Below are 72089 nucleotides of genomic sequence, written 5' to 3'. Positions count from 1 at the left end.
TTTGAAAATAAAGCGCAAGCACCGTGTGCCGCAGTTATGGCGCTGGTTTAAAAGTTCATTAAAGTCTCTGGCACACAACTCAATAGTCTCCCTTTTAAGCACAGTCTCTTAGACGTACAAGACCCGTTTTCTGGGTCGGTCCATCCTGTTCATGATGCCAAAATGGAACGCCCGCCTGGGCAGTGGGCTACTCGGTACCGGGTCCGGTCGCAATTAAAGGGGTGGTCACGGTGGCAGCGACCCGGTCTGTGGCCCTGGGCCCAGAAGCAAAAGGGACGGTCTATAAAGGGGTTGTAGAAATAATGAAAGTTCGTGACGCCACCTGTGGTTCTCGGTCAGAGGTGACCGACGCTGCTGAAAGGGGTCCTCTGGGGGCGATGTGTCCCCAGGGCTCCCGGTGTACTTGGCAGGGATGATTAATTCCAGCAAATAAATGGAGAACACAGGGCTGTAGTCTTTACCTGGTTTACTGATGTTAAGCAGCCTCAAGCCAGGGCACTGGCAACTGGTGTGTAGATGGAGTCCAGGCAGCCTGAAGATAAAAGACAAGTGGGAATCCCCTTGACAGGCCAGTTTGGGAGCCTTCAACTATGCGCTGGTCTGTAGTCCCTTGCTGCCTGTAGTTATCTAACAAGGCCCTCTTTGTTCCCCTGTCCAGGGACAGTACCTGCACGGTAGGCAACTTGAGCTGTTTCTTTTGGGGTCTCTGTCCACGGTGACTCCGGACTCTGATGTACCTCAGGTATTATGTGGGCAAGTCCCTTTTAGTTTCCTGCCCTCAGGTTCTGCCGTGGGACCTGTAGTTCCTCATGACCTCGGGCTCCTGGTGCCCGGTTTCTGCGCTCAGCTTAGAGAGGCCCACTCGCAGCCCTTCTCTAGCTCCTAAGTCCTTCTGTCTCCTTCACTGTCTGCTACCAACTGTCAACTGTAACTCCCTAGCAACTGCCTAGCAACTGACTCCTCCCGACCAGAGAGAGCAGCTCCCCTCAAGTCGGGTGTAGAGCTCCGCCTTATGGCCCGGAGTCAGAACAGTGTTGTATGTGCTGAATACCTGTCAAAGGGATTCCTCCTGTCTCCAGGCATGGCATTACCCTCCCCGAGAGGAAGGCAATACCACTGTGGTACCTGAGCTCCTGGGATGCCTACGCATGTCCTTGCGTACCAATGCGTTCCCATAGACAGTAATGCGTTCTTTAGATGCAATCGTCCGCATGCGGACGATTGCAAAAAGTTTGCCTCAAAAAATGCAACATGTTGTGTTCCCCAGACCCCGCCACACACCGCGAAATGATGCATGCGTATGCATCCGCAAGCAAACGCATGCAAAAACATATCACTGCGTACATAATTTTAAAGATATGTACGCATGACGCATGTGGATCGTACGCTGCGCACAGACGCAAATGTAAACACGGCCTTAGGCTATGTTTCCACTGCAGAGACTGCAGGGTGTAGACCCAAATCCGGGATTGTCCGCTGTATCTGGGACAGTTGGGACCAGAGATAAGTGGTTGGATTCACAGGTCTCTGGTCCAGCGCCCAGGTCAGTGGTATCTAGCGGCTGGATGTGAGGCCACGAATCTTTAACCTTCCGGGGTCCCCGGTGCGGCTTTTGAATACCCAGAGCCGGTGTGATGTCATCTGTGCGTCGTCCTCCTCTCTAGTTGAGACCTGGGGATTATTTTTTGTTCCTTCATTCACAGTCGGAGCCGCCAGAACTTTCTCATCTTTACGTAGCGTCACTATACGACATCAGACTTTTTAATGTCTTTAAGGCCGTGTTCGCATGGTGCAGAAATACTGTGTTTTTGTTTTCTGCAGGAGTCAACACCAAACTATACAATAACAATCTTCTCTGATTATTGCATCTTTGCTGCATTTTCTAGGCCATTCCTCCCTTATTCGATGCATTTTTGTGCAGATGTGAAGCCGCATTTTTAATGTGTTTTTTTATAGTACAGAAAAGATTTGATCCTGCACTTAATAAAGTATTTGCAGTGTTTTACATGTGTTTTTTTAAGGCTCCTCATAGAAGAGAAGAGGAAAAAGCCCCAAAACTGCACAGTTCAGCAGCGTCTTGAGGCTATGTGCACACGTAGAAAGCTCCTCTGCGGATTTTTCCGCAGCGGATTTGATAAATCCACAGTGCAAAACCGCTGCGATTTTCCCTGCGGATTTATCACGGTTTCTATTGCTGATCCGCTGTGGTTTTACATCTGCAGTTTTCTATTGGAGCAGGTGTAGAAACGCTACAGATTCCGCACATGACATGCTGTGGAAAATAAAATGCTGCGTTTCCGCGCCTTTTTTTTCCGCAGCATGGGCACAGCGTTTTTGGTTTCCCATAGTACTGTAAACTCATGGGAAACTGCTGCGGATCCGCAGCAAAATCAGCAACTTGTGCACATACCCTTAGACCACAAGCAGATTCTAGTGAAGGTGCAGCAGGGAAGAACAAGTTCAGTCATTATAAGGCTATGTGCACGCTTTGTGGATTTTGATGTGGATCAGCAGCGTTTTTGGATGTGCGGAATTGCATCAAATCCGCAGTGTAGTGCACAAGCAACATTAGTCAATGTGAAATTGAAATTTGGTGTGCACATGCTGCGAAAAAAATTTGCGGATTCACAGCGTTTTATTCTCCACAGCATGTCTGTTCGTTTTGCGGATCTGCAGTGTTTCTGCACCCATTGACTTCCATTGTGTCAGGCAAAACCACAGGTTTAAAAAAGATCTGCGCTTTTGCTGCGGATGTAAATGTCTTTTTTCGGCCTTACTAACTATGTTACTATGTACCTGTGAGAAACGCTGCAGATCGGGAGGAGGAAGAGAGTGTGGGTGGAGACTGTATGGGAGCTGAGAAGATGTACGGGTCTGTGTGGGGGTGTTTGTGTGTGCCTGTGTGTGCTGGGGTCTGCGGGTGTGTCTGGGACTGTGTGTGTGTGTGTATGTGTGCGGCTGTGTGTGTGTGTCAGGCATCGTCCGATGGGACTACTAGTCCCAACCGGCTATGCCTGCTACAGTGACAGCCGGATTATGGGACAGTAGTAGTCCCATCATCCGGCTACTGTTTTCAAGTGTAAAAAAACCCAAACACACACATATACACATACAACATACAATATATACACACCAATCACCTAGTTCTGAAGCAAGCCCTCAGTCACCTGGAAAAAAAATAAAAAGACCAACAATATATTCTCTGATCCGATGTAATCCATGTAATAATGAGTGTTCCACGACGATCTCCTGTGGAGAGCTCTCCAGGGGTTCACGTGTGATAGTGACAGGAGGTAGTCTTCCGCACTTTATCACTCCGCCATGAGTACAGTAAAGTTCATACTGTCACTTGCGGCACCGTTGCGTGGGAAAAGTCTCACGCAGCTTTGCCATAAATTGAGAGTCTGAACTCATTGAACCCTCAAAGATAACACGGCTGGAGCCATCATCTCCTGTTAGTATGTTACTGGAGACCTATAGAGCGGTCACATCTCCTGCTGTGGCAGCTCTATAGTGGAGATTGTCGTGGGACACTCGTTATTAAATGGACTGCATTGGACCAGGGAGTATTTGTGTTAGTTTATGGTTTTGTTTTTTTTTGGTTTTTTTTCAGGAGATCGAGGGCGTCGCATGGATTGGCCGAACAATGAACAATGAAGATGGCAAAACTGTGTAGTGTTTTATTTCATTAAAATACTTTTATTTCTGGCTTTGACTTTGTTTATTTAACCTTTTCACAACTATAGGATTAGTAATGGATAGGTATCTTATTGACGTCTCTCCATTACTAAGCCACCTTGATGTCACCTTACAATTCAAAGGTGGCATCAACCCCAAACTATTACCCCATATGCCACCGCTACAGGGCAGTGGGAAGAGAGAGACTAAGTGCCGGAATTGGTGCATCTTACAGATGCCCCATTTCTGGGGCAGCTGTGTGCTGGTGTTTGTATCCGAGGGGCCAATATCCATGTTCCCTTCCTAGGCTATGAATATCAGCCCGCAGCTGTCTGCATAGCCTTTTCTGTCTATTATGTCATTTTTTGGGGGGTCCCCCTATTTTAACAGCCAGTAAAGGCTAAATATACAGCTGCGGGCTGATATTCATAGCCTGGGAAGATCCATGGGTATTTACCGCTTCCCAGGCTATTAACATTGTCCCCCAGTGGCTGACTTTCCCTCTCTGGTGCAAAAAATTGCACGGGAGCTCATGCCATTTTTTTCACATTTTTTTTAAAAATTAAACATTGCATTTAAGGCCCCCGATGTTACCTGAAAAAGAAGAAAAAGACGTTATATTATACTCACCCAGGGGCGGTCCCGCTGCTGGTCAGGTTGGATGGGCGTCTCCGGTCCGCTGCGGCGCCTCCTATCTTCTTTCCATGACGTCCTCTTCTGATCTTCAGCCACGGCTCCGGCGCAGGCGTACTTTGCTCTGCCCTGTTGAGGGCAGACAAAGTACTGCAGTGCGCAGGCGCCGGGCCTCTGACCTTTCCGGCACCTGCGCACTGCAGTACTATCCTCTGCCCTCAAGAGGGCAGAGCAAAGTACGCCTGCGCTGGAGCCGTGGCTGAAGATCAGAAGAGGACGTCATGGAAAGAAGATAGGAGGCGCCGCAGCGGACCGGAGACGCCCATCCGACCTGACCAGCAGCGGGACCGCCCCTGGGTGAGTATAATATAATGTCTTTTTCTCCTTTTTCAGGTAACATCAGGGGCTTATCTACAGCATTAGAGAATGCTGTAGATAAGCCCCTGATGCCGGTGGGATTACCTCACCCGCGATTTTCGGGGTGACAGGTTCCCTTTAAATAATAGATCTTTATTTAGCTTACAAAAACACATACAAATCCGCATGAAAATCTGCCTCAAATCCACGCGGATTTATGCGTTTTCTGCCAAAAGATGCAGAATCTGCACAGAAAATTCTGCAGGCAAATCTGCAACGTGTGCACATACCTTAAGTTTCCTAGACGAATGAGGGCACATCTTAGGCCAGTGGTCCCCAACTCCAGGCCTCGAGGGCCGCCAACAGTGCAGGTTTTCAGGATTTCCTTAGTATTGCACAGGGGTTGGAATCATCACCTGTGCAGATGATCACATTACCACCGATGCAATACTAAAGAAATCCTGAAAACCTGCACTGTTGGCGGCCCTCGAGGCCTGGAGTTGGGGACCCCTGTCTTAGGCTATGTCTGGACGCCCTGACAGCATTGGGCCCAAGGTCCAGAAGAGGTATAGAGAGTCAAGCCTCTGTCTCCCTGATCAGGAAGATGTCAGCCGGGTCACGGAGTGAGTTGAAGATGGCGCGTCTCAGGACAGGATTGGAACTAGGACTGATAGGACATAAAACCAAAGGAACATCGTTAAAAAAAGACTGTCTTTTTTATTATTATTATAGCGCCATTTATTCCATGGCTCTTTACATGTGAGGAGGGGTGTACGTAATAAAAAACAAAAACAATAATCTTAAATTCAATTCAAGTCACGACTGGTACAAGAGGAGAGAGGACCCTGCCCGCGAGGGCTCACAATCTACAAGGGATGCGTGAGGATACAGTAGGCGAGGGCAGAGCTGGTCGTGCAGTGGTTTGGTCTATCGGTGGTTACTGCCTGTAGGTTGTAGTCTTGTCGGGAGAGGTGGGTCTTCAGGTTATTTTTGAAGGTTTCCACTGTAGGCGAGAGTCTGATGTGTTGGAGTGGAGAGTTCCAGAGTATGGGGGATGCGCGGGAAAAATCTCGTATGCGATTGTGGGAAGAGAAGATAAGAGGGGAGTAGAGAAGGTGATCTTGTGAGAATCGGAGGTTGCATGTAGGTAAGTACCGGGAGACAAGGTCACAGATGTATGGAGGACACAGGTTGTGGATAGCTTTGTATGTCATGGTTAGGGTTTTGAACTGGAGTCGATGGGCAATGGGGAGCCTGTGCAGGGATTGACAGAGGGGAGAGGCCGGGGAATAGCGGAGGGACAGGTGGATTAGTTGGGCAGCAGAGTTTAGAATAGATTGGAGGGGTGCAAGAATGTTAGAGGGGAGGCCACAGAGCAGGAGGTTGCAGCAGTCAAGGCGGGAGATGATGAGGGCATGATTTTGCAGATTTTTGTTTGAGGAATGTACGTGGATCGCCCCCCCCCCCCATGTAGGGCAATGGGGTACTCGGAGCCGGGCCCTTCAGATCTCGTCAGGGATGTCACGATGGCTGACCCAGTCCGTGGCCCTAGGGGGATGTCCGTTGAAATATGGGGGAAAGGTCTTTAAAGGGATAGTGTTCGTGATGCCACCTGTGGTATTCGGTCAGGGTGACCGACGCTGCTTAGGGGTCCGCTGGGGTGATGTTATGGCAGCTAGATGGTATACCTTCCCACAGGTGAAGTGTATCCCCAGGGCTTCCCAGAGTGTGGATGGTGGATGATGTAAGGTGCAGTGAATAACGAGGACACAAGGTTGCAGTCTCTTTACTGAAGGCTTCAGTGTCCACAGTCCAGAGCACAGACCACATGGCAGGCTGAGTCCGGCCGGTCTGAAGGCAATTCCAGAGTCCCCCTTTTCCAGGTGGAAATCAGTAGCCTTCCTCTAGCGCCTGAGTGTTGTAGTTCCTCCCTGCTGAGCTCCTTGGTGAGGTCCTCACAACTATCGTAGATGTAACGTCTCTTTCTCTCTGTCCCCCTGATGGATAGGATAGGACAAACCCGTATGACAGATGGCCTGAGGCTTTTTACAGGGACCCTATGACGCCCCAGCCCCCACAAGTTGCCACCGTGCCTCCTGGGTATAAGGTCGGGCAGCCAACGTGGAATCAACTTTCCTGCCAGTCTCTGAAGTAAAGCATAGAGATCCTTACTCCCTCGGTGTTCTGGCTACCGGCTTCTGCGCTTCAGAAGGAAGCAGCCTGCTCCTGGCTCGTCTCCCTCTGATATTCCTCTCCTTTGCTATGACTGTTTCTCTCTCTCAGCAACGCAATTCCCTTCGTGTCCTTTCCTAGGATGCTGCCGCACATGGAGCAGGCGCAGCTCCGTAAACCCTCGTTCTCCGCAGACCTCAGTCTGCATCTGGCTCCCTCTCACTCCAGCCATCTTCTTCAGTCTGCAGTGTTCTGCCTCACTTTCTGTCCAGACTACCATTTTAACCTAAATTGTGAGGAGTGCCCTTATAGATAGAAGCATGGCTCCCCCTGGTGGCCTGGAGTGTGAAGTGTGTTGTGTGGTTTGTGATACCTGGTAAGGTGATCTCCTTTATTGCCTTCAGACATAACATCACTCCCCCTGGTGGAAGAACGACATTACTGCAACGACCAGGACTCTGGGGCGCTGCATACGGATCCGGGAAATATTTTTCAGTTGAAGTTGGCAGGAAGTGGAAAGGGCTTGGATATGTGGCTTGAAGGAGAGATCAGTGTCAAGGATTACCCCGAGGCAGCGAGCTTGTGGGACTGGGGAGAGTGAGCAACCATTTACTTTTATGGATAGGTCCATTGGTGGGGGTCAAGTGAGATGGGGGAAAGATGATGAATTCTGTTTTGTCCATATTAAGTTTTAGAAATCTAGCGGAGAAGAAGGATGAAAGAGCAGACAGACATTGAGGTATTCTGGTTAGTACGGTGGTGATATCTGATCCAGAGATGTAGATCTGTGTGTCATCAGCATAGAGATGATACTGAAAGACATGAGATTCTATGAGCTGCCCCAGGCCGAAGGTGTAAATGGAGAAGAGCAGGGGCCCTAGGACTGAACCTTGCGGGACGCCAACAGACAGGGGGCGAGGTGAGGAGGTGGTGTGTGAGTGGGAGATGCTGAATGTCTGGTCTATTAAGTATGACAAGATCCAGGATAGGGTCAAGTCTGTGATGCCAAGAGATGAGAAGGTCTGTAATAGTAGGGAATGGTCCACCGTGTCAAAGGCAGAGGACAGGTCTAGGAAAAGGAGGACAGAGTAGTGTCGCTTGGTCTTGGTGGTTAATAGGTCATTGGTGACTTTAGTTAGGGCAGTTTCAGTGGAGTGATGCGGCCAGGAGCCAGATTATAAGCTGTCGAAGAGGGACCAAGAAGAGAGGTGGGAGGACAGTTAAGGATGGACGTGTTGTTCCAGTAATTTTGAGGCATAGGGGAGAAGTGATACAGGGCGATAGCTAGATGCAGAGGATGGGTCAAGAGGGGGCTTTTTGAGGGTAGGTGTGCTTGAGGCATGTTTAAAGCTTGAGGGGAAACTAGCTGTTGCTAGTGATAGGTTGAAGAGATGGGTTAGAGTTGGAATACAGACGGTAGTGAAGCATGGGATGGGATCGGGTCGAGTGCACAGGTGGTAAGAAGTGATCTTGAGAGTAGAATGGAGAGTCGATCTTCTGTAATGGTGGAAAAGTTGGTTTTGGAGGATGAGGGCTGGGCAGTTAGGAGGAAGGGCTCTGGGGGTTGTCTACCAAAACTGTCTCTGATGTTATCAATCTTCTGCTTGAAAAATGAGGCAAAGTCTTCGGCTGAGATGAGTGGAGAGGGAGGGGGTGCTGGGGGATGGAGGAGAGAATTGAAAGTGTTGAATAACTGTTTAGGGTTGCGAGACAGGGAGGATATGAGAAACTAGATGGTGGCCTGATTCTAATGCATCGGGTATTCTAGAATATGTATGTAGTTTATTTATGAAGATTTCAGAATAATGCAATGAATACACAGGATTCGGCCGGCCGGGCGCAAAGCGTGGTTCAAATCCCGCACCAATTCGCGGCCGGACTGCATCTTTCGCTGATTGTTTGCGGCCGGCCGGGCGCGACCACTCAGTGAAGCCAGGGTGAGCTCCAGGTTTTTGAGGGCCCCGGGCGAAAGAGTATCACAGCCCACGTAGCATATAACACAGCCCATGTAGTATATAGCACAGCCACGTAGTATATAGCACAGCCGCGTAGTATATAGCACAGCCGCGTAGAATATTGCACAGCCACATAGTATATAGTACAGCCCACGTAGCATATAACACAGCCACGTAGCATATAACACAGCCAAGTAGTATATAGCACAGCCCATGCAGTATATTGCACAGCCCACTGTTGTGAATTTGCTTTTTGGCTCCCTCTAGTGGTTACTAGTTTTTTGACTCTGGTTTTTCTGTCTTTCCTTTTATCCGCACCTGGGTCGTTAGTTAGGGGCGTTGCTTTATAAGCTCCCTGGACACTCAGTTCTATGCCTGGCAACGTAGTTATCAGAGCTAATCTGCTGTGCTCTTGTCTACTGATCCTGGTCCGGTTATTCAGCTAAGTCATTTACTTTGCTTTTTGCTATTTGTTTTTGGTTTTGTATTTTTGTCCAGCTTGTTCCTAATCTGTATCCTGACTTTTGCTGGAAGCTCTAGGGCGCTGGTGTTCTCCCCCCGGACCGTTAGACGGTTCGGGGGTTCTTGAATTTCCAGTGTGGATTTTTGATAGGGTTTTTTGTTGACCATATAAGTTACCTTTCTATATTCTGCTATTAGTTAGCGGGCCTCTCTGTGCTAAACCTGGTTCATTTCTGTGTTTGTCATTTCCTCTTACCTCACCGTTATTATTTGTGGGGGGCTTCTATCCTGCTTTGGGGTCCCTTTCTCTGGAGGCAAGAGAGGTCTTTGTTTTCCTCTACTAGGGGTATTTAGATTCTCCGGCTGGCGCGAGTCATCTAGGATCAACGTAGGTATGACCCCCGGCTACTTCTAGTGTTGGCGTTAGGAGTAGATATATGGTCAACCCAGTTACCACTGCCCTATGAGCTGGATTTTTGTATCGTGCAGACTTCCACGTTCCTCTGAGACCCTCGCCATTGGGGTCATAACAGCCCACGCAGTATATTGCACAGCCATGTAGCATATAACAGCCCACGTAGTATATAGCAGCCACGTAGCATATGACACAGCCACGTAGTATATAGCACAGCCCACGCAGTATATAGCACAGCCCACGCAGTATATAGCACAGCCCATGCAATATATAGCACAGCCCATGCAATATATAACACAGCCCACGCAGTATATAGCACAGCCCACGCAGTATATAACACAGCCCATGTAGTATATAACACAGCCCATGTAGTATATAACTAGGGTGGAGCAAAACGGATCAGACAAATTCAAAAATCGCCGACTTTCGGCAAAGTCGGGTTTCATGAAACCCGACCCGATCCTAGTGTGGGATCGACCATGAGGTCGGCGATCTGCACGCAGAAGTTGCGTTTCGTATGAAGCTTCCATCGCCATTTTTCAGCCAATGAAGGAGGACGCAGAGTGTGGGCAGCGTGATGACATAGTTCTCGGTCCCCACCATCTTAGAGAAGGGCATGACAGTGATTGGCTTGCTTTCTGCGGCGTCACAGGGGCTATAAAGGGGCCACCATCTTACTTCTGCCGATCTTAGCATAGGGAGAGGTTGCTGCAGCTTCATCAGAAGAAGCGATATATTTCAGTGTCTTTTGTTCTGGGTCTAGCTGCGAGACAGGGGTGTGATGCATCTGGATATATGTTCGCCCATCCCCTGCCTTATACTGGCCACTAAATATGAGTTTGTCGTCCACCCATACACCCTGGTCTTTTTTATTGACGGTTTTGCCTAGTGTTTTACCTAGTGTTTTACAATTAAGCACATAGTTATACATCTTATTACTTCTGCCCAAGTGCATGACCTTACATTTATCCCCATTAAAGCTCATTTGCCATTTATCAGCCCAAGCTTCTAGTTTACATAAATCATCCTGTAATATAAAACTGTCCTCCTCTGTATTGATTACCCTGCAGAGTTTAGTGTCATCTGCAAATATTGAAATTCTAGTCTGTATGCCCCCTACAAGGTCATTAATAAATATGTTAAAAAGAAGAGGGCCCAATACTGACCCCTGTGTTACCCCACTGCTAACCGCGACCCAGTCCGAGTGTGCTCCATTAATAACCACCCTTTGTTTCCTATCCCTGAGCCAGCTCTCAACCCACTTGCACATATTTTCCCATATCCCCATTATTCTCATTTTATGTATCAACCTTTTGTGTGGCACCGTATCAAAAGCTTTTGAAAAGTCCATATACACTACATCCACTGGGTTCCCTTGGTCCAATCCGGAACTTACCTCTTCATAGAAACTGATCAAATTAGTCTGACAGGAACGGTCCCTAGTAAACCCGTGCTGATACTGGGTCATGAGGTTATTCCTCTTCAGATACTCCAGTATAGCATCCCTTAGAATGCCCTCCAGGATTTTACCCACAGTGGAGGTTAAAGGGAACCTGTCACCCCCAAAATCGAGGGTGAGCTAAGCCCACCGGCATCAGGGGCTTATCTACAGCATTCTGTAATGCTGTAGATAAGCCCCCGATGTATCCTAAAAGATGAGAAAAAAAGGTTAGATTACTCACCTGGGCGGGCAGGCGGTCCGATCCGGTGGGTGTCGCGATCCGGTCCGGGGCCTTCCATCTTCATAGGATGATGTCCTCTTCTGGTCTTCACGATCCGGTTCCAGCGCAGGAGTACTTTGTCTTCCCTGTTGAGGGCAGAGCAAAGTACTGCAGTGTGCAGGCGCCGGGAAAGGTCAGAGAGGCCCTGCGCACTGCAGTACTTTGCTCTGCCCTCAACAAGGCAGACAAAGTACTCCTGCGCCAGAGCCGCAGCGTGAAGACCAGAAGAGGATGTCATCTGATGAAGATGGGAGGCCCCGGACCGGACCGCGACACCCATCGGACCGGACCAGGACTGCCCCTGGGTGAGTATAATATAACTTCTTTTTCTTATCTTTTAGGATACATCGGGGGCTTATCTACAGCATTACAGAATGCTGTAGATAAGCCCCTGATGTTGGTGGGCTTAGCTCACCTTCGATTTTGGGGGCGACAGGTTCCCTTTAAGCTTACTGGCCGATAATTTCCGAGTTCAGTTTTTGTCCTCTTTTTAAATATTGGCACCACATTTACTATACGCCAGTCCTGTGGTACAGACCCTGTTATTATGGAGTCTTTAACCCCTATCTGACCTCGGACGGGATAGTACGTCCGAGGTCAGATCCCCTGCTTTGATGCAGGGCTCCGCAGTGAGCCCGTATCAAAGCCGGGACATGTCAGCTGTTTTGAACAGCTGACATGTGCCCGTAATAGGCGCGGGCAGAATCGCGATCTGCCCGCACCTATTAACTAGTTAAATGCCGCTGTCAAACGCAGACAGCGGCATTTAACTACCGCATCCGGCCGGGCGGCCGGAAATGACGTCATCGCCGACCCCCGTCACATGATCGGGGGTCGGCGATGCGTCAGGATGGTAACCATAGAGGTCCTACAGACCTCTATGGTTACTGATCACCGGTGGCTGTGAGCGCCCCCCTGTGGTCGGCGCTCACAGCACACGTGCATTTCTGCTACATAGCAGCGATCAGCAGATCGCTGCTATGTAGCAGAGCCAATCGTGCTGTGCCTGCTTCTAGCCTCCCATGGAGGCTATTGAAGCATGGAAAAAGTAAAAAAAAAGTAAAAAAAAATGTGAAAAAAATAAAAAAAATATAAAAGTTTAAATCACCCCCCTTTCGCCCCAATCAAAATAAATCAATAAAAAAAAAAAATCAAATCTACACATATTTGGTATCGCCGCGCTCAGAATCACCCGATCTATCAATTAAAAAAAAGCATTAACCTGATCGCTAAACGGCATAGCGAGAAAAAAATTCGAAACGCCAGAATTACGTTTTTTAGGTTGCCGCGACATTGCATTAAAATGCAATAACGGGCGATCAAAAGAACGTATCTGCACCAAAATGCTATCATTAAAAACGCCAGCTCGGCACGCAAAAAATAAGCCCTCAACTGACCCCAGATCACGAAAAATGGAGACACTACGAGTATCGGAAAATGGCGCAATTTTTTTTTTTTTTAGCAAAGTTTGGAATTTTTTTTCACCACTTAGATAAAAAATAACCTAGTCATGTTAGGTGTCTATGAACTCGTACTGACCTGGAGAATCATAATGGCAGTTTTAGCATATAATGAATCTAGCAAAAAAGCCAAACAAAAAACCAGTGTGGGATTGCCCTTTTTTTTTTGACAATTTCACCCCACTTGGAATTTTTTTCCCGTTTTCTAGTACACGACATGGTAAAACCAATGATATCGTTCAAAAGTACAACTCGTCCCGCAAAAAAATAAGCCCTCACATGGCCAAATTGACGGAAAAATAAAAAAGTTATGGCTCTGGGAAGGAGGGGAGTGAAAAACGAACACGTAAAAGCGAAAAATCCCAAGGTCATGAAGGGGTTAAAGATTAAAAATAATGGTCTATCAATGACTGTACTTAACTCCTGCAGTACTCGGGGGTGGATCCCATCCGGGCCCGGAGATTTGTCAATTTTAGTGATTTTTAGACGCCGCCGCACTTCCTGCTGGGTTAAGCAGGTGACATTTAATGGGGAATTTTTATCACTAGACATTTTGTCTGCCATGGGATTTTCTTGTGTAAATACTGATGAAAAAAAGTCATTTAGCATATTGGCTTTTTCCTCATCCTCATCCACCATCTCACCCAGACTATTTTTAAGGGGGACAACACTATCATTTTTTAGTTTCTTACTATTTACGTAGTTAAAGAATATTTTGGGATTATTTTTACTCTCTCTGGCAATGAGTCTCTCTGTCTCAATCTTTGCTGCCTTGATTTGCTTTTTACAGAATTTATTTAATTTTTTGCATTTACTTAATGCCTCCTCACTACCTACTTCCTTTAATTCTCTAAATGCTTTCTTTTTATCACTTATTGCGCCCCTTACAGCTCTATTTAGCCATATTGGTTTCCTCCTATTTCTAGTATGTTTATTCCCATACGGTATATACTGTGCACAGGTCCTATCCAGGATGCTAATAAACGTCTCCCATTTTCTTTGTGTATTTTTGTGTCTCAGGATATCGTCCCAGTTAATTGCACCAAGATCCTCTCTCATCCGTTGGAAATTTGCCCTCCTGAAGTTTAGTGTCCGTGTAACGCCAAGTGTGACGCCGGCCTAAGACAATACGGTCCGTATATTACGGCCGTAATACGCTGAAAAGTCCCCAAAATAGTGGTCCGTAGCTCCTCCGTAGGCAGGGTGTGTCAGCGTATTTTGCGCATGGCATCCTCCGTATGTAATCCGTATGGCATCCGTACTGCGTGTTTTTCTCGCAGGCTTGCAAAACCGACATACGGCTATACAAGGGATCCATGTGACAAAAAAAAAATTATATATATACAGTGGGGCAAAAAAGTATTTAGTCAGTCAGCAATAGTGCAAGTTCCACCACTTAAAAAGATGAGAGGCGTCTGTAATTTACATCATGGGTAGACCTCAACTATGGGAGACAAACTGAGAAAAAAAAATCCAGAAAATCACATTGTCTGTTTTTTTTAAAAAAATTTTGCATTTTATGGTGGAAAATAAGTATTTGGTCAGAAACAAACAATCAAGATTTCTGGCTCTCACAGACCTGTAACTTCTTCTTTAAGAGTCTCCTCTTTCCTCCACTCATTACCTGTAGTAATGGCACCTGTTTAAACTTGTTATCAGTATAAAAAGACACCTGTGCACACCCTCAAACAGTCTGACTCCAAACTCCACTATGGTGAAGACCAAAGAGCTGTCAAAGGACACCAGAAACAAAATTGTAGCCCTGCACCAGGCTGGGAAGACTGAATCTGCAATAGCCAACCAGCTTGGAGTGAAGAAATCAACAGTGGGAGCAATAATTAGAAAATGGAAGACATACAAGACCACTGATAATCTCCCTCGATCTGGGGCTCCACGCAAAATCCCACCCCGTGGGGTCAGAATGATCACAAGAACGGTGAGCAAAAATCCCAGAACCATGCGGGGGGACCTAGTGAATGAACTGCAGAGAGCTGGGACCAATGTAACAAGGCCTAACCATAAGTAACACACTACGCCACCATGGACTCAGATCCTGCAGTGCCAGACGTGTCCCACTGCTTAAGCCAGTACATGTCCGGGCCCGTCTGAAGTTTGCTAGAGAGCATTTGGATGATCCAGAGGAGTTTTGGGAGAATGTCCTATGGTCTGATGAAACCAAACTGGAACTGTTTGGTAGAAACACAACTTGTCGTGTTTGGAGGAAAAAGAATACTGAGTTGCATCCATCAAACACCATACCTACTGTAAAACATGGTGGTGGAAACATCATGCTTTGGGGCTGTTTCTCTGCAAAGGGGCCAGGACGACTGATCCGGGTACATGAAAGAATGAATGGGGCCATGTATCGTGAGATTTTGAGTGCAAACCTCCTTCCATCAGCAAGGGCATTGAAGATGAAACGTGGCTGGGTCTTTCAACATGACAATGATCCAAAGCACACCGACAGGGCAACGAAGGAGTGGCTTCGTAAGAAGCATTTCAAGGTCCTGGAGTGGCCTAGCCAGTCTCCAGATCTCAACCCTATAGAAAACCTTTGGAGGGAGTTGAAAGTCCGTGTTGCCAAGCAAAAAGCCAAAAACATCACTGCTCTAGAGGAGATCTGCATGGAGGAATGGGCCAACATACCAACAACAGTGTGTGGCAACCTTGTGAAGACTTACAGAAAACGTTTGACCTCTGTCATTGCCAACAAAGGATATATTACAAAGTATTGAGATGAAATTTTGTTTCTGACCAAATACTTATTTTCCACCATAATATGCAAAAAAAATTATAAAAAAACAGACAATGTGATTTTCTGGATTTTTTTTTCTCAGTTTGTCTCCCATAGTTGAGGTCTACCTATGATGTAAATTACAGACGCCTCTCATCTTTTTAAGTGGTGGAACTTGCACTATTGCTGACTGACTAAATACTTTTTTGCCCCACTGTATATATATGCTGTCTATATATCTATATATATATATGTGTCATTAGACACATATATGTACAGTTAGGGCCAGAAATATTTGGACAGTGACACAAGTTTTGTTATTTTAGCTGTTTACAAAAACATGTTCAGAAATACAATTATATACATAATATGGGCTGAAAGTGCACACTCCCAGCTGCAATATGATAGTTTCCACATCCAAATCGGAGAAAGGGTTTAGGAATCATAGCTCTGTAATGCATAGCGTCCTCTTTTTCAAGGGACCAAAAGTAATTGGACAATGGACTCTAAGGGCTGCAATTAACTCTGAAGGCGTCTCCCTCGTTAACCTGTAATCAATGAAGTAGTTAAAAGGTCAGGGGTGGATTCCAGGTGTGTGGTTTTGCATTTGGAAGCTGTTGCTGTGAGCAGACAACATGCGGTCAAAGGAACTCTCAATTGAGGTGAAGCAGAACATCCTGAGGCTGAAAAAAAAGAAAAAATCCATCAGAGAGATAGCAGACATGCTTGGAGTAGCAAAATCAACAGTTGGGTACATTCTGAGAAAAAAGGAATTGACTGGTGAGCTTGGGAACTCAAAAAGGCCTGGGCGTCCACGGATGACAACAGTGGTGGATGATCGCCGCATACTTAATTTGGTGAAGAAGAACCCGTTCACAACATCAACTGAAGTCCAGAACACTCTCAGTGAAGTAGGTGTATCTGTCTCTAAGTCAACAGTAAAGAGAAGACTCCATGACAGTAAATACAAAGGGTTCACATCTAGATGCAAACCATTCATCAATACCAAAAATAGACAGGCCAGAGTTAAATTTGCAGAAAAACACCTCAAGAAGCCAGCTCAGTTCTGGAAAAGTATTCTATGGACAGATGAGACAAAGATCAACCTGTACCAGAATGATGGGAAGAAAAAAGTTTGGAGAAGAAAGGGAACGGCACATGATCCAAGGCACACCACATCCTCTGTAAAACATGGTGGAGGCAACGTGATGGCATGGGCATGCATGGCTTTCAATGGCACTGGGTCACTTGTGTTTATTGATGACATAAGAGCAGACAAGAGTAGCCGGATGAATTCTGAAGTGTACCGGGATATACTTTCAGCCCAGATTCAGCCAAATGCTGCAAAGTTGATTGGACGGCGCTTCATAGTACAGATGGACAAAGACCCAAAGCATACAGCCAAAGCTACCCAGGAGTTCATGAGTGCCAAAAAGTGGTAAATTCTGCAATGGCCAAGTCAATCTCCAGATCTAAACCCAATTGAGCATGCATTTCACTTGCTCAAATCCAGACTTAAGACGGAAAGACCCACAAACAAGCAAGACCTGAAGGCTGCGGCTGTAAAGGCCTGGCAAAGCATTAAGAAGGAGGAAACCCAGCGTTTGGTGATGTCCATGGGTTCCAGACTTAAGGCAGTGATTGCCTCCAAAGGATTTGCAACAAAATATTGAAAATAAAAATATTTTGTTTGGGTTATGTTTATTTGTCCAATTACTTTTGACCTCCTAAAATGTGGAGTGTTTGTAAAGAAATGTGTACAATTCCTACATTTTCTATCAGATATTTTTGTTCAACCCTTCAAATTAAACATTACAATCTGCACTTGAATTCTGTTGTAGAGGTTTCATTTCAAATCCAATGTGGTGGCATGCAGAGCCCAACTCGCGAAAATTGTGTCACTGTCCAAATATTTCTGGCCCTAACTGTATATATATTATTACTACATACAGCGCTAGATAGCTTTAAAGCCGGTAATTCAATTGCCGGCTTTTGCTTTCTCCTTCCTAAACCCGACATGATATAAGACCTGGTTACATACAGTAAACCATCTCATATCACCATGTTTTTGCATATTCCACACTACTAATGTTAGTAGTGTGTATCTGCAAAATTTGGCCGTTCTAGCTATTAAATTAAAGGGTTACATGGCGGAAAAAATTGGTGTGGGCTCCCGCGCAATTTTCTCCGCCAGAGTAGTAAAGCCAGTGACTGAAGGCAGATATTAATAGCCTGGAGAGGGTCCATGGTTATTGTTGGCCCCCTCCCTGGCTAAAAACATCTGCCCCCAGCCATCCCAGAAAAGGCACATCTGGAAGATGCGCCTATTCTGGCACTTGGCCACTCTCTTCCCATTCCCGTGTAGCGGTGGGATATGGGGTAATGAAGGGTTAATGCCACCTTGCTATTGTAAGGTGACATTAAGCCAAATTAATAATGGAGAGGCGTCAATTATGACACCTATCCATTATTAATCCAATACTAGTAAAGGGTTAAAAAAAACACAAACACATTATTAAAAATTATTTTAATGAAATAAACACTAAGGTTGTTGTAATATTTTATTCAACGCCCAATCCAGTCACTGAAGACCATCGTTCTGTAACAAAAAATAAATAAATAAACCAACAATATCCTTACCTTCCGAAGATCTGTAATGTCCAACGATGTAAATCCATCTGAAGGGGTTAAAATATTTTGCAGCCACGAGCTTTGCTAATGCAACGTTGTTCGTGGCTGCAAAACCCCGGGGAATGAAGGTAAAGTAGGTCAATGACCTATATTTACCTTCATTTGTGGTGAGGCGCCCTCTGCTGGTTGTTCCTAGATCGTGGGAACTTTCCTAGAAAGCTCCCAGGCTCGAGTTCATATGAGGACAACCAGCAGAGGGCGCCTCACCGCAAATGAAGGTAAATATAGGTCATTGACCTACTTTACCTTCATTCCCCGAGGTTTTGCAGCAAGGAGCATCGCTGCATTAGCAGAACTCCTTGCTGCAAAATATTTTAACCCCTTCAGATGGATTTACATCGTTGGACGTTACAGACCTTCGGAAGGTAAGGATATTGTTGGTTTATAATTTTTTTTGTTACAGATCGAGGGTCTTCAGTGAGTGGATTGAGAGTAGAATAAATTAATACAACACCCTTTGTGATTTTTTCATTAAAATACTTTTTAATAATGTGTTTGTGTATTTTTTAACCCTTTACTTGTATTGGATTAATAATGGATAGGTGTCATAATTGACGCCTCTCCATTATTAATTTGGCTTAATGTCACCTTACAATAGCAAGGTGGCATTAACCCTTCATTACCCCATATCCCACCGCTACACGGGAATGGGAAGAGAGTGGCCAAGTGCCAGAATAGGCGCATCTTCCAGATGTGCCTTTTCTGGGGTGGCTGGGGGCAGATGTTTTTAGCCGGGGGGGGCCAATAACCGTGGACCCTCTCCAGGCTATTAATATCTGCCTTCAGTCACTGGCTTTACTACTCTGGCGGAGAAAATTGCGCGGGAGCCCACGCCAATTTTTTCCGCCATTTAACCCTTTAATTTAATAGCTAGAACGGCCAAATTTTGCATATACACACTACTGACATTAGTAGTGTGGAATATGCAAAAACATGGTGATATGAGATGGTTTACTGTATGTAAACCAGGTCTCATATCATGTCGGGTTTAGGAAGGAGATAGCAAAAGACGGCAATTGAATTACCAGCTTTAAAGCTATCTAGCGCTGTATGAAGTAATAATATATATACATATATGTGTCTCACTGACATTATATATATATATATATATATATATATATATATATATATATATATATATATATATATATACTTATTCTATGTGTACACATTTATTCCACCTATTCTACTGTAAGCTGTCAGTGTGATTTTACTGTACACCGCAATGAATTACCGGCTTTTCTCGCTAACACCGCTGCGTATTTCTCGCAAGTTACACTGCTGGTCCGTGTGTGATCCGTATTTTTCTGGCTTCCATAGACTTTCATTGGCGATTTTTTTGCGCAATACGGTGACAAACGCAGCATGCTGTGATTTTCTACGGCCGTAGAAAGCCGTATAACACTGATCAGTTATATACGGCAGATAGGACCAGGGGCATAGAGAATAATTGGGACGTTTGTTTTGCGAGTTTTACGGACGTATTTTCTGCGCTCTTACGTCCGTAAAACTCGCAAGTGTGACGCCGGCCTAACTCCTCTACTACACATCTTATTAACCCCTTTCTTCCAGCTGATGGAATAGTACGTCAGCTGGCAGAACCCCTGCTTTGAGGTGGGCTCCGACGGTGTCAGCTGTTTTGTACAGCTGACATGTGCGCGCAATGAGCACGAGTGGAATTGCGATCAGCCTGCGCCCATTAACTAGTTAAATGCCACCGTCAAGCGCTGACCGTGGCATTTAACTAGTGCTCCCGGCCGGATGTGCTCGGACCGCTGACCCCCGTCACATGATCGGGGTCATCGGTGCATTGCCATAACAACCAGAGGTCTCCTTGACCTCTATGATTGTTGATGGCCGATTGCTTTGAGCGCCACCCTGTGGTCAGTGTTCAAAGCAACCCTGCATTTCTGCTACATAGAGGTGATCTGTGCTTCACCTCTATGTAGCAGAGCCGATTGAGTTGTGCCAGCTTCTAGCCTCCTATGGAGGCTATTGAAGCATGCCAAAATTTAAAAAAAAAAGTGTTAAAAAATATATATAAAAAAAAAATATATAAAAGTTTAAATCATCCCCCTTTCACCCCAATCAAAATAAAACAATAATAAAAAAAAAAAAAAATCAAACCTACACATATTTGGTATCGCCGCGTTCAGAATCACCTGATCAATAAAAACAAAGGATTATCCTGATCGCTAAATGGCGTAGCGAGAAAAAAAATCCAAAAAAGCCAAAATTACGTTTTTTTGGTCGCCGCAACATTTCACTAAAATGCAATAACGGGCGATCAAAAGAACGTATCTGCATCATAATGGATCATTAAAAACTTCAGCACGCAAAAAAATAAGCCCCCACTTGACCCCAGATCATGAAAATTGGAAACGCTACCGTTATCGGACAATTGCGCAATTTTTTTTTATTTTTTTTTAGCAAATTTTGGAATTTTTTTTTACCACTTAGATAAAAAAGAAACTAGACTTGTTTGGTGTCTATGAACTTGTAATGACCTGGAGAATCAGAATGTCAGGTCAGTTTTAGCATTTAGTGAACCTAGCAAAAAAGCCAATCAAAAAACAAGTGTGGGATTGCACTTTTTTTGCAATTTCATTGCACTTGGAATTTTTTTCCTGTTTTCTTTTACATGACATGGTAAAACCAATGGTGTCGTTCAAAAGTACAACTCGTCCGGCAAAAAATAAGTCCTCACATGGCCATATTGACGGAAAAATGTAACAGCTCTGGGAAGGAGGGGAGTGAAAAACGAAAAAAAGGAAAAAGCTCCGGAGGCGAAGGGATTAAAGGATACATGAAAACTTATTATTTTGTGATCGCTATTTCCCAAGTGATCCCCAACCCTTATGTTTGATATGCGGTCTGGCCTGTTGGTTAATATTGGGTCTAGCAGTGCCCCCCTTTTGTTGGGTCCTGAACCAGTTGTGAAAGGTAATTGTCTCTCATAGTTGTCAGACCCCGATTACCTTTGCTGGAACTGCAGGTTTCCGTTCCCCAATCTATTTCAGGGTAGTTGAAGTGGCTTGTTTGTGTCGGCCGTGTTCACACGGTGCAGAAATACTGTGTGTTTGGTTTTCGGCAGGAGTCCACACCAAGCTACACAATAAAAATCTCCCCCTTATTTGATAGCATTTCTAGTGCAGATGTGAAGCCGCGTATTAATGTTTTTTTATAATACAGAAAATCTTTGATTTTGCACTTTAAAAAGTACCTGCAGCTTTTTGCCAGAGAGAAAAAAAAAAGCACCAAAAACGGCACAGTTCAGCTGTGTCTTTAAACTACAGGGGGCGCAGTCTTCACGAAATCACACCCACTTTGCTTGGACAGTTAACCCTTTCTGATATGAGGCGTAATAGTACGCCGATGTCGGATACCCTCCTTTTGATGTGGGCTCCGGCGGTGAGCCCACATCTTTCTTCTGTTGACATGTCAGCTGTTTTGAACAGCTGACATGTACCTGAAATAGCTGCGGGGGGGGGAATCGAGATCCACCTGCGGCTATTAACTAGTTAAATGCCGCTGTCAAACGCTGACAGCGGCATTTAACAAGCGCTTCCGGCGATCGCACCAGAAATACGCAAACCGGTGACCCCCTGTCACGTGATCAGGGGGTCAGTGGTGTGTCGGCATGACAACTTGAGGTCTCCTGGAGACCTCTATGGTTGTCAGTGCCGGATTGCTATGAGCGCCACCTAGTGGTCAGCGCTCATAGCCAGTCAGCAATTCTACTATATAGAGGTGATCTGAGCATCGCCTGTATGTAGCAGAGCTGATCGAGTTTCTTCTAGTCATAGAGGTTATGGAAGCATGGCAAAAGTAAAAAAAAAATTGTTAAAAAATATATATGTTCAAATCACCCCCCTTTCACCCCGTTCAAAATAAAACAATAAAAAAAAAAAATCAAGCATACACACATTTGATATCATCGCATTCAGAATCACTCGGTCTATCAATAAAGAAAAGGATTAACCCAATCACTGAGCACCCAAAAAATAAGCCCTAACTCAACCCGAGATCCAGAAAAATGGAGACGCTAGGGGTATCAGAAAATGGCGTAATTTTTTGTTTTAGCAAAGTTTGGAATTTTTACCACTGAGATAATAAAGAGCCTAGACATGTTAGGTGTCTATGAACTCGTTATGACCTGGAGAATCACAATGGCCGGCCAGTTTTAGCATTTAGTGAACCTGATAAAAGAGCCAAACAAAAAACTGGGAGTGCACTTTTTTTTTTGCAATTTCATCACTTGGAATTTTTTACCCGTTTTCTGTTACACGACATGGTACAACCAATGATGTAGTCGGAAAGTACAACTCGTCCCACAAAAAAATAAGCCCTCACATGGCCATATTGACAGCAAAATAAAACATTTTTTATGGCTCTGGGAAGGAAGGGAGCGAAAAACAAAAACGCTAAACCGAAAAAAAGCTTCGGCCATAAAGGGGTTAAACACAGCAAAAATTCAGTGCAGAAAAAATGCAGCATTTACGTTACATGTAAACACGGTCTTAATGTCTAAGCAAAGTGGATGTGAATCCATGAATCCATGAAATCTCTGCCCTTGGTGCATCTAATGACGCTGCTGAACTTTGAGGTTTTGATTTTTTTTATCTATAAGCTTCTATATGGAGCCCGAAAAATTATGCATGTCAAAAAAAGAACACCGTTGCATTTTCTAGTGCAGAATCAAAGCTTTTCTGTACTATTAAAAAAGCATTAAAAAAAATGCGGATTCACATCTACAACAACAACAACAACAACAAACGCTTCAAATGCGCAATAATCTGAGAAAATTGTTACTGCATTGTGTGGTGTGGACACCTGTAAAAAAACGTGCAAAAAAAAGCAGTTGGAAAAATGCAACATTTACGCTGCGTGTGAACATGCCCTGAATGTCACATTTTTATTACATTTTTTTTTTGGGGGGGGGTTAATAGAGAATAAAATCAATCACACCTTTTTTTTACGCCATATACCAATTCCTGAAAATAATCTGATCGCTGTGTTGTACGGGTCATTACGATTGCATGGACACCCAATATTTCCATGCTGTGTGCTGATTTATTATATTTGTTATTTTAAAAAAGAAAATTAAAACTCACATTATTGTAATTGATTTTCATTATTTTTTAGTGATTTTATATGAAGAAAAATCTTTCATTTTCCCCTCTAGAATACAGAGACATAGAAATACACTGCTATGTACATATGTATCGCTGTGTCTTAGTATAATCCGCCTGTGGAGACAGAGCCTGCAATACAGATCAAGTACACACAATTCTCCCAGTGACATCACCAGAGCTTGTGACGCGGGTTCTTTAGCTCCAGCCTGTAATGTTGAAGATTGTAGGTTTGAGACCAGGGGAGACTCACAAAAAATAGAAAATTATATTTTTCTAATTGCTTTTCAATATTTTTAGTAGTTTTATAGGAACAAAAAAAATCTGATATTTCTTCACACCAAGTATGCAAGTACAAAGAAATACACTGCTGTATACAATGTGCATAGAGCTGCTTCCTGAGAACATGGAGATGAGAGTTCAAGTCCTGATCACAGGAGAAGACGTGTGAATAAAATTAAATGTATTCACTGAGCAGAGAGATGCGGACACGCCCCCCGAGGAAGAGCTATGGAGCGATGAAGAAATCGGACAGAGTTGAGTATTGGAAGCAGGACAAAGCCCTGACGTGGTGGTACTGAGCTCTGAAATTGGGACAGTCCTGGGGAAAAGTTGAGGAGTTCACATCCAATGAACTGCTTTCATCTCACTGACGTCACCACTAGAGTGCGAAAGTTCTCATGCTCGCAGTGTTGTCAGAAAAGTCATCAGCGTTCATAGCCAACAAACTCCTTTCACCTCAATGACATCATCGATAACGATGTGAGAACTTTCCCAAGTCGCTCGCTTACGTCATTGAGGTGACCAGAGTTAACTGGATATGAACTCCTCCCACCTTTTTCCCAGCACCGCGAGTCACTGAACTGCGCAAGCACGCACAACACAGTGTCTCTGATTCCTCACATGCTGAACGCTCGCATTATGCCAGTGTTCAGCATGCCAAGTAAATGTAGCAGAGCTAGAGCCGTCTATAGACAAAATGGATTATTATCTACCCATCGGCGATGTGAGGAATACAGTTGTTTATATTTTTGTTAACTCTTTTACAGGGGACATAGGCATCGGAGGATTATCTTCATGTCAGGGACAGGTGTTTTTTTTATTACTTTTAACAGGGGACATTGGCTTCAGTGGATTGGACGTCAAGGTGAGTATAAGTGTTTTTTTTTTGTTAATTCAATAAAGGAGTCTGTTATTATTTTAAATAAAGGACTCTATTCAGGGTGTTTTTTTATTTACTGTATAACTATGGGGTTAGTAATGGGGGTGTCTTATAGATGCCTCTCCATTATTAAACCCTGGACTTGATAACAGCTGCCAATATAAGACTGACATCACCCCACTTGCCAGCACCAAAGGGGAAGTGGGAAGAGTGAGGCTAAGTGCCAGATTTGACACATCTTATGGATGCGCCATTTCTTGGGCAGATGAGAGCTGATGTTTTTAGTCTGGGAGGGGTCCAATATCCATGCCCCCTTCCTAGCCATAATATCAGCCTGCAGCTGTCTGCTTAGCCTTTGCTGGTCATTAATTAATTATAGGGGGACCCCCAAGTAATTTTTTTGACATCCCACATTTTAATAACCAGTAAAGGCTAAGTATACAGCTCTGAGCTGATATTAATATCCTGGGAAGGTATTGATGAATATTTACTTGGAAAAACGTGTAAATGGCAGAGAATTGCTTTCTGTAAAAGCTCATGTTAAAATCGCTAGGTGATAAAAATCAGATTGCATTCGCATGACACTCGTCCCTCTTTTCAGGTACAATGTTGGACCTTTTTTTTACGGTAATGATTTAAGCCCTAAGGGCTCCTTCTCACTTGCGTGAAATACGGCCGAGGCTCGCATGGTAACACCCGGCTCTGCAGGTGGGAGCGGAGCGTGCAGTTCTATGTACTGCTGTGCGGCCGCACGCTCCGCTCTGGAGTGCCGGGGGCAGAGCCGGGTTTTAACCTGCGAGACTCGGCCGTATTTCACTCAAGCGAGTATGAGCCCTTAGAGATTTTGTGGCACTCTGCGTCTTTTGGTGTCATCTTTCTCTATAGGCTTTATTAATGTGGAGGCTGCAAAACTGCATTTAAAAAAAAACACATTTGTGTTTTCAAGAGCAGAATCTCAGCGTTTGCATAACAAAAAAATGTACTAAAAAACTACATCAAAAATAGAGAAAATATGCAAAACGCTGCAATCAGATTGTTATTGCGTACATATAAGTATAAAACAGCAGTGTTTCTACATGTGAGAACACAGTCCAAGAGTAGTTTTTGATGCTTTTTTTTTTCTGCGTGCAAATTTCACGCTGTGGCTAGAAGCTACAGGCGTTTTTGGTGCGAAGCCATTTTGATCTCAATGAGGAAGAAATTGCAGAAAAATTTGCCTTTTTTTTTTTTTTTTTTTTTAAAGGCTATGTGCACACGTTCAGGAATTCATGCAGAAAATTCCTGTTGAAATCCGGACATTTCTGCCAGATTTCCGCATGAAATCCGCATGCGTTTTTTTTTGCGCGGTTTTTGCGCGGTTTTTCCCAGACATTTCCTAATGCATTAGACAGTGGGAAATCCGCTAAAAAACCCGCAAAATTAATGAACAGGTTAATTATTTTTCCGCAATGCGTTTTTCATGCGGAAAAACGCACATCATGTGCACAGAAATTGCGGATTCCATTATAAATGATGGGATGCTTAATGTATGCAGATTATTTGCGGTTTTATTGCGTTTTTATAGCGCAAAAACGCTAAAAAAAACCCGCAAATCATCTGCAACGTGTGCAAGAAACAAGATGCGCCGTTTTCTGTTACTATATACCACTACGTTTTTTTACATGCTGTGTTTATACCTTGTGCTTTGTTTTGTTGTAATCACAATTTTGTTTTGTCACAATTTTCAGACATTGCATAGAGAAAAAAAAAAAGCGCAACCTTATGTGAACGCAGCCTATTTATTTCTATGGCCACGTGATCATAACATGTAAGAACAGGGATACTTATGATGGGACATTGCATCTAATCCTTTCCTACGGTGTCACATTATGGAGCAGATGTTTCCACGTGACTCACTTGCCATAAACTTTGATACAGGCAGCATGGAACCACAACTTGTTAGCAAATTGGTTGGATACTAAAGCAAAACCACAGCCCTGTGATAGTCACCCACCAGCAGGTCACAGACGAGCTGCACCAATGTCTTTTTTTTTTCACATGGCGCCATGTAATCTTAGCCTTAAAAAAAACAAACAAAAAAAAAATACAAAAAATAACCTGAAATTTAAGACATGCTGCATACAAACCACAGTCGTGTGCAACTTATGCTGAAGGCCATGGCAAGTGAGATGCGAGCAGCTACAGAAAATCTACCAAAACACTTGTGACTTGGTGTCTCAGTCTTGGTAGGAGACAGGTCACAATCCAACACCAGAGAAAATCATTGGATGTGATGTTCAGAGCCACACATGGACAATATAGTCCTACTCCAAACCCAAGGAGATGTGAACAAATCCCAGTGTGGCTCCACCTCGTCACTGTGTCCTCCCCAGGTGTGGAGAAAAAGGTGGTCAGCTGAGGGTAAGGTGGAATAATGGTGGTGGGATGAGGAGGGTATAAAGCTCTGCTCCCTTCACCTTCTCATTGTGTGTCTTGTGCTGCAGTCAAGATGGAGCTGTGGGTCAGGTGGAGTTGTCTACTAGTGGTTCTTCTATGTGGACCAGGCTTTGGTAGCTCCTTGGTCAGACACCAGCGTCAGTCAGATGCTTGGTGGAGGAACTATCAGCCTGCTAGGGGGAATTCCAGAGGACTTGGACAACCTATATCTGGAATGGGGTCTTCCAGATGGGACAGCAGGTATAATGGCAGAGACCAACGTCTCCGAGACCTCACTCAAGCTCCATCCTCTGTCAGTGTGCAGTGTGGTGAGGACAGGATGGTGGTGATGGTGAACAGAGACTTCTATGGGAATGGTAAGCTGGTGAAGCCCTCAGACCTGACCCTGGGCTCCTGCAGGCCGGGACAGCAGACTACAGACACTACAGTGGTGTTTGAGAATGATCTTCAAGAATGTGGTAACCTCTTACAGGTGAGTGCTCAGTATGACAAGTCTACCAGTGACTTTGGCTTTACACTATCTTACTAGACAGGAACACCAAATTGTATTTTCTATGACTGGCTTTCCTTCTGCTAAAACTCTTTATAGTAGCTAACATCTTAGAAGATTGGCTTTTTGCTTGGTTCTTTGATCACCATGTTTAAACTGGTGCATCACAATGAACATGGCTTTATATCTAGCAACTAAAACTTGCCATGGAGTTGTAACCTTTTTAAAACTATACTTAACGTGATGTCCAATTGGTGGCTGTAATGGTGTAGAGGAGCTGAGCAGGCTAATATACAAGTTTGAAGGAGAATATTTAACTTGATGTATTATGATTACGTCCTGCTCTTACTAGGCTAGTGGGATATATATTACTAGGTGTCTCCTGGAAATGCTAGGTGAAATCCCAAGAAACAATGAAAACCCTATATTAAGAGTCACCAATCTAACCCAAGAAGAGGTGCGAAACCGGCTAAATAAGATTAAAATAGATAAATCTCCAGGTCCGGATGGCATACACCCACGAGTACTAAGAGAACTAAGTAATGTAATAGATAAACCATTATTTCTTATTTTTAGTGACTCTATAGCGACAGGGTCTGTTCCGCAGGACTGGCGCATAGCAAATGTGGTGCCAATATTCAAAAAGGGCTCTAAAAGTGAACCTGGAAATTATAGGCCAGTAAGTCTAACCTCTATTGTTGGTAAAATATTTGAAGGGTTTCTGAGGGATGTTATTCTGGATTATCTCAATGAGAATAACTGTTTAACTCCATATCAGCATGGGTTTATGAGAAATCGCTCCTGTCAAACCAATCTAATCAGTTTTTATGAAGAGGTAAGCTATAGGCTGGACCACGGTGAGTCATTGGACGTGGTATATCTCGATTTTTCCAAAGCGTTTGATACCGTGCCGCACAAGAGGTTGGTACACAAAATGAGAATGCTTGGTCTGGGGGAAAATGTGTGTAAATGGGTTAGTAACTGGCTTAGTGATAGAAAGCAGGGGGTGGTTATAAATGGTATAGTCTCTAACTGGGTCGCTGTGACCAGTGGGGTACCGCAGGGGTCAGTATTGGGACCTGTTCTCTTCAACATATTCATTAATGATCTGGTAGAAGGTTTACACAGTAAAATATCGATATTTGCAGATGATACAAAACTATGTAAAGCAGTTAATACAAGAGAAGATAGTATTCTGCTACAGATGGATCTGGATAAGTTGGAAACTTGGGCTGAAAGGTGGCAGATGAGGTTTAACAATGATAAATGTAAGGTTATACACATGGGAAGAGGGAATCAATATCACCATTACACACTGAACGGGAAACCACTGGGTAAATCTGACAGGGAGAAGGACTTGGGGATCCTAGTTAATGATAAACTTACCTGGAGCAGCCAATGCCAGGCAGCAGCTGCCAAGGCAAACAGGATCATGGGGTGCATTAAAAGAGGTCTGGATACACATGATGAGAGCATTATACTGCCTCTGTACAAATCCCTAGTTAGACCGCACATGGAGTACTGTGTCCAGTTTTGGGCACCGGTGCTCAGGAAGGATATAATGGAACTAGAGAGAGTACAAAGGAGGGCAACAAAATTAATAAAGGGGATGGGAGAACTACAATACCCAGATAGATTAGCGAAATTAGGATTATTTAGTCTAGAAAAAAGACGACTGAGGGGCGATCTAATAACCATGTATAAGTATATAAGGGGACAATACAAATATCTCGCTGAGGATCTGTTTATACCAAGGAAGGTGACGGGCACAAGGGGGCATTCTTTGCGTCTGGAGGAGAAAAGGTTTTTCCACCAACATAGAAGAGGATTCTTTACTGTTAGGGCAGTGAGAATCTGGAATTGCTTGCCTGAGGAGGTGGTGATGGCGAACTCAGTCGAGGGGTTCAAGAGAGGCCTGGATGTCTTCCTGGAGCAGAACAATATTGTATCATACAATTATTAGGTTCTGTAGAAGGACGTAGATCTGGGGATTTATTATGATGGAATATAGGCTGAACTGGATGGACAAATGTCTTTTTTCGGCCTTACTAACTATGTTACTATGTTACCCGTTGGATAAAAACATAGGTATTTAACTTCAGATTTTTTTTTTTTCTCCCCCCAAAAAAACAAAAAAACTTGTTCACCTCATTGCTATGTCCTCTCCAGGTGTGGAGAAGGTAGTCAGTACAAAACTGCATGTACAAGTATCTTCCTTTTTTAGGAACTTAATCCAGGCTCTGACCATTGATGGTGGAAATCTGGGAACAGGTAATGGTACCTGAGAGAAATGGGAATTGAAAACAGAAAGGCTGCTGTTGTTGTCTGTTAACATGACCCCACCGCTAATGTTTGGAACCTAGATGGAGTTGCCCCATTTCCTCCCAAACCTCTCTGCTAAATTGCTGAGATTAGCAATCCTTGGGGTCTTTAAAATAACGCTGTAGCTTTCTCCAGGCCTACTAGATCGCTTGAGGAGCTAGTGTGCATGAGGCAACTAATGTTCTGTTACATCTGAAAAGCGTGAGCAAAATAACTAACCTATTGATGATCTTCAAGATGACTCCAGACTGGCTGATCTACAACTCCAACCTACGCTACACCCCCACCTCTTCCAGGAATGTGCCCATCATCAGGTCCAACTCTGCTGTGGTTCCTGTCCAGTGCTTCTACCCAAGGTAAAATTCTAGATAAATGCAGAATACATCTGAGAAGCTCAGACTAGTCAGATGTTCACTGGCAAGGGTTCACAAAGAAACTTAGCTTTGAGATCCCTCTCAAACTGTCCATACTACAGTATGTTACTGCTGCCGTTACAGACATCAATACTGTTGCATTCTAAGAAATGCAGCTGATCGTAGTCAATGCCACAATAACTTAAACCAATTAATCTTAGGGATAACTCCCTATGTACATGGAGAAGTCAATGGTTTGTCCTTGATTTTCAATATGGTCGAACTCCTTTTGCTGTGAGACCAACAGTCACCTACACACTACTTTCAAGACTCAACTAGTGTTGAATTAGGCTAGTAGAACCTAATTAATTGTAGAATATGTTGGTCATCTTGTGATGGATTTGGGGTCATATCCCCACATTCTTGTGTCCACGAGAATGTACGTGACTATAATATAAATGAAGGGATGGATCAGTTATGACTTTTATAATTTCTTATTCTTACAACTATTTTGTCTAGACATGGTAATGTGAGCAGCAATGCCATCAAGCCAACATGGACTCCATTCAGCACCACAGTGACCTCGGAGGAGAGGCTGGCATTCTCCTTGCAGCTTATGACTAGTAAGGTTTAACACTTGGGGTAATGGAGCCATGTCTTGTGATCAGTTTAATGAGGTGTGTGTGTGTTTCCCTCTTCAGCGGACTTCAGTTCCCCCAGTTCTGTACTGGTCTTTCAGCTTGGTGAGAAATTGTACATAGAAGCCTCTCTGGATATCCAGAACCATGTTCCGATGCTCCTGTTTGTTGACCGATGTGTGGCCACCATTACTCCGGATATGGACTCCAGACCCAGTTATGACAATCTCCAACAATGGGTAAGTAATAAAAATCAATACTGTATAAGACTCCAAGAATCCCAATATCTACAACTGATCTGTTCTACAGATGCATGATGGATAGTATGGAAGAAGATTCTTCCTCTGTCTTTGTTTCACCAAGACCTCAAGCCAACAAGCTCCGCTTCATGGTTGATGCCTTCAGATTCACTGACAGCCCTGCATCTACGGTGAGGACACCTACATAATTCATCCAGGTCATACATTCAACTTGCACGAAGGCTGCCAAAAACTGCAGATATTCCTTACTCAAAGTAACATGTTACAGAGCTTATTGCTAACAAAAAATATCCAGTGCATAAATGAAATTGCCAACTTCTGGTATTTTGTTCTCCTAGATCTACATCACATGTACCCTGAGAGCCGCTGACATCAACCAGACCCCTGATCCCATGAATAAGGCTTGCTCCTACAACAAGGCATCTAGCAGGTAAGACCCACCATACATATGGCTGGTGACAACAATTCAATGGCTGGTTATTATTCACGGAGTCTTTGAATTGCCTAACAAATCCAATTTTACTAAGATTGACCGAAATAACTGTCCATAATCTATGGTATCTCCGATCTAACCTCCTGATATCTTTCTCTTCAGCTGGACCTCAGTGGAAGGATCTAGTGGGATCTGTCAGTGCTGCACCACCAGAAACTGTGCGACTGCTGCCAGCCAGAGAAGACAATGGGGATCCTCCTCCGGAAGGCAAAGGGGATTTGGGAAGAGGGATGTTGGTGAGACAGATTTCTTGTAGTTGGCCATAGAACCTCAGTTCTGTGACTAGATAAAAAAAAAAAATGAATTGATGGAGACTACACCTTCTGCCCAAGTGATTTTAGATGTGTAGTCTACCAGACCCATATTGCATAGGCTGGACCTGTAGTCTACTAATTGAGCCATAATGTGCAGAGTGCCTTAATGGGCACTAATTAGGATTACTCTCAATATTTGTTTACATCTTCCTGACAGGTTCTCATATAGAGAAACGCGGCACGGCCACCCTGGGTCCCATACTAGTGACTGGATCCAAGTCCAACCAGGTTACCGGAGTAGGAACCCTCCAAGCTTCCAGGATGACAGCAGAACGGGAACCTCTACAGCTGTGGGTGCTGGTGGCCATCGGATCTGTCACTTCAGTAGTCGTTGCTGTTGCTCTTACTGTGGCTGGGAAATGTCTTCTGAAAAGATCTCACAAAGAATCTGTGCAGCAATAAACACAATTTGAGTAAGATTTGTTTTGCCTTCTAGTGATTGTTAGGGACTGGGCAAGTCTCTAGATGGCTTGATGCAGTCATGATAGCCTGACACTTAATTAGATGAATAATTAAATGGCCACTTATATATTAGTTGGTTTACCCCTGGAGAAGTCGTGGAATAAGACGCCAACTGCAACAAGCCCAATCTCAGGATTTCTCTATAGGAGACTCGGACCAGTGGTCCATACCCCTGAAATCAGAACTTATGAAATACATTTATTGTGGAGGAAAAGCCCTGGGGAACATAAAATGGGCATGCATAGAGAATATGCAACAATGGTAAGGGCTTAGGACAGGACCAAATGACTTGTATACAAGTCCCTTAAGCATTTCTACAGCAACAATCTGAATCTAGTTGGGGAGGGGGAGACTAGTAACTTTGTAGGAATCCATGCTGTATAAGAATCTTTTGAGCTCAGCACCAAGTCATCCCCTTCTTCACAACTTTGTCCCACTTAACTAGGGTATTTGCTAAGGTTTTATGGGAAGATGTAGATAACACAACTACCTGGCTAACCCTTTGGGTAATACAATTTATTTGCACTAGCTCAGATAACAAACTGCTATAAAGGAGTTGACAAAAAATAAAGCAGAATTGCAGAGTCAGCCGGGACAGTGGACGAGTCAAATGGTTAACACAAAAAAACAAAACAGACCTGCTCTTGCCCAGAATATGGTTGGGAGGTGATCGAGTAGATGTCTGTTGTGCCACAGGTGAGTATGAGGGGAGAGAACACTGATACGTGAGTAACGCATGGCTTTAGCAACCACACATGCCCGAATCACCACAAGTGGTCAAAGTAAGGCCAGCTCTACAGTTACTCCTGACTAGAAGGAGCTGCAGCCTCCCAGAGGATACACATGCAATACGTCTTCATACACATACAATAACCATGATGTGCAACATAATCCTCTCCACCCCTACTGGTGAGCAGTGTGTAAAGCCATGATGGTGGGCAAAACGTTCCAAAACTCAACAGGGAGGCAGTACGGTATTAGATTGTTCACCAATTTAAGGCTGCATGTGAACGTGGCCTCAAGTATGTAGGCAAGATGAGAGTTCAGGAGAAGAGCAGCGGAACACCTTCAGGATAGCAAGGAAAAAGCATAACCCATTGGCTAAACATGTCAATCAAGAGCATTCAGGAACATTCTCAACAAAGTCATGGACATATCTAGTTGGAAAACCTGAGGAGAGAACTTTCAAGCTGCATCTACCGCCTCTCACAGTATCACCATTTGGTCTAATGAACAACTGAAATACAAAGACTTGTCATCTAACAGGGTTATTTACAGTGCCAACCCCTGAAGCAAGCTAGGGATAGTATATTAGGGATGGTTTTAGGGCAGCATAGGTACCATTACCCTCCCCCTTATATCCGCCTGTAATGGTCCTTTTCTGATAATGGTGATGTACAAATTATTTCATTAACCAGCCAAGCACTAACGATTTACAATAATTTTTCACATCAAACATACCTAAACTTATTTTTGTTGCTATATCCATTTTGTTTATTACCTCAACTTCCTCTCCTGACTAGGATTCCAAAACCTCTCTATTGCTCCGGGGTAATAAGTGGCCACAATGTCTCCTCACACTGCTCCAATCTGCAGATGAACCACATAAAGAATAAGGTGCATGTCCTGGACTCCCGGATAAACTGTGGCAAACCGGCTTCAGTTTTCCAGCATTGTTCTCTAGCACAATGAAATCCTGGCCATGTAGTTTTGCATTGTGTGCAGTAGGCGTAACCTATTCTAGGGCAGTGTTCTCACATGGGTAAATGCTGCGTTTTTTCCACAGGGCTTTGTTTTTTCAAGTGATCTGATCACACCAAAATACACGATCTATGATTATTGCATTTTTCCCTTTGTTTTAGTCCTGTTTCACATGTCCTGATATAGATGTGTCCATGTGTGTAATACTTGTGGCAACCGTGTGTCGCACCAATACCACAAGTACCGGCAGATGTGTAGTTAGCGCTGTTGCCTTGTGCTGAGAACGGCTCTCATCATTCTCTCCTGCTCTGCCGGTGATCAGCGCGACCAGGGGAGAAGGATGAGTTATATTCAACTAATAACAGCGAGAGCAGGTGGCGACTAATGGGAGTATTCTTTAGCCCCTGAGTGCACAATAAATAAGCGATAAAAATGTTTGTTTCCTTGTATTTTCTATAACCAGCCAGGCAAAACTGACAGCTGGGGGCTGCAACCCTCCGTTGTCAGCTTCAACAAGGCTGGTTATCAAGAATAGAGGGGTCCGCTTGAGTTTTCTTTTCTTTAAATAAATAATGGTATGGGGTCCCCACAGATTTGACAACCAGACAGCAGAGGGCTAATATTCTCAGGCTGGTAAGTGGCCATGAATATTGGCCCCTCCACTCCAGCCTGAAAATAGCAGGCTGCAGCTACCCAGAGAAGACACACCTATTAAATGCGCTTGTCCCGGCTCTTCCCACTTGGCCTGTAGCGGTGGCAAGTGAAGTTCATATTTGTATTGTCTGGTGACATCAACCCGACAGCTTAGTAATGGAGAGGCATCTTGCTTTTAATACATTTAGGAAGCCGCAATGGCACAGCGAATATAAAAAACGTAGAGTAGGACTGCCCCATTATGAGAATGCATGGCAGGGTGGCTCAAAGAATTGATCAATTGTTTGCTAAATGTCTCATTTTTAAATAGTTAGAAATCAATATGTGCACTTTATTGTGTTCTGACCATAAGCAGCCCTGGCTTCTCCCCTTTTTTATCTAAAAGACACCTATCCATTACTAATCCTATAGTTGTATGGTAAATAAAGACACAGCCACAATAAAGTCCTTTATTAGAAACAAAACACAATTTTCCATTTTTATTACACAATAACAAACACAGTTATACTCACCTAACCCTTATTCCTCCGAAGCCCTCGTCTCCTGAAATAAAAATAAAATAACAACAATATCCCTCACCTGTCCGTTGTTCTGTCCCACGCCGTAATCCATGTCTCGGGGATTAAGGCCATGTTCACACGTTCCTGATTTCCCTGCTGTTTTTTCTGCACTAAAAACCGCAGCTCTTGGCAGAAAACGCAGGTGCGTTTTTTGATGCGGTTTTTAGTGCAGTTTCTGTGTGTTTTCTAGGAAGTTTTTTTAGGGTTAAAATGGCTGAAAATACCCTAACTCTACCCCTACCCCTAACCCTACCCCTAACCCTAGTTCTAACTGTAGTGGGGAAAAAAAAAATTCTTTATTTTATTATTGTTACTACCTATGGGGGTGATAAAGGGGGGGGGGGGGGGGGCATTTACCTTTTTTTATTTTGATCACTGTGAGGTTCTCACAGTGATCAAAATGTGCCTGTAACGAATCTGCCGGCCGGCAGATTCGGCAGGCGCACTGCGCATGCGCCCGCCATTTTGGAAGATGGCGGCGCCCAGGGAGAAGAAGGCCGGACGGACACCGGGAGGCCCGGTAAGTATAAGGGGGGGAGATGAGGGCACGGGGGGGGGGGCGTCGGAGCATGGGGGGGTGGGATTGGAGAACGGGGGGGCAGCCACACTCCGCCCACGCACTTCCTGCTGCAGCGGTTCTGCACAACAAACCGCAAAAAACCCGCAGATATTTTTTTCGTCTGTGGGTTTGACCTCACAATGGAGGTCTATGGGTGCAGAACCGCTGCAGTTCCGCAAAAAGAAGTGACATGGTACTTTTTTACCGCAGCTATTCAGTGTGCCTTTTTTCACGATTTTCTGCAATGTGGGCACAGCAGTTCTTGTTTTCCATAGCGTACATTGTAATGTACCCTGCATGGAAAACAGCTGCGGACCCGCAGCGGCAAAATCGCGGCGGTTCCACATTAAAAAAAGGATTGTGTGAACATGGCCTAATAGTTTTCAACCTGGACAGTGCCAAGATGCAACCATCCAGGCTGAGAACCACTGGTGACCGAACTGTTGCGTCAGTGACCGGCGGTGACGTCATCGAGGTTACCTTCAGTCACTGAGGCTGCGTTCCCAGCCGGGCTGAACTGCGGTGACCTCAGCATCGGGGTTTTTTTTTTTAATGAGCCACAGGTGAAAAAATGTCCTGTGCGCTGTTACTATAACAAACCATTACATTTTTTTGCATTCTGCTTTTTGTTTTTTTGCTGCAGACACAACAGAGAAACCTTGCATTGTTACAGTTTAAAAAAAAATTGCACCATGACCTCAATGTGTGAACACAGCCAACAAATTCTTTGTGGATTTTTAACCATTACTTGACCGGTCAATCATCTTCAGCCGCTTGTGTCTTAGTTTTCACATGCAGAGTTTTCCACGAAAAATCACTGTAAAATTATTTCTGTTTCTTATACAGTTTTTAATGCAGTAAGAAAAAAAAGTTGGAAATTCCGGAAAAAAAAAAAGTGCAACGTGATCATAACATAACGGAGATACATATGATGGGACATTGCATCTAATAATTTCCTACGGTGTTACATTATGGAGTAACTGTGGCAAAGAGGAGCAAATCTTTCCAAGTGCTTTTGATTTTCTGTCCCTGGTCACAATTCACACATGACTCACTTGCCATAAACTTTGATGCAGGCCACGAGCAACCAGAACTTGCTAGCAAATTGGCTGGATATTAAAGCAAAACCACAGCCCTGTGATAGTCACCCACCAGCAGGTCACAGACGAGCTGCACAGATGTATTTTTTTTTCGCATGGCGCCATGTAATCCTAGCCTTAAAAATGCAAAAAAACTGAAAAATAAAAGCCCAGAAATTGAAGATGTGCCGCATACAAACTGCAGTCGTACCACGCAACTTACACTGAAGTCCATGGCAAGTGACTTGTGAGCAGCTACAGATAATTTACCAAAATACTTGTGACTTGGTGTCTCAGTCGTGGTAGGAAACAGGTCACAATCCAACACCAGAAGAAATTATTAGCTGCAATGTTTAGAGCCACACATGGACAATATAGTCCTGGTCCAAACCCAAAGAGATGTTAATAATCCCAGTGTGACTCCACCTCATCGCTGTGTCCTCTCCAGGTGTGGAGAAGAAGGTGGTCAGCTGAGGGTAATAAGGTGGAATAATGGTGGTGTGATGAGGAGGGTATAAAGCTCTGCTCCCTCCACCATCTCTTTGTGTGTCTTGTGCTGCAGTCAGGATGGAGCTGTGGGTCAGGTGGAGTTGTCTACTAGTGGTTCTCCTCTATGGAACAGGCTTTGGTAGCTCCTTGATCAGACACCAGCGTCAGTCAGGTGGTTGGTGGAGGAACTATCAGCCTGCTAGGGGGAATTCCAGAGGACTTGGACAACCTATATCTGGAATGATGTCTTCCAGATGGGACAGCAGGTATAATGGTAGAGACCAACAACTCCGAGACCTCACTCAAGCTCCATCCTCTGTCAGTGTGCAGTGTGGTGAGGACAGGATGGTGGTGATGGTGAACAGAGACTTCTATGGGAATGGTAAGCTGGTGAAGCCCTCAGACCTGACCCTGGGCTCCTGCAGGCCGGGACAGCAGACTACAGATAGTACTGTTGTGTTTGATAATAGTCTTCAAGAATGTGGTAACCTCTTACAGGGGAGTGCGCAGTATGACAATTCTACCAGTGACTTTTAGCTTTGCACATTGTTTTACTAGACATCAACACCAAATTGTATTTTCTATGACTGGCTGCATTCCTACCAAGGCTGATGTAGTAATGGGGAAAAGCTTAGAGGTTAGACTTTTTTTTTTTTCCCCTTCCCCCTTGGTTCTTTGAATTGAACATGAGGTCCAATCTGTGGTCAAAACTGTGGAGCTCAGCAGACTGATATATTGTGGAAGGAGAATGATTGAACTTAATTATGGTTAAGGCCTGCACTAGCTCTTCCTATGCTTGTGGGTTATGTACTAGGTGTCCCCAATCACTGGAGAAAGGTGGAATTATTAACTTAAGAATTATCTCCCCCCCACCAAAGAAAAAAACTAAACCTCTTTAAAAGTTGGGCAATGCAACCCACAGTACTGGAAAGTTTACCTTTAGGAACTTAATCCTGGCTCTGTCCACTGATGGTGGAGATATGGGAACAGGTAATGGTGCGTGAAACAAACCATGAACAGAAAGGCTGTTACTCTTGCCTGTGAACATGGCCACCACTAATGTTTGGAACATGGATAGTTGTCCCATTTCACTCCCAAACCTCTTCCATAAAGTGCTGAACCTAGAGATCCTTGGGGTCTTTAAAACGATTCTACATCAGTATATTTTTCCAGGCCTGTTGGTATTTAGCTCATGTACATCATGATCTTTCCAAGTTTTCTGTTACATCTGAATAAAGCGTGAGCAAAATAACTAACCTGTTGATGATCTTCAAGATGACTCCAGACTGGCTGATCTACAACTCCAACCTACGCTACACCCCCACCTCTTCCAGGAATGTGCCCATCATCAGGTCCAACTCTGCTGTGGTTCCTGTCCAGTGCTTCTACCCAAGGTAAGACTCTATATAAATGCAGGATACATATGAGGAGCTAAGATTCGTCAATATTCCTTGGAAAGGGCCCACATAGGATGTAGGCCATGAGATCCTTCAAAAGCTGACATTGGCCACACTGTTAATGCCACTAATTTCCATGGAGCTTTAACCATCATGTTGTGATTTAATGATTAATTCACTTTGTTCATTGTCATATTGGTTTTCTGGTTGTATAGCCCCCTAAAGTAAACTAGATTCTTGACTCCTGTAGCAACAATGAGTCCCGATGACTGCAATTCCAGGCGTCAATGCTTTTGCATTCAAAGAAATGCAGCGTTGGGTGGTGATGACTAAGCTGACCATGATCAATGCTATGACGACTGTTCTGACTATCTGATTGAACTTCATTTTAAACTCTATGTACAGTGCCTTGCAAAAGTATTCAGCCCCCTGGAACTTCTCAACCTTTTCCCACAAATGGCGATTTTCAGCTGTAATCACAGCAAAAGATGGCACGACAAAGTATTAAGTTAAAGGGGCCGAATAGTATTGCCCCCACCCACCCACTTTTCAGTTTTTGAACTTACAAAATTTTAAATAACCAATAAATTTTGTTCAACTTCACAATTGTTTTCCACTTGTTTCTTCACCAAAAAATTTACATTTGCTATCTTTGTTTCAAACATATGTGGGAAAAGGCTGAAAAATTCCAGGGGCCAAATACTTTATCAAGGCACTGTACATGGAGAGGTTAATGTTTTTCACATGCTCAAATGTCTTCTGCTGTGAGACCAGCCTACACATCACTGTCAAAACCCAAAACTAGGCTTGAGTTGGGGTAGTAGCACCTCATTCATTGTAGCATGTGATAACCATCTTGTGACCGATCTGGGGTCATGTAGCCTCATCTTTGTTGTACTTCTAACAAGTAACAGTGTCATGTAATGGACATTGACCAGGACAACAAATGTGAATGATTGGATGTCAGTTGTCACTCTTCTAGTCCTTATAACTCTATCTTGTCTAGACATGGTAATGTGAGCAGCAATGCCATCAAGCCAACATGGACTCCATTCAGCACCACAGTGACCTCGGAGGAGAGGCTGGCATTCTCCTTGCAGCTTATGACTAGTAAGGTTTAACACTTAGGGTAATGGAGCCATGTCTTGTGATCAGCTTAATGAGATGTGTGTGTTTCCCTCTTTAGCGGACTTCAGTTCCCCCAGTTCTGTACTGGTCTTTCAGCTTGGTGAGAAATTGTACATAGAAGCCTCTCTGGATATCCAGAACCATGTTCCGATGCTCCTGTTTGTTGACCGCTGTGTGGCCACCATTACTCCGGATATGGACTCCAGACCCAGTTATGACATAATCTCCAACAATGGGTAAGTAGTAAAAATCAATATTGTATATGACTCCAAGAAGCCCAATATCTACAACTGATCTGTTCTACAGATGCATGATGGATAGTATGGAAGAAGATTCTTCCTCTGTCTTTGTTTCACCAAGACCTCAAGCCAACAAGCTCCGCTTCATGGTTGATGCCTTCAGATTCACTGAGAGCGCTGCATCTATGGTGAGGATGAGGACACCTACATAATTCATCCAGGTTATACATTCAACTTGCACGAAGGCTGCCAAAAAGTGCAGATATTCCTTACTCAAAGTAACATGCTACAGAGCTTACTTTTACCAAAAAATATCCAGTGGATAAAATGAAATTGCCATCTTCTGGTATTTTGTTCTCCTAGATCTACATCACATGTACCCTAAGAGCTGCTGACATCAACCAGACCCCTGATCCCATGAATAAGGCCTGCTCCTACAACAAGGCATCTAGCAGGTAAGACCCACCATACATCTGGCTGGTGACAACAATTCAATGGCTGGTTATTATTCACGGAGGCTTAGAAAAATTGGATTAGTTAGGCAATTCAAAGATTGACTGACAACTGTCCATAATCTCTCTCCTCCACAATCTCCAATCTAACCTCCTGATATCTTTCTCTTCAGCTGGACCTCTGTGGAAGGATCTAGTGGGATCTGTCAGTGCTGCACCACCAGAAACTGTGCGACTGCTGCCAGCCAGAGAAGACAATGGGGATCCTCTTCAGGAAGGCAAAGGGGACTTGGGAAGAGGGATGTTGGTGAGACAGATTTCTTGTAGTTGGCTATAGAACCCTCAGTTCTGTGACTATATGAAAAAATAAATAAATTCATGGAGACTACACCTTCTGCCCAAGTGATTTTAGATGTGTTGTCTACCAGACCCATATTACATAGGCTGGACCTGTAGTCTACTAACTGAGCCATAATGTATATTTGTTTACATCTTCCTGACAGATTCTCATGTAGAGAAACATGGCACAGCCACCCTGGGTCCCATACTAGTGACTGGATCCAAGTCCAACCAGGTAACCGGAGCAGGAACCCTCCAAGCTTCCAGGATGACAGCAGAACGTGAACCTCTACAGCTGTGGGTGCTGGTGGCCATCGGATCTGTCACTTCAGTAGTCGTTGCTGTTGCTCTTACTGTGGCTGGGAAATGTCTTCTGAAAAGATCTCACAAAGAATCTGTGCAGCAATAAACACAAATTGAGTAAGATTTGTTTTGCCTTCTAGTGATTGTTAGGGACTGGGCACGTCTCTAGATGGCTTGATGCAGTCATGATAGCCTGACACTTAATTAGATGAATCATTAAATGGCCACTTATATATTGGTTGGTCTACCCCTGGAGAAGCCGTGGAATAAGACACCAACTGCAACAAGCCCAATCTCAGGATTTCTCTATAGGAGACTCGGACCAGTGGTCCATACCCCTGAAATCAGAACATATGAAATCCATTTATTAACTTCTAGTATGTATGTTCGTTCTAAGGGTTTTTCCGTCTGTCCTGGAAATCCCACTTCTCTGATTGGTCGAGGCCTAGCGGCCTCGACCAATCTGCGACGGGCACAGCGACGATGATGTCATAAAGGACGTAGACATCCCACGTCTCTGATTCAGCGATGGGCACAGTATCGATGTAGATGTTAAATGGTTGCCATGGCGACAATGATGTCATAAAGGTTGCCTCAACCAATCAGCAACGGGCACAGTATGGGCATGCATAGAGAATATCCAACAATGGTAAGGGCTTAGGACAGGACCAAATGACTTGTATACAAGCAACGTCGGACTGGAGTAGCTTGGGCCCACCAGAGAACATCATTCTAAGGGCCCACCATGCTTAAAGGTACCTTCACACTAAGCGACGCTGCAGCGATACCGACAACGATTTCGATCGCTGCAGCGTCGCTGTGTGGTCGCTGGAGAGCTGTCGCACAGACAGTTCTCCAGCGACCAACGATCCCGAGGTCCCCGGTAACCAGGGTAAACATCGGGTTACTAAGAGCAGGGCCGTGCTTAGTAACCTGATGTTTACCCTGGTTATTATTGTAAATGTGAAAAAACAAACACTACATACTTACATTCCGGTGTCTGGTCACGTCCCCCGCCGTCAGCTTCCCGCACTGACTGAGCGCCGGCCGTGAAGTACAGCGGTGACGTCACCGCTGTGCTGTACTTTACGGCCGGCGCTCACCAGTCAATGCGGGAAGCTGAAGGCAAGGGACATGACCAGACACCGGGAATGTAAGTATGTAGTGTTTATTTTTTCACATTTACAATGGTAACCAGGGTAAACATCGGGTTACTAAGCGCGGCCCTGCACTTAGTAACCCGATGTTTACCCTGGTTACCTGGGGGCTTCGGATCGTTGGTCGCTGGAGCGCGGTCTGTGTGACAGTTCTCCAGCGACCAAACAGCGACGCTGCAGCGATCGACATCGTTGTCGGTATCGCTACAGCGCCGCTTAGTGTGAAGGTACCTTAAGGGGTACTAGATGCAGAGTCTTCCCTTAGCTTCCATCTAGTCAAGCACCCTTATCTGCAGCAGATAATTATGGGTAAACATGACAAGTGCAGCCGAACACAATGATATTCTATAAGAACAAAGATTTTATTATTTAGACATGTGCCACATACACACTAGACATGACACATACGCACAAGTCACACCCTAGACACAGGATACATACACGTGATACACATGACACACTTACACAGCATACAAACACCAGTCACACACTAGACACAGGATTAGAGATGAGCAGACCCTTGGATGTTCGGGTCCAGCCGAACAGTTGCAAAAAAAGTCCAGATTCGGGTACAGAACAGTACCCTGACCCCATTCACTTGAATGGGGGTCCCGAACTACCAGTGTTTGCCACTCTGTCTTGCAACTCAGAGTGGTAAACACTGCTTCTGATCGGCGGTAAAATCATCCCCGCCAGTCAGACAGCTGAGGTCCACACGCTGTCAAATGATCTGAACCCGCAGCTGTTATCGGAAGTATAGTTTACCTCCGTTTACTGGCGTCGGCTAACCTCATCGAGGTTAAGGTAGGTCACTGAGGCGGTGTTCCCAGCTGGGCCCCTGAACTGCAGTGGCCCTCATCATCCGTCCGTCTCCACACAGCGCCTCGTCATCCGTCCGTCTCCACACAGCGCCTCGTCATCCCTCCTTCTCCACACAGCGCCTCGTCATCCCTCCTTCTCCACACAGCGCCTCGTCATCCCTCCTTCTCCACACAGCGCCTCGTCATCCCTCCTTCTCCACACAGCGCCTCGTCATCCCTCCTTCTCCACACAGCGCCTCGTCATCCCTCCTTCTCCACACAGCGCCTCGTCATCCCTCCTTCTCCACACAGCGCCTCGTCATCCCTCCTTCTCTACACAGCGCCTCGTCATCCCTCCTTCTCCACACAGCGCCTCGTCATCCCTCCTTCTCCACACAGCGCCTCGTCATCCCTCCTTCTCCACACAGCGCCTCGTCATCCCTCCTTCTCCACACAGCGCCTCGTCATCCCTCCTTCTCCACACAGCGCCTCGTCATCCCTCCTTCTCCACACAGCGCCTCGTCATCCCTCCTTCTCCACACAGCGCCTCGTCATCCCTCCTTCTCCACACAGCGCCTCGTCATCCCTCCTTCTCCACACAGCGCCTCGTCATCCCTCCTTCTCCACACAGCGCCTCGTCATCCCTCCTTCTCCACACAGCGCCTCGTCATCCCTCCTTCTCCACACAGCGCCTCGTCATCCCTCCTTCTCCACACAGCGCCTCGTCATCCCTCCTTCTCCACACAGCGCCTCGTCATCCCTCCTTCTCCACACAGCGCCTCGTCATCCCTCCTTCTCCACACAGCGCCTCGTCATCCCTCCTTCTCCACACAGCGCCTCGTCATCCCTCCTTCTCCACACAGCGCCTCGTCATCCCTCCTTCTCCACACAGCGCCTCGTCATCCCTCCTTCTCCACACAGCGCCTCGTCATCCCTCCTTCTCCACACAGCGCCTCGTCATCCCTCCTTCTCCACACAGCGCCTCGTCATCTTCCCTATACAAGCCCCACTCTAGTTACATCAACCCTTTCCAAAAAACATCCTCTCACCACTCACTGAATCCTGGGTCTTCATTCCTATTTGTTCAAGGGTTCATTGCGCAGCCCCATGGTGCAGCCTCTCATTTCATTCCTCTCCAGCAGCCTGAGCCTCAGAACAACGCTGCTTCCTGGTCACTGGTCTGATGGAGGCCCTGCCCCTTCCGGTGACATCATGCCATTGCCCTCAGGTTCTAAAAAAAAAAATCTTCAACTCCGCTCTAGAGGCTGTGTGCTGTACAGTGCAGTCTCACAGCCTGTGGCTCTGTGCTGTGCGGGTTAGGCTACTTTCACACTAGGATGTGTCGTGCTTCTGCGGACCGTCGGGAGCAAAAAACGCTACATGTAACGTTTTTTGCTCCTGACGGACCGCTTTTTCCGACCGCGCATGCGTGGCCGGAACTCCGCCCCCACCTCCCCGCACCTTACAAGAAATGCATCCACTGCCTCCATTGTGCAATGCGTTAAACACTAGCGTCGGAATCTCTCCCCAAAGCAATTGCGACGGGGAGATTCCGACGCTAGTGTGAAAGTAGCCTTATTCCGCACCCAGTGCCGGCTATCTGCACTGCTCAGCAACAAGTGATGTGAGGTGAGTGCTTTCTCATCACCTGCTGCTGCCGCTTCTATTGATCTTATTCAGCACTCCACAGCTGATAGAGCGGTGAGTGCCACGAGATCAGCAGAAGCCGCAGCAAATGATGACAAAGCTCTCACATGAGTCACATCACTTGTTGCTGAGCAGTGCAGACGGCTGCCACTGGGTATGGAATAAAGAACTCACCGCTGGGTGCAGGCACTAATAATGAATTGAATGAGGCAGGAGTCTGCTGCTGGTGAGGGGGAGGGCCCACCGGAGGATTCTCCGATCTCCCGGTGGCCCAGTCCGAGCCTGGAGACGTTGCAGCGTCCTGGCTAGCGATATCGTGTTGGACACGCAGCAGCGATCTGGATCCTGCTGTGCCATCGTTGGTCGGAGCAGAAAGTCCAGAACTTTATTTTGTCGCTGGATCTCCCGCAGGCATCGCTGAATCGGCGTGGGTGATGCCGATTCAGCGATGTCTTCACTGGTAACCAGGGTAAACATCGGGTTACTAAGCGCAGGGCCGCACTTAGTAACCAGATGTTTACCCTGGTTGCCAGAGTAAAAAAACAAACACTACATACTTACCTTCCGGTGTCTGTCCTCCGGCGCTGTGCTTCTCTGCACTGTGAGCGCCGGAAAGCAGAGCACAGCGGTGACGTCACCGCTGTGCTTTCCGGCTGGCGCTCAGTCAGTGCAGAGAAGCACAGTCCCGGAGGACAGACACCGGAAGGTAAGTATGTAGTGTTTGTTTTTTTTACACTGGTAACCAGGGTAAACATCGGGTTACTAAGCGCGGCCCTGCGCTTAGTAACCCAATGTTTACCCTGGTTACCAGGGGACCGGCATCGTTGGTCGCTGGAGAGCTGTCTGTATGACAGCTCTCCAGCGACGCTGCAGCGATCGGGATCGTTGTCTGGATCGCTGCAGCGTCGCTTAATGTGACGGTGCCTTTACTGTTTTGCGTTTTACAATTTATTTGCACTAGATTAGATGGCAGACAAACTGTGCTATAAAGGAGTTGACAAAAAAAATAAAGCAGAACTGGGGAGTCAGTCGGGACAGTGGAGGAGTCAAATGGTTTACTCAGAAAAACAAAAAACCCCAGACCTGTTCTTGCCCAGAATATGGTTGGGAGGTGATCGAGTAGATGTCTGTTGTGCCACAGGTGAGTATGAGGGGAGAGAACATTGATACGTGAGTAACGCATGGTTTTAGCAACCACACATGTTGGAGTCACCACATAAGTGGTCAAAGTAAGGCCAGCTCTACAGTTACTCCTGACTAGAAGGAGCTGCAGCCTCCCAGAGGATAACACATGCAATACGTCTTCATACACATACAATAACCATGATGTGCAACATAATCCTCTCCACCCCTACTGGTGAGCAGTGTGTAATGCCATGATGGTGGGCAAAACGTTCCAAAACTCAACAGGGAAGCAGTACGGTATTAGATTGTTCACCAATTTAAGGCTGCATGTGAACGTGGCCTCAAGTATGTAGGCAAGATGAGAGTTCAGGAGAAAAGCAGCGGAACACCTTCAGGATATCAAAGAAGCATAACCCATTGGCCAAACATGTCAATGAAGAGCATTCAGGAACATTCTCAGCAAAGTCATGGAGATTTCTAGTTGGAAAACCTGAGCAGAGAACTTTCAAGCTGCATCTACCGCCTTTCACAGTATCACCATTTGGTCTAATGAACAACTGACATACAAAGACTTGTCATCTAACAGGGTTATTTACTGTGCCAACCCCTGAAGCAAGCTAGGGATAGTATATTAGGGATGTTTTTAGGGCAGCATAGGTACCATTACCCTCCCCCTTATATCCGCCTGTAATGGAACTTTTCTGATAATGGTGATGTACAATTTATTTCATTAACCACCCAAGCACTAACGATTTATAATAATCATTTTTCACATCAAACATACCTACTTTTTTTTTTTTTTTTTGCCTTAGCCATTTTGTTTTTTTACCTCCACTTCCTCTCCTGACTAGGATTCCAAAACCTCTCTAGCGCTCAGGGGTAATAAGTGGGCACAATGTCTCCTCACACTGCTCCAATCTGCAGATGAACCACATAAAGAATAAGGTGCATGTCCTGGACTCCCGGATAAACTGTGGCAAACCGGCTTCAGCTTTCCAGCATTGTTCTCTAGCACAATGAAATCCTGGCCATGTAGTTTTGCATTGTGAGCAGTAGGCATAACCTATTCTAGGGCAGTGTTCTCACATGTGTAAATGCTGCGTTTTTTTCCACTGGGCTTTTTTTTTTTTTTTAAGTGATCTGATCACACCAAAATACACGATCTATGATTGTTGCATTTTTCCCTTTGTTTTAGTCCTGTTTCACATGTCCTGAATCCTGATATAGATGTGTCCATGTGTGTAATTCTTGTGGCAACCGTGTGTCGCACCAATACCACAAGTACCGGCAGATGTGTAGTTAGCGCTGTTGCCTTGTGCTGAGAACGACTCTCATCATTCTCTCCTGCTCTGCCGGTGATCAGCGCGAGCAGGGGAGAAGGATGAGTTATATTCAAATGATAACACAAGAGCAGGTGGCGACTAATGGGAGTATTCTTCAGCCGCTGAGTGCACAATAAATAAATTTAAAAAGTTTGTTTCCTTGTATTTTCTATAACCAGCCAGGCAAAACTGACAGCTGGGGGCTGCAACCCTCCGTTGTCAGCTTCAACAAGGCTGGTTATCAAGAATAGAGGGGTCCGCTTGAGTTTTCTTTTAAGTAAATAATTTAAAAAAAATGGTATGGGGTCCCCCACAGATTTGACAACCAGATAGCAAAGGGCTAATATTCTCAGGCTGGTAAGGGGCCTTGAATATTGGCCCCTCCACTCCAGCCTGAAAATAGCAGGCTGCAGCTACCCAGAGAAGACACACCTATTAAATGCGCTTGTCCCGGCTCTTCCCACTTGGCCTGTAGCAGTGGCAACTTAAGTTCATGTTTGTGGGGTTGATGTCACCTTTGTATTATCTGGTGACATCAAGCCCACAGCTTAGTAATGGAGAGGCATCTTGCTTTTAATACATTTAGGAAGCCGTAATGGCACAGCGAATATAAAAAACATAGAGTAGGACTGCCCCATTATGAGAATGTGTGTCAGGGTGGCTCAAAGAATTGATCAATTGTTTGCTAAATGTCTCATTTTTAAATAGTTAGAAATCAATATATGCACTTTATTGTGTTCTGACCATAAGCAGCCCTGGCTTCTCCCCTTTTTTTATCTAAAAGACACCTATCCATTACTAATCCTATAGTTGTATGGTAAATAAAGACACAGCCACAATAAAGTCCTTTATTAGAAACAAAACACAATTTTCCATTTTTATTACACAATACCAAACAGAGTTATACTCACCTAACGCTTATTCCTCCGAAGCCCTCGTCTCCTGTAATAAAAATAAAATAACAACAATATCCCTCACCTGTCCGTTGTTCTGTCCCACGCCGTAATCCATGTCTCGGGGATTCAGGCCATGTTCACACGTTCCTGATTTCCCTGCTGTTTTTTCTGCACTAAAAACCGCAGCTCTTAGCAGAAAACGCAGGTGCGTTTTTTGGTGCTTTTTGGTGCGGTTTTTAGTGCAGTTTCTGTGTGTTTTCTAGGAAGTTTTCTTTAGGGTTAAAATGGCTGAAAATACCCTAACCCTACCCCTAGTTCTAAATGTAGTGGGGAAAAAAAAAATTATTTATTTTATTATTGTTACTACCTATGGGGGTGATAAAGGGGGGGGGGGGCATTTACCTTTTTTTTATTTTGATCACTGTGAGGTTCTCACAGTGATCAAAATGTGCCTGTAACGAATCTGTCGGCCGGCAGATTTGGCGGGCGCACTGCGCATGCGCCCACCATTTTGGAAGATGGCGGCGCCCAGGGAGAAGACGGCCGGACGGACACCGGGAGGCCCGGTAAGTATAAGGGGGGGAGATTAGGGCACGGGGGGGGCGTCGGAGCATGGGGGGGTGGCATCGGAGCACGGGGGGGCAGCCACACTCCGCCCACGCACTTCCTGCTGCAGCGGTTCTGCACCACAAACCGTAGAAAACCCGCAGATATTTTTTTCGTCTGCGGGTTTTACTGCGGGTTTGACCTCACAATGGAGGTCTATGGGTGCAGAACCGCTGCAGTTCCGCAAAAAGAAGTGACATGGTACTTCTTTTTTACCGCAGCTATTCAGCGCGCCTTTTTTCGCGATTTTCCGCAATGTGGGCACAGCAGTTCTTGTTTTCCATAGGGTACATTGTAATGTACCCTGCATGGAAAACAGCTGCGGACCCGCAGCGGCAAAATCGCGGCGGTTCCACATTAAAAAAAGGATTGTGTGAACATGGCCTAATAGTTTTCAACCTGGACAGTGCCAAGATGCAACCATCCAGGCTGAGAACCACTGGTGACCGAACTGTTGCGTCAGTGACCGGCGGTGACGTCATCGAGGTTACCTTCAGTCACTGAGGCTGCGTTCCCAGCCGGGCTGAACTGCGGTGACCTCAGCACCGGGGTTTTTTTTTTTAATGAGCCACAGGTGAAAAAACGTCCTGTGCGCTGTTACTATAACAAACCATTACATTTTTTTGCATTCTGCTTTTTGTTTTTTTGCTGCAGACACGACAGAGAAACCTTGCATTGTTACAGTTTAAAAAAAAATTGCACCATGACCTCAATGTGTGAACACAGCCAACAAATTCTTTGTGGATTTTTAACCATTACTTGACCGGTCAATCATCTTCAGCCGCTTGTGTCTTAGTTTTCACATGTCTCACCTGCAAACACTGCAGAGTTTTCCACGAAAAATCACTGTAAAATTATTTCTGTTTCTTATACAGTTTTTAATGCAGTAAGAAAAAAAATTTGGAAATTCCGGAAAAAAAAAAGTGCAACGTGATCATAACATAACGGAGATACATATGATGGAACATTGCATCTAATAATTCCCTATGGTGTTACATTATGGAGTAACTGTGGCAAAGAGGAGCAAATCTTTCCAAGTGCTTTTGATTTTCTGTCCCTGGTCACAATTCACACGTGACTCACTTGCCATAAACTTTGATGCAGGCCACGAGCAACCAGAACTTGCTAGCAAATTGGCTGGATATTAAAGCAAAACCACAGCCCTGTGATAGTCACCCACCAGCAGGTCACAGACGAGCTGCACAGATGTATTTTTTTTTTTCACATGGCGCCATGTAATCCTAGCCTTAAAAATGCAAAAAACCTGAAAAATAAAAGCCCAGAAATTGAAGATGTGCCGCATACAAACTGCAGTCGTACCACGCAACTTACACTGAAGTCCATGGCAAGTGACTTGCGAGCAGCTACAGATAATCTACCAAAACACTTGTGACTTGGTGTCTCAGTCGTGGTAGGAGACAGGCCACAATCCAACACCAGAAGAAATTATTAGCTGCAATGTTTAGAGCCACACATGGACAATATAGTCCTGGTCCAAACCCAAAGAGATGTTAATAATCCCAGTGTGACTCCACCTCATCGCTGTGTCCTCTCCAGGTGTGGAGAAGAAGGTGGTCAGCTGAGGGTAATAAGGTGGAATAATGGTGGTGTGATGAGGAGGGTATAAAGCTCTGCTCCCTCCACCATCTCTTTGTGTGTCTTGTGCTGCAGTCAGGATGGAGCTGTGGGTCAGGTGGAGTTGTCTACTAGGGGTTCTCCTCTGTGGAACAGGCTTTGGTAGCTCCTTAATCAGACACCAGCGTCAGTCAGATGCTTGGTGGAGGAACTATCAGCCTGCTAGGGGGAATTCCAGAGGACTTGGACAGTCTATATCTGGAATGATGTCTTCTAGATGGGACAGCAGGTATAATGGTAGAAACCAACAACTCTGAGACCTCACTCAGGCTCCATCCTCTGTCAGTGTGCAGTGTGGTGAGGACAGGATGGTGGTGATGGTGAACAGAGACTTCTATGGGAATGGTAAGCTGGTGAAGCCCACAGACCTGACCCTGGGCTCCTGCAGGCCAGGACCGCAGACTACAGATAGTACTGTGGTGTTTGAGAATGGTCTTCAAGAATGTGGTAACCTCTTACAGGTGAGTGCTCAGTATGACAACTCTACCAGTGACTTTTAGCTTTGCACATTGTTTTACTAGACATCAACACCAAATTGTATTTTCCATGACTGGCTGTATTCCTACCAAGGCTGATGTAGTAATGGGGAAAAGCTTATTAGATAGATTTTTTTTTTTTTTTTTTTTTTCCCCCTTGGTTCTTTGAATTGAACATGAGGCCAATCTGTGGTCATGACTGTAGAGCAGGTGGAGCTCAGCAGACTGATATATTGTGGAAGGAGAATGATTGAACTTAATTATGGTTAAGGCCTGCACTTGCTCTTCCTATGCTTGTGGGTTATATACTAGGTGTCCCCAATCACTGGAGAAAGGTGGAAGTATTAACTTCAGAATTATCTCAGTCACCCCCCCCCCCCCCCCCAAAAAAAAAAAAAAAACAAAAAAAAACACCTTTTAAGGGTATGTGCACACGTTCAGGATTTGGTCAGGATTTTTCATCGGTATTTGTAGCCAAAACCAGGAGTGGAAGAATTAGAGGAAAAGTATAATAGGAACATATGCACCACTTCTGTATTTATCACCCACTCCTGGTTTTGGCTACAAATACTGATGAAAAATCCTGACCAAATCCTGATGCAATCCTGAACGTGTGCACATACCCTAAAAGTTGGGCAATGCAACCCACAGTCCTGGAAAGTTTACCTTTACGAACTTAATCCTGGCTCTGTCCACTGATGGTGGAGATATGGGAACAGGTAATGGTGCGTGAAACAAACCATGAACAGCAAGGCTGTTGCTCTTGCCTGTTAACATGGCCACCACTAATGTTTGGAACATGGATAGTTGTCCCATTTCCCTCCCAAACCTCTTCCATAAAGTGCTGAACCTAGAGATCCTTGGGGTCTTTAAAACGATTCTACATCAGTATATTTTTCCAGGCCTGTTGGAAAGATCATGATGTTCATGAGCTAAATACCAAGTTTTCTGTTACATCTGAATAAAGCATGAGCAAAATAACTAACCTATTGATGATCTTCAAGATGACTCCAGACTGGCTGATCTACAACTCCAACCTACGCTACACCCCCACCTCTTCCAGGAATGTGCCCATCATCAGGTCCAACTCTGCTGTGGTTCCTGTCCAGTGCTTCTACCCAAGGTAAGACTCTATATAAATGCAGGATACATATGAGGAGCTAAGATTCGTCAATATTCCTTGGAAAGGGCCCACATAGGATGTAGGCCATGAGATCCTTCAAAAGCTGACATTGGCCACACTGTTAATGCCACTAATTTCCATGGAGCTTTAACCATCATGTTGTGATTTAATGATTAATTCACTTTGTTCATTGTCATATTGGTTTTCTGGTTGTAAAGCCCCCTAAAGTAAACTAGATTCTTGACTCCTGTAGCAACAATGAGTCCCGATGACTGCAATTCCAGGCATCAATGCTTTTGCATTCAAAGAAATGCAGCGTTGGGTGGTGATGACTAAGCTGACCATGATCAATGCTATGACGACTGTTCTCTGACTATCTGATTGAACTTCATCTTTAAACTCTATGTACAGTGCCTTGCAAAAGTATTCAGCCCCCTGGAACTTCTCAACCTTTTCCCACAAATGGCGATTTGCAGCTGTAATCACAGCAAAAGATGGCACGACAAAGTATTAAGTTAAAGGGGGCCGGATAGTATTGCCCCCCCCCCCCCCCCACCCACTTTTCAGTTTTTGAACTTACAAAATTTTAAATAACCAATAAATTTTGTTCAACTTCACAATTGTTTTCCACTTGTTTCTTCACCAAAAAATTTACATTTGCTATCTTTGTTTGAAACATATGTGGGGAAAAGGCTGAAATTCCATGGGCCGAATACTTTATCAAGGCACTGTACATGGAGAGGTTCATGTTTTTCACATACAAATGTCTTCTGCTGTGAGACCAGCCTACACATCACTGTCAAAACCCAAAACTAGGCTTGAGTTGGGGTAGTAGCACCTCATTCACTGTAGTATGTGTTGACCATCTTGTGACCGATCGGGGGTCATGTAGCCTCACCTTTGTTGTACTTCTAACAAGTAACAGTGTCATGTAACGGACATTGACCAGGACAACAAATGTGAATGATTGGATGTCAGTTGTCACTCTTCTAGTCCTTATATCTCTATCTTGTCTAGGCATGGTAATGTGAGCAGTAATGCCATCAAGCCAACATGGACTCCATTCAGCACCACAGTGACCTCGGAGGAGAGGCTGGCATTCTCCTTGCAGCTCATGACTAGTAAGGTTTAACATTTAGGGTAATGGAGCCATGTCTTGTGATCAGTTTAATGAGGTGTGTGTGTGTGTTTCCCTCTTCAGCGGACTTCAGTTCCCCCAGTTCTGTACTGGTCTTTCAGCTTGGTGAGAAATTGTACATAGAAGCCTCTCTGGATATCCAGAACCATGTTCCGATGCTCCTGTTTGTTGACCGCTGTGTGGCCACCATTACTCCGGATATGGACTCTAGACCCAGTTATGACATAATCTCCAACAATGGGTAAGTTATAAAAATCAATATTGTACATGACTCCAAGAAGCCCAATATCTACAACTGATCTGTTCTACAGATGCATGATGGATAGTATGGAAGAAGATTCTTCCTCTGTCTTTGTTTCACCAAGACCTCAAGCCAACAAGCTCCGCTTCATGGTTGATGCCTTCAGATTCACTGACAGCGCTGCATCTACGGTGAGGACACCTACTTAATTCATCCAGGTTATACATTCAACTTGCACGAAGGCTGCCAAAAAGTGCAGATATTCCTTACTCAAAGTAACATGTTACAGAGCTTATTTCTAACAAAAAATATCCAGTGGATAAAATGAAATTGCCATCTTCTGGTATTTTGTTCTCCTAGATCTACATCACATGTACCCTGAGAGCTGCTGACATCAACCAGACCCCTGATCCCATGAATAAGGCTTGCTCCTACAACAAGGCATCTAGCAGGTGAGACCCACCATACATCTGGCTGGTGACGACAATTCAATGGCTGGTTATTATTCACGGAGTCTTAGAAAAATTGGGTTAGTTAGGCAATTCAATGATTGACTGACAACTGTCCATAATCTCTCTCCTCCACAATCTCCAATCTAACCTCCTGATATCTTTCTCTTCAGCTGGACCTCTGTGGAAGGATCTAGTGGCATCTGCCAGTGCTGCACCACCAGAAACTGTGCAACTGCTGCCAGCCAGAGAAGACAATGGGGATCCTCTTCAGGAAGGCAAAGGGGACTTGGGAAGAGGGATGTTGGTGAGACAGATTTCTTGCAGTTGGTTATAGAACCTCAGTTTTGTGACTATATGAAAAAATAAATTAATGGAGACTACACCTTCTGCCCAAGTGATTTTAGATGTGTTGTCTACCAGACCCATATTACATAGGCTGGACCTGTAGTCTACTAACTGAGCCATAATGTACAGACTGCCTTAATGGGCACTAATTAGGATTACACTCAATATTTGTTTAAATCTTCCTGACAGGTTCTCATGTAGAGAAACATGGCACAGCCACCCTGGGTCCCATACTAGTGACTGGATCCAAGTCCAACCAGGTTACCGGAGCAGGAACCCTCCAAGCTTCCAGGATGACGGCAGAACGTGAACCTCTACAGCTGTGGATGCTGGTGGCCATCGGATCTGCCACTTCAGTAGTCGTTGCTGTTGCTCTTACTGTGGCTGGGAAATGTCTTCTGAAAAATTTTTCCCACAAAGAATCTGTGCAGCAATAAACACAATTTGAGTAAGATTTGTTTTGCCTTCTAGTGATTGTTAGGGACTGGGCAAGTCTCTAGATGGCTTGATGCAGTCATGATGGCCTGACACTTAATTAGATGAATCTTTAAATGGCCACTTATATATTGGTTGGTTTACCCCTGGAGAAGTCGTGGAATAAGATCTTTGATCAAAGCATTTAAGATGCCTAGAAAACACTTGTGAGGCAAGAACCTTGGGAACATAAAATGGGCATGCATAGAGAATATCCAACAATGGTAAGGGCTTAGGACAGGACCAAATGACTTGTATACAAGTCCCTTAAGCATTTCTACAGCAACAATCTGAATCTAGTTGGGGAGGGGGAGGTTAGTAACTTTGTAGGAATCCATGCTGTATAAGAGTCTTTTGAGCTCAGCACCAAGTCCTCCCCTTCACAATTTTGTCCCACTTAACTAGGGTATTTGCTAAGGTTTTATGGGAAGATGTAGATAACGCAACTACCTGGCTAAAGGTACCGTCACACTGAACGATATCGCTAACGATCCGTGACGTTGCAGCGTCCTGGATAGCGATATCGTTGTGTTTGACACACAGCAGCGATCTGGATCCTGCTGTGACATCGTTGGTCGGAGCAGAAAGTCCAGAACTTTATTTCGTCGCTGGATCAGTGTGTGACGCTGATTCAGCGATGTCTTCACTGGTAAACATCAGGCTACTAAGCGCAGGGCCGCACTTAGTAACCAGATGTTTACCCTGGTTACTAGCATAAAAAAAAACACAAACACTACATTTACCTTCCGGTGTCTGTCCTCCGGCACTGTGCTTCTCTGCACTGTGAGCGCCGGCCAGCCGGAAAGCAGAGCACAGCAGTGACGTCACCACTGTGCTTTCCAGCTGGCGCTCAGTCAGTGCAGAGAAGCACAGTGCCGGAGGACAGACACCGGAAGGTAAATATGTAGTGTTTTTTTTTTTTTTTTTTTTTTTTTTTATATGCTAGTAACCAGGGTAAACATCAGGTTACTAAGCGTGGCCCTGCGCTTAGTAACCCTATGTTTACCCTGGTTACCAGGGGACCGGCATCGTTGGTCGCTGGAGAGCTGTCTGTATGACAGCTCTGCAGCGATCGTTGTCTGGATCGCTGCAGCGTCGCTTAATGTGACGGTGCCTTTACTCTTTTGGGTTTTACAATTTATTTGCACTAGATTAGATGGCAGACAAACTGTGCTAGAAACGGAGTTGACAAAAAAATAAAGCAGAATTGGGGAGTGAGTCCGGACAGTGGAGGAGTCAAATGGTTTACTCAGAAAAACAAAAAACCCAGAGCTGCTCTTGCCCAGAATATGGTTGGGAGGTGATTGAGTAGATGTCTGTTGTGCCACAGGTGAGTATGAGGGGAGAGAACACTGATACGTGAGTAACGAGTGGTTTTAGCAACCACACATGCCGGAGTCACCACTTATGTGGTCAAAGTAAGGCCAGCTCTACAGTTACTCCTGACTAGAAGGAGCTGCAGCCTCCCAGAGGATAACACATGCAATACATCTTCATACACTTACAATAACCATGATGTGCAACATAATCCTCTCCACCCCTACTGGTGAGCAGTGTGTAAAGCCATGATGGTGGGCAAAACGTTCCAAAACTCAACAGGGAAGCAGTACGGTATTAGATTGTTCACCAATTTAAGGCTGCATGTGAACGTGGCCTCAAGTATGTAGGCAAGATGAGAGTTCAGCAAATCCTCCCAAGAAATTTGTGCAAAAAGACAATATTCTATAAAAGTTATTTTATTGAAGAAATAATATTAAAATATATTTAACATAATTAATATAACAGCTGATAGAAGCACATATAGTAATAAATATATAGATCACAAAAGCAGGCAGCACTCCATATGCAGGTGTTTATTGAGCCCACATCTCCAGCCTAAACAATGTCGTAGTGCTGCAAACACTGTGAATGTATCCTAGAAGGAATCAACTATATCAAGCACTGCTGGAGACCTATAAAGTGTGCTACAATCACTGTGTATGTGTCCTATAAAAGGACCGTCTATATGAGGCACTGCTGGAGACCTATAAAGTGTCGTAGTGCTAAATAAAATAAAACTGCAAACACCTAGCTAAGAATATTACCAGAAACATGCAGAGTTCCACATACCTAAATGTTCCTAGATCCCTACGTACGTTTCGGCGTTTAGCCTTCTTCCTTTATAGGTCTCCAGCAGTGCTTGATATAGTTGATTCCTTATAGGATACATTCAGTGTTTGCAGCACTACGACATTGTTTAGGCTCCCAGAGTGTCTTATATAGGTTGCCCCTAAATAGAATATATTTTCTGTTAGTTTAGCACTTTTGCACTACAGCACTTTTTTGTGGTTTTTTCCCCACACCTTATGCAATTATAGGTTTTGCAATATTGCACATATTATTGCACTTTAGTGGAATTTTTATTTACATATGTTTTATTTTTATTTTTTTGGCACCTTATTAGACTTTTTTGGCTGTATTTATTCCTAATAGGACACATATATATTTTTTGTTCAGCACTAGTGCACTTTGGTTTTTTTACATTGTGTGGCGTAAATATTTTATCAATTGGTGCTGCTGCACGGCTATATATATATATATATATATATATATATATATATATATATATATATATATATGTTTTGTAGATATTCTATATTGTCACTATAATTTTTAGGGGTTCTCTGTGTCTGCTATTTATATTATATTTTCTTGCATCACCTGGCATGTTATATTTATGTATTGTTTGTATGTTCCTATAACTATATATTTATTACTATATGTGCTTCTATCAGCTGTTATAATAATGTTATAAATATTTTAATATTATTTCTTCTTGAATAAAATAACTATTTTATAGAATGTTGTCTTTTTGCACAAATTTCTTGGGAGGATTTGCTTTAGTAAATAGTGCTAGACAGAATTTATTTTCCATACAATTGGTTACCCATCTGATTGAAGATGAGAGTTCAGGAGAAGAGCAGGGGAACACCTTCAGGATATAAAAGAAAAAGCATAACCCATTGGCTAAACATGTCAATGAAGAGCATTCAGGAACATTCTCAACAAAGTCATGGAGATTTCTAGTTGGAAAACCTGAGGAGAGAACTTTCAAGCTGCATCTACCGCCTTTCACAGTATCACCATTTGGTCTAATGAAGAACTGAAATACAAAGACTTGTCATCTAACAGGGTTATTTACTGTGCCAACCCCTGAAGCAAGCTAGGGATAGTATATTAGGGATGGTTTTAGGGCAGCATAGGTACCACTACCCTCCCCCTTATATCCGCCTGTAATGGTCCTTTTCTGATAATGGTGATGTACAATTTATTTCATTAACCAGCTAAGCACTAACGATTTACAATAATCATTTTTCACATCAAACATACCTACTTTTTTTTTTTGCCATAGCCATTTTGTTTATTACCTCCACCTCCTCTCCTGACTAGGATTCCAAAACCTCTCTAGCGCTCCGGGGTAATAAGTGGCCACAATGTCTCCTCACACTGCTCCAATCTGCAGATGAACCACATAAAGAATAAGGTGCATGTCCTGGACTCCCAGATAAACTGTGGCAAACCAGCTTCAGTTTTCCAGCATTGTTCTCTAGCACAATGAAATCCTGGCCATGTAGTTTTGCATTGTGTGCAGTAGGCGTAACCTATTCTAGGGCAGTGTTCTCACATGGGTAAATGCTGCGTTTTTTTTCCCACAGGGCTTTTTTTTTCAAGTGATCACACCAAAATACACAATAAAAATCTATGATTATTGCATTTTTCCCTTTGTTTTAGTCCTGTTTCACATGTCCTCCTGATATAGATGTGTCCACGTGTGTAATTCTTGTGGCAACCGTGTGTCGCACCAATACCACAAGCACCGGCAGATGTGTAGTTAGCGCTGTTGCCTTGTGCTGAGAACGGCTCTCATCATTCTCTCCTGCTCTGCCGGTGATCAGCGCGACCAGGGGAGAAGGATGAGTTATATTCAAATGATAACACGAGAGCAGGTGGCGACTAATGGGAGTATTCTTCAGCCGCTGAGTGCACACTAAATAAATAAACGATAAAATTGTTTATTTCCTCGTATTTTCTATAACCTGTCGTCCCTGTGTGGACGATCGGATTTGTCCTCGGTGTCGGCGTCCGTGACTGGCAGTGGTGACAATAGACTACGAGACCATGCTTATCACCCCTATAGGAGGAACAATACCGCCTCTGATACATCTAAGAGAGATAATAAGGTGATTAACCTCAGTAATCACGTACTTTCTGACATTGATGTTCAACTGCTGGAGAGGGGTCTCTCTTTCTCTCCGACGTCCAATTTTGATTTATTCTCTACCATTAAGGATCTTCATCTCGTTGCTCGGTCGTTGCTGAATATTAGGTACCATTTTAATAATGAATGACATCTACTATTCCCAACAGAGGAAGAACAGAATGCGCTGAGTATTCTGGAGGAGCTGGCAGTGGAACATAATCACGATGGAGGTAAGATTCCTCCATCTATCCGCCCCTGCTCCAGCAGGTTCCCCCCATTATCTTCTTGTACCAATATAGATTTGTTTGTCCAGGTGGTGACGCAGGATCTTGGTAACATCCAACATTCTTTTTCAAGGGATAATCTATCTAGGGCCACGATTTTCTTTTCTATTTTTGGGCGTATACGATATGTATGTGTGGACATATCCGGATTTGGTCCTTGTAAGTTGAGCCATATCTATAGTGATCATCCTGCTACGGTGCAAATTTGCATCTATCCATTCTTTATTTCTTTAATTACGTTGCCTTGGAAGATGGTGGCATGGTTTTACTATATGTTATCACTATAGTGTCTCCATCAAGATGGCTGCTCCACTATTTACATGGAGTATCTGGATTTGGTCTCCTCCAAGATGTCTATTTATGGCCTTCACTAAGATGGCCGTGCAGTACAATCTGCGCATGTCGAGCTGTATTCCGACCGCGCTGTGCCCTTAGAGCTTTATTTCCGGTCTCGGCTATCGCGGTGCCATTACCTCTGGAACACATGGGGCTCGTGTACTTCCGGTGCTCTGTGGCCATGCGATCCGATGACCAGTAATCAAGATACTCTGGAGGGAAGGTACAATTATTTTCAGCCCTATTTGTTTGTGTATATATATTGGACCCGGTATTACATCTGCATACCCCTTGAGAAAGGCATTCGCCGAAACGCGCGTCGGGGTGGACGGGGGTGGGGTGCTTGCACATTTGTGCCTCTGCATTTCACCGGTATGTATACTTTATGTAGGTTTGTTCTTGCTGTTTGCATTAGCTACTAGCATATATAAATATGTGGATATATGAACTAGCCTATCACTGTGCACCGTATACGGTCATTACTTGTATTGACATTATTTGTATATACTACAGGCACCTACTCTTGTCCTTTTTTTGTATGTGCTAAGGGTAGCATGGGGATTGTTCCTATCTGTCATTTTTTTTACCTGTTGTGATTAATAAAGGTTTTTGTAATTTGCCTTTACTCGGACTTATGACTGTGTTTTTCTGGATAGTTTGATTTCAATGTTTATGCAGTTTGTCCATTATGGTCCTATCTCAGTCCCATTTATCTATTGGTAATTAATCCCTTATCGGGAACATAACTATGTTGGTGACTGGTATGTTCTCCACAAAATATTTATGGTCAGTCAATTATTAAAGACTGACTGGAGGCCTGGTAGGTAGCATATGACTTTGAGGGGCGGTATACAGAACAAAAGAAACAGAACTATTACGTCTTATATATAGTGTTGAGCATTCCGATACCGCAAGTATCGGGTATCGGCCGATATTTGCGGTATCGGAATTCCGATACTGAATTCCGATACTTCCCGCGTATCGGATACCGGAATCGGAAGTTCCCAGAATTCAAATTGAACGCAGCAGCCAATGAGGAATGAATGAAAGTGTGGGCACATCCTGTTTAGCATGGTGGGCATGTAAGTACTGGCAAGGCTTGGATTGGCTGCTGAAATGATGTCACTCTGCACTATAAAAAAGCGCTGCCGCCATTTTGCGCTCACTCTGCTGTGATTTCAGTTAGGGACAGGACGCTGTGTTCTAACTGAGGGCCAGTTGAGCTAGCTAATTGCTTTATTTTCCTTTCCAAAGGCTAATTTAGCAAAACGCTGTGTGTTCTTCACTGTTCACCTTGCTCTTGCCTTGCAGCGCTGTTTTAACAGCGTTCTGCAAGGTCTCTGTGTGTGTGTGTGTGCAGCTCACTCTGTAGTCTGTGTGCAGCCATATACCCGGTTGTATTCAGCTCAGGGGGGGTTCACACTGCCTCACACAGTTGTTCTTTTTTGCTCTTAGTGCAGCCTGCTGCACATTTTTTCTCAAATTTCCTATTAGTGTTTTTCCACCAGTCTCCAGCTCTATTGTGGAAAAACACTACATAGGATAACCTAGAGGGGGGTTTTTGGGCCTTGCAGCGCCGTTTACGGCTGTCTGCACGGTCTCCGTGTGAGCCCAGCTCGCCCTGTAGTCTGTGTGCAGCCATAGCCGGTTGGATTCAGCTCAGGGTTCGTTACTGGCTCATACCTTGAGAAAAATTTTCCTTTTTTTCAAATAGTGCAGCCTGTTTAAAATTTGAAAAAAAAAATTCCTATTAGTGTCTTTCCACTCGTATCCAGCTAAATAGTGGAAAAACACTATATAGGATAACCTAGAGGAGGGTTTTTTGGCCTTGCAGCGCCGTTTACGGCTGTCTGCACGGTCTCCGTGTGAGCCCAGCTCGCCCTGTAGTCTGTGTGCAGCCATAGCCGGTTGGATTCAGCTCAGGGTTCGTTACTGGCTCATACCTTGAGAAAAATTTTCCTTTTTTTCAAATAGTGCAGCCTGTTTAAAATTTGAAAAAAAAAATTCCTATTAGTGTCTTTCCACTCGTATCCAGCTAAATAGTGGAAAAACACTATATAGGATAACCTAGAGGAGGGTTTTTTGGCCTTGCAGCGCCGTTTACGGCTGTCTGCACGGTCTCCGTGTGAGCCCAGCTCGCCCTGTAGTCTGTGTGCAGCCATAGCCGGTTGGATTCAGCTCAGGGTTCGTTACTGGCTCATACCTTGAGAAAAATTTTCCTTTTTTTCAAATAGTGCAGCCTGTTTAAAATTTGAAAAAAAAAATTCCTATTAGTGTCTTTCCACTCGTATCCAGCTAAATAGTGGAAAAACACTATATAGGATAACCTAGAGGAGGGTTTTTTGGCCTTGCAGCGCCGTTTACGGCTGTCTGCACGGTCTCCGTGTGAGCCCAGCTCGCCCTGTAGTCTGTGTGCAGCCATAGCCGGTTGGATTCAGCTCAGGGTGCGTTACTGCCTCATACCTTGAAAAACAATTTCCTTTTTTTCAAATAGTGCAGCCAGTTTAAAATTTGAAAAAAAAAATTCCTATTAGTGTCTTTCCACTTGTATCCAGCTAAATAGTGGAAAAACACTATATAGGATAACCTAGAGGAGGGTTTCTTGGCCTTGCAGCGCCGTTTACGGCTGTCTGCACGGTCTCCGTGTGATTTAAACTAGCTCTGTAGCCCGATCTGCACCAAAAAAAAGGTTAAGTTCACCAAACACAACTTACACTTGTGTAGGCCACATTTGAAAAATAATAAAGTTTAGTCCACAATTTACAACATTAGTGTTTCTTACACCTGTTAGGAGGAGCATTACAGGAATAAGCACACTAAGGCCTTAGTACTTTTCTGCTTATCTTTATCTGTCAACCAAGATGAAGAGGGCAGGGAGTAAGGCACGTGGGCGTGGGCGCGGAGCAGGGAGAGGAGCAGGGAGAGGACGTGGTGATTCTGTGCCTGCTGCGGGCGCCGGTGACTCGTCGTCACTCAGTTTCAGCAGGGAACAGTCCTTCATGCGCAGCTTTGTCGGAGAGCGCCGTGCACCGCTGCTGCGTGAAGACCAAATTGAAGCCGTTGTCGGGTGGATGGCAGCTAACGCCTCGGCATCGACTTCAGTTAGTGCCACATCCTCTCAGGCACAGAGCACTGGAGAGCAGCCATCTGTCTCTTCACCACCTGCCAAATTGGCCAGGCAGTCAGAGAGCCCAGGACAGGAGCCGTCTCTACTTCTGTTCTCTGAATCTCTTGGCTTGGAAACAGGGGGCCAGCCAAGCAGCATTGGAGAAATGGAAGAAGAGGCAGTGTGCAGTGATGCCCAACACCTTTTTCTCTCTGACTCTGAAGAGGCAGGTGGGCCAGTGCCTCCGGTGACCACAGCGCAGTACGCATCTGATGATGAAACTCAGGTGCCGCTTTCTCGTGCGTACTGTGCTGCTGAGACTACCCAGGAGGAGCAGTTGGTGGCAGAGGGTAGTGGAGATGATGAGGTCCTTGACCCATCGTGGCGTGAGGAACAGGAAGGTGGTGGGAGCAGCTCAGAGGAAGAGCTTCCTCTTACGGGCCAAAGAGGGAGAGGGAGGGGGAAGACTGCGGAGCCTGTAGCCTCCACTTTGGCACCCGTTAGGAGCCTGTCTCTTTCCAAAGCCAAAAAGGGCGCTCCCAAGACTTGCAGTGCCTGGTCCTTTTTTGACACAGTTGCAGATGACATTTGTTTTGTCAAATGCAAGCTGTGTCATCATAAAGTAAAAAGAGGGAAAAATGTCAGCAACCTCAATACCACAAATATGTGGAAACATGTGCGGACCAGGCACGCGGTGGAGTTACAGAAACACACTGAAGATGTAGGCCAACCAACAGCGGCAGCTACCACCTCTTCAGCTCGTGTTGCCTCTTCCTCCAGCTCACGCACAGCTGGTTTGGCTTCCTCCCAGAGACCTTGTGTAATTCCACCCACAGCACCACCTTCCCAGTCATCCTCACACTCCCAGTCTACTCTACAGCCATCGGTAGTACAGGCATGGGAGAAAAGGCGGGCATTCTCGGCCAACCACCCCCGAGCACAGGCTCTGAATGCAGGCATTGCCAAACTGTTGTCCCTGGAAATGCTCTCGTTCAGGCTGGTGGAGACTGACAGCTTCCGTGACTTGATGGCATTGGCAGTCCCACAGTACAAGGTGCCCAGCCGCTTTTACTTCAGCAGGCAGGCTGTCCCTGCCCTGCACAGGCATGTTGAGGCAAACATAAAACATGCGCTACTGAACGCCGTCAGTAGCAAGGTCCACCTCACCACCGATGCGTGGACCAGTCAGCATGGACAGGGGCGATATGTTTCCCTCACTGCCCATTGGGTTAATGTTGTTGAGCCAGGTACAGATCGTGCGAGTGGCGCAGGACGTGTCCTGCCCACTCCAAGGATTGCAGGAATCCAGTCTGTACGCATCGACTCCTCCTCTTACACCAGTTCCTCTGATTCCTCTCTGCAGGATCCGTCACAGTCCACCTCCACATGGACCCGTGAACGTTTACCTATGACCGACATGAGCACAGCCGTGGCCAAACGTCAGCAGGCCGTCTTGAAACTAGTTTCATTGGGGCATCGAAGCCACACAGCGCAGGAGCTCTGGAATGCCATCAAGCAGGAGAGCGATGTGTGGTTACTGCCAGCGAATCTCCAGCCAGGCATGGTAGTGTGTGACAATGGCCGAAATCTGGTGGCAGCTTTGGCCCTTGGCAACCTCACTCACATCCCATGTCTGGCACATGTGCTCAATTTGGTTGTGCAGAGTTTTCTGAGGGACTATCCGGATCTTGATGCCCTGCTGCACAAGGTCCGCCTAGAGTGTGCTCACTTGCGGCGTTCCAGCTTGGCCAGATCCCGCATTGCTGCTCTGCAGCGCCGATTCCGCCTTCCGGAACACCGCATCATATGTGACCTACCTACCCGGTGGAATTCCACGTTACATATGTTGGAGCGGTTGTGTGAGCAGCAGCAAGCAGTTATGGAGTACCAGCTGCATCAGGCGCAAAGAAGTCGCAGTCAGCGCCGATCAGACTTCACAACCACAGAGTGGGCCACTATGAAGGACGTCTGCCAGGTTTTGCGTCCTTTTGATTATTCCACGCGGATGGCAAGTGCAGATGATGCACTAGTCAGCATGACTGTCCCCCTTATCTGCCTGCTTCAGCAAACTTTGCAAGGGTTAAGGGATGATGTGGTGGAAGAGGTGGAGGATGAGGAGTCACCTTTTCATCAGCTTCTGGAGAGTCAGCGCCACGTGGTTCCTCACAAAGGGGTACGCAGGGGCCAATTTGTGAGGAGGATGAGGAGGAGTCAATGGAGGAGGAAGAGCTCCGTCCAGAGGAGGGAGCGACACAATTGTCCAGTGGTCAGTGTGTACAGCGAGGGTGGGGTGATGACGAGCGGGCAGAGATCATGTCTCAAGCAGGGGACAGCGTTTCTGGGCCGGTTGGCACTCTGCAGCACATGGTGGATTTCATGCTGCAGTGCCTGAGAAACGACCGCCGCATCGACCACATTCTCAACATGCCTGATTATTGGGTGTTCACCCTCCTCGATCCTCGCTACCGGGACAACGTCCAAAACCTCATCCCTGCGTTGACCCGGGAGCGTAAATTGCGGGAGTACCACGACACACTGGTGAATTCCATCATCTTCTCCTGTCCAACTGAGAGGAGTGCTGCTAGTGCTTTACAAAGCAGCTCAGTGCGTCGAGGCAGTGGGGGAGGCTCTGCCCAAAGAGGGAGCAGAAGCAGTGCCTCTGCCCAAGGCAAGCCCAGTATGGCACAACTCTGGCACACTTTTGTGTGCCCGCCCCAAATGTCTACACCATCACCGGCGGCTCCAGTCAGCAGGAGGCAACGGTTCCGTCAGATGGTGACAGACTACATGGCTTGCCCTCTTACTGTACTCCCAGACGGCTCTTCCCCGTTCAAGTTTTGGGTCTCTAAGCTGGATACATGGCCAGAGCTAAGCCAGTATGCATTGGAGGTGCTGGCTTGCCCTGCGGCTAGTGTCTTATCGGAACGTGTCTTTAGTGCCGCAGGTGGTGTACTAACAGACCGTCGCATGCGACTATCCTCCGATAACGTTGACCGGCTTACTTTCCTGAAAATGAACCAGGCCTGGATCTCGCAGGAATTTGCCACTCCTCTGCCTGATTAAGTAATTGGGTGTCATCCAGGTCTCCTGCTGTGTTCATCTTTCTACCACCTGAACTGCTATTCCTGGGCTCCAACACCGCCAGTTGCGGCTCAGAAGTGCAGGCTGCACAGTAAAAACATACGACCCAGTGTTATTGGGTTTCAGTAACATCAGCTGATCCCCAGCTGTGTAGCCGGCAATGTGTCCTGCGACCGCCACGCTGGCACAACAACCTAAATGTAAGGGAACCTGTCCCCCCCCCCCCCCCCCGTCGTTTGTTACTGAAAGAGCCATCTTGTGCAGCAGTAATGCTGCACAAGGAAAAGGTAGCTCTTTTTTTTTAGCTCTTTGCACACGCAGAACTTAACACTTATAAAATGTGTTCACTGATACCGTTATACCGTCCCGGAGCTGGGACTTTCCTTCGTAATGTGACGCAGCACAGCCGTCATTCCTACCCCCTTGGTGCCATGCGCTGCCTCCTCAGCGTTGTTTTAAGCTGTCACGGAGCCTGCGCTGTTCTGTTATCCCTTGGGCATGCCCTATTTGCGCTGCCTGTCTTCTGACATAATTTGGTGTCAGGCTGGCTGCGCCTGTGCGGCCGCGGTGCCCGAGATCCCGCCTCGCAGTGTCTTCTGATTGAGTCACACTGCGGGCCTGGGATCCATGGGCATGCGCAGTGCATATCTTCCCCTCGGGCTCTCGCTCATTTCCCTCCGCCTTCTTTAGACTGTGCGCCGTCAGCTGATCCCTAGCATGCCACGGCCGTGACACCGCACAGTCTGAAGAAGAGGGAAGGAGGGGAGTGAGAGTCGAGGTTATGCACTGTGCATGCCCATGGTTCCAAGGCCCGCAGTGGGATTACGTTAGATGAGACTGCGAGGTGGGATCTGGAGCAGCGTGGACGCACAGGCACTGACAGCCTGACACCAAATTATGTCAGAAGACAGGCAGCGCTAATTGGGCATGGCCAAGGGCTAACAGAACAGCGCAGGCTCCGTGGCAGCTTAAAACAACGCTGAGGAGGCAGCGCACGGCATCAAGGGGATAGGAATGACAGCTGTGCTGTGTCCCATTACGAAGGAAATTCGCACCTCCGGAACGGTTTAACGGTATAAAGGGACACATTTTTAGTGTTTACTTCGGTGTTTGCAAGGAGCATAATTAAAAGAGCAACCTTTTCCTTTTGCATCCTTAGTGCTGCACAACATGGCTCTTTCAGCTACAAACGTCTTGGGGGGGGGGGTTAAAGGTTTCCTTTCAACTTGCTCCAATCAGGCTTCGGCCTACACTCTGTTCCTCTGCTCCTCCTGCTGTCCCTGGGCTCTAACACCGCCAGTTGGTGCCTGGAAGTGCTGTGTGCACAGTCAACAGTCGCTCCTCTGTTATTGGGGTTCAGTAACGTCAGCTGATCCCCAGCTGTGTGTGCGGCAATACCTCCAATCTGCTCCTCCTGCTGTCCCTGGGCTCTAACACCGCCAGTTGGTGCCTGGAAGTGCTGTGTGCACAGTCAACAGTCGCTCCTCTGTTATTGGGGTTCAGTAACGTCAGCTGATCCCCAGCTGTGTGTGCGGCAATACCTCCAATCTGCTCCTCCTGCTGTCCCTGGGCTCTAACACCGCCAGTTGGTGCCTGGAAGTGCTGTGTGCACAGTCAACAGTCGCTCCTCTGTTATTGGGGTTCAGTAACGTCAGCTGATCCCCAGCTGTGTATCCGGCAACGTGTCATGCGACCGCCACGCTGGCACAACTAAAATGTAAGGGGACCTGTCCCCCCCCCCCCCCCTAGGCGTTTGTTACTGAAAGAGCCACCATGTGCAGCACTAATACTGCACAAGGGAAAGGTCGCTCTTGAAATTATGCTCCTTGCAAACGCTGAACTACACACTCATGTAATGTGTCCCCTCACACCGTCCAACCGTCCCGGAGGTGGGACTTTCCTTTGTAATGTGACACAGCACAGCCGTCATTGCTACCCCCTTGGCACCGTGCGCTGCCTCCTTAGCGTTGTTTGATTCCGTCATGGACCCTGCGCTGTTATGTTATCCCTTGGCCATGCACAGTTTGCGCTGCCCGTCCTCTGACATCATTTGTTGTCGTCCTGGCTGCGCCTGTGCGTCCACGCTGCCCGAAATCACACCTCGCAGTGTCGTCTAATGTGATCCCACAGTGGGCCTGGTATCCATGGCCATGCGCAGTGCATATACTAGCCTCTCACTCCCCTTCTTCACGCTTCTTCAGACTAGGCGGCGTCAGCTGATCCCTAATAGCATGCCACGGCCGTGACGCCGCACAGTCTGAAGAAGCAGGAAGGAGGTGAGTGAGAGGCGATGATATGCACTGCGCATGCCCATGGATCCCTGGCCCGCAGTGGGACTACATTAGATGACACTGCAAGGTTGGATCTCGGGCAGCTTGGACGCACAGGCACTGCCAGCCTGACACCTACATGATGTCAGAAGACGGGCACCGCTAACTGTGCATGGCCAAGGGATAACATTACAGTGCGGGCTCCGTGACAGAACCAAACAACGTTGAGGAGGTGGTGCCCGGCACCAAGGGGGTTGGAATGACGGCTGTGCTGTGTCACATTACAAAGGAAAGTCCCACTTCCGGGATGGTTTGACGGTGTGAGGGGACACATTATATGAGTGTGTACTTCAGCGTTTGCAAGGAGCATAATTTTCGGAGCCACCATTTTCCATGTGCAGTATTACTGCTGTACAAGATGGCTCTTTCAGCAACAAATGCCTGGGGGGGGGGGGTTAAAGGTTCCCTTTCAACTTGCTCCACTGCAGGCTTCGGCCTACACTCTGCTCCTCTTTGATTCCCTGGGTTTCAACACTGTCAGTTGCCACCTGGAAGTGTTGTCTACACAGAAAAAAACACTAGGTGATGTGTCAGTGGGGTTCAGCACCGCCAGCTGTTCCCCTGCTGTGTAGTCGGCAACGTGTCCAGCACAAGCCACGCTGGCACAACAGAACAAAAGCTGCCACCAGTGCAGGCTTCGGCCTACACTCTGCTCCTCTCCTCCTCCTGCTGACCCTGGGCTCAAACACCGCTAGTTTTTGCCCGGAAGTGCTAGCTGCACAGAGAAAAACACCAGCCAATGTGTTAGTGGGGTTCAGCAACGCCAGCTGTTCCCCTGCTGTGTAGCCGGCAACGTGACCTGCAAACGCCATGCAGGCCCAGGAACTGAAATTAAAAGGGAACCTGGCCCCACCCCCCCAGGTGTTTCTATGTATAACAGCCACCTAGTACAGCAGTACTGCTGCATTTGTACAAGGTGGCTGACTTTTTCTCCTTGCCCACGTGGAACTCAACACGTACAAAATGTGTCTCATTGAGACCATTCCACTGTCCCTGAGGTGTGACTTTCCTTTGTAATGATACGCAGCACCCCCCTTGGTAGCGTTTCCCGTCTTTTGTCATCATGGTTAGCTGGCTGCGCCTGTGCATCCGCCCTGCTAGAAACAACGCCCCTCGTTGTCATATTTATTTTGTCAGCGAGGGTGTGGTTTATGGGCACGAGCAGTGCATATGTTCGCCTGTCTTAACTCATCTCCTTCCGCCTTCTTCAGACTGTGCGGCCTCCTGGCCGTGGTAGGCGATAAGGGATCAGCTGAGGCCGCCCAGTCTGGAGCCGGTGTAAGGACATGTGTAAGCGGCAAACCTATTTACTGCACAAGGCCACGAATCCCAGCCACGTAGTGTGATTGTTTGAAAACACACTGTGGGTCTGGGATTCATGTCCATCGCTAACCGCAACGGCCGACATGAAATGAGGTCAGAAGACAGGAAGCGCTCACAGCGCATGGCCAAGGGATCACAATAGCGCAGACTCCTGTACAGCAAATAACAACGCTCAGGAATCTGCGCCCAGTACCTAGGTGCAAATTTTGACACCTGTGCTGCGTCTCGTTAAAAAGACAAGTCACGCCTCCACAACTGTTTGACAGTATAATGGGCTAAATAGTGTACGTGTTTTAGTCAGCGTGTGCAAGGAGCAAAACAAATAGAGCAACCTTTTACTTGTGCAGCATTAATGCTGCACAAGGTGTGGCTCTTGTACCTTGCAACACCTGAGGGGGGGGTTAAAGGTAACCTTTGAAATTGGTTCAACTAGGCTTCGGCCTACACTCTGCTCCTCTACTCCTCCTGCTGACCCTGGGCTCAAACACCGCTAGTTTTTGCCCGGAAATGCTAGCTGCACAGAGAAAAACACCAGCCAATGTGTTAGTGGGGTTCAGCACCGCCAGCTGTTCCCCTGCTGTGTAGTCGGCAACGTGTCCAGCACAAGCCACGCTGGCACAACCGACCAAAAGCTGCCACCAGTGCAGGCTTCGGCCTACACTTTGCTCCTCTCCTCCTCCTGCTGACCCTGGGCTCAAACAACGCCAGTTTCTGCCCGGACATGCTAGCTGCACAGAGAAAAACACCAGCCAATGTGTTAGTGGGGTTCAGCACCGCCTGCTGTTCCCCCGCTGTGTAGCCGGCATCGTGTCCAGCACAAGCCACGCTGGCACAACCGACCAAAAGCTGCCACCAGTGCAGGCTTCGGCCTACACTTTGCTCCTCTCCTCCTCCTGCTGACCCTGGGCTCAAACAACGCCAGTTTCTGCCCGGACATGCAATCTGCACAGAGAAAAACACCAGTCAATGTGTCAGTGGGGTTCAGCAACGCCAGCTGTTCCCCTGCTGTGTAGCTTGCAACGTGACCTGCAAACGCCACGCAGGCACATGAACTGAAATTGAAGGGAGCCTGCCCCCCACCCACAGGTGTTTCTATGTATATCAGCCACCTTGTACAGCAGTACTGCTGCATTTGTACGAGGTGGCTGACTTTTTCTCCTTGCCCACGTGGAACTCAACACGTACAAAATGTGTCTCATTAGAGACCATTACAATGTCCCTGAGGTGTGACTTTCCTTTGTAATGACACGCAGCACCACCCTTGTTAGCGCTGCCCGTCTTTTGACATCATTGGTTAGCTGGCTGCGCCTGTGCATCTCCCCTGCTCGAAACAACGGCCCTCGGTGTCTTATTTTTTTGGACAGCGAGGGTGTGATTGATGGGCATGTGCAGTGCATATGTTTGCCTGTGTTCACTCATCTCCTTCCGCCTTCTTCAGACTGGGTGTCCTCATGGCCGCGGCAGGCGATAAGGGATCAGATGAGGCCGCCCAGTCTGAAGCAGGTGTAAGGACATGTGTGAGCGGCAAACATATTTAGTGCACCAGGGCACGAATCCCAGCACCGCAGTGTGATTTTTTAAAAACACACTGTGGGTCTGGGATTCATGTCCATCGCTAACCGCAACGGCCGACATGAAATGAGGTCAGAAGACAGGAAGCGCTCACAGCGCATGGCCAAGGGATCACAATAGCGCAGACTCCTGTACAGCAAATAACAACGCTCAGGAATCTGCGCCCAGTACCTAGGTGCAAATTTTGACACCTGTGCTGCGTCTCGTTAAAAAGACAAGTCACGCCTCCACAACTGTTTGACAGTATAATGGGCTAAATAGTGTACGTGTTTTAGTCAGCGTGTGCAAGGAGCAAAACAAATAGAGCAACCTTTTACTTGTGCAGCATTAATGCTGCACAAGGTGTGGCTCTTGTACCTTGCAACACCTGAGGGGGGGGTTAAAGGTAACCTTTGAAATTGGTTCAACTAGGCTTCGGCCTACACTCTGCTCCTCTACTCCTCCTGCTGACCCTGGGCTCAAACACCGCTAGTTTTTGCCCGGAAATGCTAGCTGCACAGAGAAAAACACCAGCCAATGTGTTAGTGGGGTTCAGCACCGCCAGCTGTTCCCCTGCTGTGTAGTCGGCAACGTGTCCAGCACAAGCCACGCTGGCACAACCGACCAAAAGCTGCCACCAGTGCAGGCTTCGGCCTACACTTTGCTCCTCTCCTCCTCCTGCTGACCCTGGGCTCAAACAACGCCAGTTTCTGCCCGGACATGCTAGCTGCACAGAGAAAAACACCAGCCAATGTGTTAGTGGGGTTCAGCACCGCCTGCTGTTCCCCCGCTGTGTAGCCGGCATCGTGTCCAGCACAAGCCACGCTGGCACAACCGACCAAAAGCTGCCACCAGTGCAGGCTTCGGCCTACACTTTGCTCCTCTCCTCCTCCTGCTGACCCTGGGCTCAAACAACGCCAGTTTCTGCCCGGACATGCTAGCTGCACAGAGAAAAACACCAGCCAATGTGTTAGTGGGGTTCAGCAACGCCAGCTGTTCCCCTGCTGTGTAGCTTGCAACGTGACCTGCAAACGCCACGCAGGCACATGAACTGAAATTGAAGGGAGCCTGCCCCCCACCCACAGGTGTTTCTATGTATATCAGCCACCTTGTACAGCAGTACTGCTGCATTTGTACGAGGTGGCTGACTTTTTCTCCTTG

General features: G+C 45.9%; 1 protein-coding gene and 2 pseudogenes across 1 annotated transcript; all 3 read left to right on the top strand.

Annotated features, from left to right (window-relative positions):
• The first annotated feature begins 27060 nt into the window (after positions 1-27060).
• Positions 27061-32280, top strand: LOC138674730 (zona pellucida sperm-binding protein 3-like; annotated as a pseudogene).
• Positions 32281-37460: 5180 nt separating this feature from the next.
• LOC138674729 (zona pellucida sperm-binding protein 3-like) lies at positions 37461-41346 on the top strand. The gene is made up of 8 exons (XM_069762547.1): positions 37461-37886; positions 38658-38776; positions 39786-39889; positions 39966-40143; positions 40214-40334; positions 40510-40601; positions 40772-40905; positions 41102-41346. The coding sequence occupies exons 1-8, from the start codon at positions 37461-37463 to the stop codon at positions 41344-41346; spliced, it is 1419 nt and encodes a 472-aa protein (XP_069618648.1).
• A 9123-nt stretch (positions 41347-50469) lies between these two features.
• On the top strand, positions 50470-54640 carry LOC138674728 (zona pellucida sperm-binding protein 3-like; annotated as a pseudogene).
• Positions 54641-72089: the final 17449 nt, after the last annotated feature.

The sequence above is a fragment of the Ranitomeya imitator genome, chromosome 4, assembly GCF_032444005.1.
Source record: "Ranitomeya imitator isolate aRanImi1 chromosome 4, aRanImi1.pri, whole genome shotgun sequence".
Lineage (NCBI taxonomy): Eukaryota > Metazoa > Chordata > Amphibia > Anura > Dendrobatidae > Ranitomeya > Ranitomeya imitator.
This window is presented reverse-complemented; position numbering and strand designations above follow the sequence as displayed.

Bases quoted from the DNA above. Each gene is read 5' to 3' on its own strand.
- LOC138674729 (XM_069762547.1), top strand. From the start codon at position 37,461: ATGGAGCTGTGGGTCAGGTGGAGTTGTCTACTAGTGGTTCTCCTCTAT. The intron at 37,887-38,657 runs GCGCAGTATGAC...ATGATCTTCAAG, and splicing joins GTAACCTCTTACAGGGGAGT to ATGACTCCAGACTGGCTGAT. The intron at 39,890-39,965 runs GTAAGGTTTAAC...TTCCCTCTTTAG, and splicing joins CTCCTTGCAGCTTATGACTA to CGGACTTCAGTTCCCCCAGT.